We start from the raw sequence: 70072 nt of genomic DNA, 5'->3' as shown, positions 1-70072 counted from the left end.
TCTGTCTTTCATGCTACGAGACACCCTGTCCTGATGAAGGTTCCTACTGCAGTGGTGAGACACAGCATGTTGTTGGGGAAAGGGTTTATTTGGCTTTTACTTTCACATCATAGTCCATCACTGGAGAAAGTCGGGACAGGACCTCAAACCGGACAGGGACCTGGAGGCAGGAAGTGATGCAGAGGCCATCGTCCTACTTACTGGTTTGCTTTCTATGGCTTGCTCAGTCTGTTTTCTTATAGAACCCAGGACCACCAGCCCAGGGGTGGCCCCACCCACAGTGGGCTGGGTTCTACCACATCAAGTACTAATTAAGAAAATACATTCAGAAATTTAGATGCGCCAAGGTAGGAAAGATGTCTTTTTCAAGGCTGTCAAATACAAATAGCCAAAACACTAAGAATGTAACATTTATATAATTCCTGATTGTGTCATGGTTCTTCTTGCTATAGGTAATCTATTGTATATATGTGTAATAATATAAATGTATATGTACAAAAATAAAATAAAATAAAATGCCCTACAGCTAGATCTTAGGGAGGAATTTCCTGAATTGAAGTTCCTTTCTTTCAGATAACTCTAGGTTATGTCAAGTTGACATAAAACTAGCCAGAGCAAGTCCAGTATGGGGCCGCACACCTTTATTCCCAACACTTGGGAGGTTGGGGCAGGTAGATCTCTTCAGTTTGAGGCCAGCCTGGTCTACAAGGTACAAAGTGAATTTTAGGATAGCCAGGGCTACACAGAGAAGCACAGAATAAAACAAAAAAAACTAACCAGTCCAAACCCATTGTCTGTCTCTGGGGTTGCCACACTTCCACACTGAGCTGTGAATTCTTGTCATGGGTCTTCTGTGCAGACCTGTAGCAGTTAAGTTTTCCCTTGCTGTGATAAAAACACCACGATCAAAAACAGCTTCCAGAAGACAGTTTATTTTGAAGCCAGCAGAATATAAAACTGAGAGATCACTTCTCAACTGCACATGGCAAGCAGAGAGCAAACTGGGAGCCTAGAGAGGCTATAAACTGTCAAAGCCCACCCCCAGTCATGTGCTTCCTCCAGCAAGGTTGCACCTCTGAAGGTCCCACCCTGCCCAAACAGCGCCACCAGCTGGACAAAGTGTTCAAATACAAGAGACTATTTCTCTTTCTCAGCCTGCAAGTCCTGACACCTTTTGGGGTCAAGCCACCCTTTCACAGGGCTCACATAACACCATCAGAAAACACAGATGCTTATATTATGACTCATAACAGTAGTGAAATTACAGTTATAAAGTCACAACAAAAATAATTTTATGGTTGGGGGGGTCACCACAACATGAGGAAGTGTATGAAAGGGCTGCAGCATTAGGAAGGCTGAGAACCACTTCACCAGAGTACTAGATTGCCAGAGACAAGCCTGTGGTCTCTTGGCTGAGGTTGAGCTCCTCTACTATCAGTACATGAGGGCCTTTTGACTTGTGGGCTCAGTGTCCAAAGTGATCGTCCTGGATCCGGAGTGATTTGGGATCCGCATGAAGGGTGACTTTGTTTATTGACTTGAGATTCTGGTGTCTTACAGAGGCACCACAATGTGCATTTTGAGTCTTCTTTCTGTGTTAAGTTTTGTTGCTTCACAGTGAACTTGTGTTCCTTTTTTTTTTTTTTTTCTTTTTCTTGTTGTTTTGGTTTTTGGAGACAGGGTTTCTCTGTGTAGCCTTGGCTGTCTTAGACTCACTTTGTAGACCAGGCTGGCCTTGAACTCACAGCAATCCACCTGCCTCTGCCTCCCGAATGCTGGGATTATAGGCGTGCACCACCATGCCCAACTTTCGTGTTCTTTTTTGAGGGGGGAAAAAAATCAGTTTTTTGAGTCGGGGCCTCATGTAGCCCAAGCTACCCTCAGTGTCACTATGTGTTGATCATAAACTTGAACTCTGGATTCAGCTGCTTCTACCTCCCAAGTGCAGGGTATTGAAGGCGGTTGGCACCACTCCCAGCAAGAAAGGTTTCACAAATACACGAACTGTCCTGGCGGACTGCCCTCTGCCCTCTGCCCCTCCTCATCCCTTCACTTTCATTGGCTCTGGTGGCTTCTTTAGCAGCAGGAGCCCTGCATGGCTGCACTCAGCTCCTTCTGATGCCATCCTGGGCCAGCCTGATGCTGCTCTTTGCCCCACTAAGCTCACCTAAGGCAGCAGGGCCCCTGCTCAGCCTTTTGGCTCCCCTGTGGGTCTCTGCTGCTCCACACCTCAGCTGCCTTATTTTTTCTGCAGGAATCAAGATACACTTGTATCCTACACGAGTCCAGGTCTGTGCCTCTGCCCTGGGCTCATTTGAGAGCTCAGTGGATAATGGCATTTATTACTGCATCTGTCCCTGTATAGGAGAGGAAACTGAGGCATGGAGACAGCCACTTACAGTTCTATGTCATATACGATGTATCAAGTCTGATGTTTTCAAATGGAGTACCTGTTTTTCTGTCATCGCATCATGTTGGAAACTGGCTCTGCCTCCAGGCTTTCCTTCTAATGATGGGTCCTGTTTACCAGGGTGGTCTGAGGGCTTTGAGTCTTATCCTTGATTGACTGCTATGTTTCCCAGGCCTGTTTTTTAATTCTGGGGCTTAAGGTATCCTCTCGCCTCAGCCTCTTGAGTAGCTGGAGCTACAGATGGGTGCCTGGCTGTCTTTTTTTTTTTTTTCTTAAAATTTTTAAAGATTTATTTGTTTTATGTATGTGAGTGCTCTATCTGCATATATGCCTTATATGCCTGCAGGCCAGAAGAGGACATCAGATCCCATTATAGATGGTTGTAAGCCACCATGTGGTTGCTGGGAATTGAACTCTGGAAGAGTAGATAATACTCTTAACTGCTGAGCCATCATCTCTCCAGCTCCTTTCTTTCTTAAGTAGCATCTTTGGGCTAATCCTAGGAGTGGGTTGTTTAGGTCTGAATGGTTTGATTCTTTGTCGTAGAGTTCCTTACAAGTTAGTTCAGCCAATTCTTATGAGGAATGTAGCTCTCAGGAACTAACCAGGATTTGTGGTATGGTTGGGACTGTTTTGGCTAATGCCATTTTCTTTTACATAGTCAGGTCACTTGGGCTGGTTTCCAAACTTTTCTGTCATCCCTCCCCTAGGGCATTTACTCTGTTGCAGTGCTTTGACCAGACCATCCTGTGGGATGGGAGAAGTTAGATACCATTGCTGGAGGCAACCTGGTACCTAAGATACCTGTAGCTTCACTGGCTGGGCTGTGAGGCCCAGACATCCTGGGGGTACTTCTGGGGCCACACGTCTACCTCTCTCCACTTTGTGGATACTAGCTATCAGCCCTTGGAGATTTTACTGTAAATGCTCAACACATAAGGGTCGTCACAGAGCTGTTAGGCAACTGTGTTCACCTTCCTGTTGTGTGACAAAACTTCACGGGGTGACACATGACTGTTCATCACAGATACTGTACAGACACCACCGGAGTCCAGTGTGGTGAGCCAGTGAGTTTTATTGGGGTCATTTACAGGAATATGAGTGAAGGGTCACAGGAGCAGAAAGGACTCAAAGACAGCATCATCACCAAGGCCCACATGGTGACAGCTCACAAAAGCTGGGAAACTTGGAACATATTGTAGAGACTGCAGGGGACTTCAGTGGGTTGGAAAGTCCTTTCCAAGTGACTCCGTTGGTCTAAGTCTCTTGTAGGCAGCTAAACTGGTTTTCTACTGCTTCCAGGCAGCTAGCTGGTCTGGTTTCAGAGTCAGCTTTGAAACGATTTTCTCAGAACCTTTCCTTGCAGCTCAGCTTCCCCCTGAGAGAGACTCCCAGCTTCTATTGTTTAGGGGATCTGGTCACTTTCAGGAAGCTCCTTGGTGTTGTTTACCTTCTTGTTTAAGGAACTAACCTGCAGGATGGAATGTCTCAATCTCAGAGGAAACGGTTACACAACACTCTTACCTGGGGAGTGGGGCAGCTCTGGGTGACATGGATGCTCTACCTGGAGTGACCCATCAAGAGATAGAGGATGCTGGCTTGGGGGCCACTCTGAGAGTCCGCTCTAGTCATTATAGCTCTAGAGGGAGGAAGTAGGAAGTGATTGTGAGGTAGCTGAGGCCTTCCTGGGAGCTCTCAGTCTGGTGGTGGGGCCTGAGAAAGGGCTGTCTCCGAGCCAGGAGTGGTGGCACACACCTTTAATCCCAGCAGAGGCCTGGTCTACAAAGTGAGTCTAGGACAGCCAAGGCCACACAGTGAAACCCTGCCGCACCCGCCGAAAAAAGAGAGGGCTGTCTCCCGTCAGGTCTTCCTAACATGGTGGAGGCTTGAAGCCCCTATAGCCTTGGGTTCCCAGGAAGAAGGGCGCTCTAGACCTGGGGCCATCTGCCCCTCAGGCAAGGCCCACACTGCCTAAGTATTGAGCCTGCTTTCTGATTTTATGACATACACTCTAACCAGCCTTGCCAGTATGTGTGGTAGTATCCTAAATTCTTCCAGATGCTTGCTGTCTTCCTAAGGGAGTAATGAATTTGTCCCATTTATTGCAAGGTTAAAATGCTTGCGTTAGCTGGGCATCATGGTGCACAACTTTAATCCCAGCACTCTGGAGGCCAGGGGAGCTCTGTGAATTTGAAGCCATCCTGATCTACATATCTAGCTCCAGGTCAGCCAGAGCTACACAGAGACTGTGTCTTAAAAGGAAACATCAAAAGAAGAAACTTGGCTGAGAACTGGGAGTATATCATAATAGCTCAATTGGCAGAGGGCTTGCCTAGCATACACAGAGCCCTGGGTTCAACTCCCCCTATAAGCTGGGCTTCCCATGCCTGTAATCATTCACCTATTCACAAAACTACTAGGCCATTGCCTTTTTTTTTTTCCCCAAAGATTTTTATTAATTTATTGTGTATATTGGGCTGGAGAGATGGCTCAGAGGTTAAGTAAGAGCGCTGGCTGTTCTTTCAAACATCCTGAGTTCAATTCCCTGCAACCACATGGTGGCTCACAACCTTCTATAATGTGGTCTTGTGTCCTCTTCTGTATAAGTAATAAATAAATATTTATTGTGTATACAGTGTTTTGCCTCCATGTACACCTGCGTGCCAGAAGAGGGCACCAGATCACATTATAGATCATTGTGAGCCACCATGTGGTTGCTGGGAGTCGAATTCAGGACCTTTGGAAGAGAGCCATCTCTCCAGCCCCTAGGCCATTGCTTAATTTCTGTTACTGGTAGTTTTCTTGGGAGGAAGCAATGCTCTCTGGGAATGTTTCTGGGAGGTAATGCTGGAAGTAACTGCTCAGGAGAGTCCACCTGCGGGAAGGAGACAGAGATAGCACCTGAGGAAAGGGACACATGTGAGAAGAGGGGTCAGCCTGACAACCTGAAGAAAATAGAGGCCAGTAGTGACAATTTTGGTTTTGGTTTCTTAAAAAAAAAAAAAAAAAGCCACACACACACAGAGGCATATTATAAGAATGTGCTTTCATTGTAATCCCAGGTGTGGGCATATGGGGCTGCTTCGGACTGTCCACAGCAGCTGACTGTGATTTGCCTCATGCTCTAGCAGAGGCGTGGTTTTGCCAGCTGTAGATAATTTCTGCAACTGTGTGATATAGAAGGATTGTAGACAACATCCCAAGCAGCGGAGCCTGAGACAAGGCCCGCCTAGACTGCCTTCACCTGGGATAATGTCTGCAGTCCTTCCACAGTGTGATGTTTGGAATTCTGAGAACGGTTTAGGAGATATATAAATGCTGGAGCCCCGCTAGGCAGGTTGGTGGTTGTTCAGGGAAGTTGGTTGCAGTTTGCTTACAGCCAGTGGTCAAAGAAGAAACAAAAGGACAGAAATTAGATTCAGGGATTTTCCTAATTCCTCTTTCCCCTGTGTCCTTGTTTCTCTCCTATCTAGTGTTAGGGGTAAAACTGGGGGGATAAAGGATGGGAAAAAGAAGAACCCGCAAAGTAGCAAAGTCCAGCTACAGAAGAGGCCTCAAGTCTAGGAGCTAGAGATGAGAAGAGGATCGCCAGGTGGGCAGGGCCAGGTCTCCTCGGCCTGGAGAATTGCCTTATGTTTGGGGAACGAGAGAGCTGAAAGGGATTGTGGGCAGTTGACCCAACTCCAGGCCTCCAAAAAGGGCAAACCCAGAAGGAGAGGAGGTGCCATCTTGTTCCTATCTGGGACATTCCAGAGTTCTGGCCAGGCAGCTGTTCTGCTGTGGGTCTCATGTACCCTGAAACCTCTCCAGAAAGTTCCTTTCCTCTGGTGCTGGCAATGAGAGTGCTAAGAATCCAGGAAGACGAAGTAACTACTGTGGCAGGGCCTGGGGTAGGACTTAACAGCAGGAGAAGATGGCCTCTTTGGGCAGTGGTCTGTTAAGGCCCTGGGGGACCCCAGAAAAAGCCCATCTCTCTCTAAACATAGCTTCTGCCTCCTCTTCCCACAGAGACTTCAGTGACATCAGAGAGCAGGCTGGCATGACCCGCAGTGTGGACAAAGACCCTTGGACTTTCGGGATAGGAACTGCAAGCCCTGGTGGCTCCCCCAACTCTCCGTGCACCTACGTTAGGGTCCACGCAATGAACTCTGCAGGGATGGCCCCTGGAATGCCCATGAGGTCCAAAGTGTACCTTCCAGGGTGACCCCACCAGCCAGAGGGTCTGCAACTCAACACTTGTCCAGCTGGAGATGGGCCAGGGCAATCACCTCCAGCTATAGGATGCCCTTGGGGGCCTAGCTGACATCAAAGGCTGGGGCCCCAGCAGAGACTGGTCTGTCTTGGAGAAGCCCTCCTCTGGCTGTTACAGGGACCTGCTCATTGAACTGCTACAGGGATGAGGTCCCAAAGAAGCCACACCACAACCAGGGTTCTTTTAAAGAGACTGTGAGACATTTTAAGCAGATGTAGTTTTGCATAATAGAATAGGAAAATATTAATAAATACTTTCAGCAATACAAGTAGTCACCTCATCATCCTCTGGGGCACAGATGTGCTGCCTGGAAGCAGAGACCCTCAGAACTTTATTTGTAAATTGCAGGTGAAAGAAATAAATGTTTTCTCTTCATAAAAACACAGGGGGTGGGGGGCAAGGGCTGGGGGGACAGGGGGCAGGGGGCAGGGGGGCAGGGGGGCTGGGGGGGCAGGGGGCTAGGGGCTGGGGGGCAGGGGGGCAGGGGGGCAGGGGGCAGGGGGGCTGGGGGGGCAGGGGGGCAAGGGCTGGGCGGGGGGCTGGGGGGCAGGGGGCAGGGGGGCTGGGGGGCAGGGGGGCTGGGGGGCAGGGGGGCAGGGGGGCTGGGGGGCAGGGGGGCTGGGGGGCAGGGGGCAGGGGGGCAGGGGGCAGGGGGGCTGGGGGGTGCAGCTTGGTTAGCGGAATTCTTATCTAGCATCAGGACATGGCTCCGGCGTCCAGCACCACACAAGCCAGGCACAGCAGCTTGCACCTATAATCCCCGTGCTCGGGATACGAATTTCAGGGTCATCCTCAACCACATAGTAAGTTCAAGGCTAGCCTGAGCTACATGGGAGAGACACCAAGTAAAATTGTAAATCTCATTTAAGGTAGAGACCACAGTCGCAGTTGCCCATCAGGCAACTGTCATAAAACTGACCATGTGTTCTCACCCCTGGAGCTTTGAGCTTGCTGCAGACCGTACCGGTGAGCTGCTGCCTACACGGGACTCACACTGAGCGCTGATTACTCACAGGTCTGGGGTTGTTGCCGGCAGTCAGCAGAGAGACCTTTTGGAGTCTTGAGTGGGAGTGTCCTCCCTTCCACAGCTCCCCGCAGTTTCCTCACCTGATTTCCAAGGTGAGGTGTAGTCTGAACCCCAGGCGGGCCTGTTGCCTTTCAGCCTTTGTCCCTTCTTCCATATCCTGCTCACTAGGAAGCTGCATAATCACTGGAGTGGGAAGGCAGAAGAAAGACGTGCCAGATACGTTTTAAAACCATCACATCTGCTGGGGTTACAGCCATAGGCCTAGCCGCTTGGGGTTAAGACAGAAGGATCACTTACGAGCTGGGAGTTGGAGGCCAGCCTGGACTACATGGCAAGACCCCATATCTCAAACAGGAGCCTAAAACCCATCATGGCTCAGTGGTAGAGCCCTTACCTAGCTCCATGTGACTGGGAGTTCAATCTCCAAGTTCAAACCATTGCAGTCACCTGGAAGCCAGCAACTTGTCAAATCAGTTTTATAAAGGCTAGCCCTGCCAAGCGTGGTGGCACAGGAGAGGCAGAGGCAGGTGGATGTCTGAGTTTGAGGCCAGTGTGGTCTATGTAGCTCCAGGATAGTCAGGACTATGTACGAAGACCACATCTCAAACAGGAGCAGGGCATGGTGGTGCACACCTTTAATCCCAGTACTCGGGAGGTAGAGGCAGGCGGATCATTGTGAGTTCGAGACCAGCCTGGTCTACAAAGTGAGTCCAGCATAGTCAAGGCTACACAGAGAAACCCTGTCTCCAGAAAAAAACAAAACTAAACAACAAAAAACTACAGGGGTTATGAGCCACCCAATATGGATCCCCTCAAAGAGTAGTATTAACTCTTTCCTTTTTTTTTTTTTTTTTTCATGTTTTGAGAGACGGTTTCTCTGTGTAGTTCTAGCTGTCCTGGAACTTGCTCTGTAGACCAGGCTGGCCTCAAACTCAAGAGCTCCACCTGCCTTTGCCTCCTGAGTGCTGGGATTAAACACATGTGCCACCACTGCCTGGCACACACACATACTTTTTAAAAAAATTATATAACTTATAGCCACCCACAATTTGGGATATGGCGTGCCTCTATATACATTGGGAAAAGTTGACTATGTCCTATGTCTTCCTGGAGGCACAAAAGATATGTTGGGGCCATCAGTAGGAGTCTGAAGAAGTAGGTAAGAGGAAGCTGGGTTACTACCCTTAGACCCAAAGGTTCCTTGCCTGCTGAGGCCATGGTGTTATTTTCTTACATAAACAATTCATGTATACCTGATAGTAGTCACATTGTCTCTCTGATGACTGCACCACCATTATATATTTATTTACATATAAACAATTTTGTTATATTTTATATAATATATTAATTTTAACATAGAATTAAAATATTTTCTATTTAAAATCCCAGCCAAGAAGCCACTGGGTGTTTTATGTTCTCAAGATCAAATCTGTGGACACCTTTGCTCTGATGCCCTCATGTTGTGTAGGTTTCCAGGCCAGTGGCATGTAGGCTGGCAGCATCAGAACAGCTCTCCCATCTTTGGTTGACTGGAGAGTAGTGTTCTGAGGGTCTTCTGGGCTCAGCTCCAGGTCAGGTCAGCTTTGCTCCAGTGGATTTGGACACTGGTCAGAAACAGCTCAGCTTTTCCCAGAACTTCAGTCCACCAACCAGTGTAACTGGTGTTTAGCTGTTTTGTGGGTTCTCTTTTCCACCCTTCTCCACCCCTTTTCTTCCACCATTTCAACCCCCTGACACTAGACAAAAGAGGAAAAAAAGGATAGAGAGGAAAGGAAAGAGAACCCTGAATAAAGTTGGAGGTCCAAAAAGGGGCGACATTATCATCAGCCTACTTCCTGCTGGTTTGGAGCATCAGGCTCCTGGGGGGAAATTTGATCTTCACTGGCAGGATCTCTAACTTCTTCTTGTTTCTTCTTGGATCATGACTACTTAACAAAATGCCACCAAGAGCAACCCAACAACAACCGACAACTCACCACACCTCTCCATGCTCTAGCTTTTGTTTTGTTTTGTTTTTGAGACAGGGTCTCTCTGTGTAGCCTTGGCTGTCCCAGACTCACTTTGTAGACCAGGCTAGACTTGAGCTTACAGCAATCCGCCTGCCTCTACCTCCCGAGCGGGGGGATTAAAGGCGTGTGCCACCACGCTCAGTATAAATTTTTAAAAAACATTTAGCTATTTTTTTTTATGGGTATGAGTGTTTTGTCTGTATGTATTCAAGTGCCCACAGAAAGCAGAAGAGGGCACTGGATACCCCTGCATTAGAATTTACAGACAGTGTGGACCGTGTGGTTGCCAGGAACTTGAACCCAGGTCCTCTCCAAGAGTTAGGAAGTCTTTGAACTGCTGAGCTATCCCTCTGGTCCCAGCCTTTTTACTTTTCTGTTGGAGACATCGTTTTACTAATGGTTGGCTAGTCTCACACCCCCCCCCCCCCCCGCCCGCCCCACTGAGATAGGGTTTCTCTGTGTAGCCTTGGCTGTCCTGGACTTACTTTGTAGACCAGGCTGGCCTTGAACTCACAGCAATCCGCCTGCCTCTGCCTCCTGAGTGCTAGGATTAAAGGTGTACACCACCACTACCTCAGCATCCTGCCTCAGTATCCCAAATAGCTGTGATGATGGTCCCAAGTTACCAAGAACCCTATAGTTCTGTCTTTAATTTGTGAGATGGGGGTTTTAGTGCCTTGCCCAGGGTAGCCCCCAGTCTGTGTGCTCAAGAGATCATTCTGGGGCTGGAGAGATGGCTCAGAGGTTAAGAGCACTGACTTCTCTTCCAGAAGTCATGATTTCAATTCCCAGCAACCACATGGTGGCTCACAATCATTTGGAATGAGATCTGGTGCCCTCTTCTGGCATGAAGGTATATATGCAGGCAGAGCATATATGTAATAATTATAAATAAATAAATCTTTTTAAGAAAAAGAGAGAGAGATCATTTTGCTTCAGTTTGCAAAGTAGCAGGTAGCACCCTCACTTGTGCACCAAAACAGCCCAGCTCCTACACACCACTCCTCTTTTTGAGACTGTATTTCCTGGAGCCCAGGTAGCCCTGAATTGAAAATGACCCTGAACCCCTCCTGTTCTTCCTGTCTCTACCTTCCAAGTGCTATACTGACAGGCACATGCTATCACATCCAGTTTATGTACTGCTAGAGCTCAAAACCAGGCTGTCTCTAGCAGACACTAAAATGAGCCACATCCTCAGCTATTTGCTTCCCTTTTAAGCCTGAAAACTAGTGCACCATTTGGATGAGCCACATTCTGCTGTGTCTTTCATCTGCGGGGCGACCTGTGAATGGACTCAGCTTCTCTGTTACCGAATGCGATGCTGCTATGCACATGGGTGTAGCCATCTTTCTTTGAGACTCGGCTTCCAATTCTTTTGTTGATAAACTAGAGCAGATCACTATAAGACCACTGGAACCCCAAGACCATGTCACTCAAACTTTGAACTCCAAACTGCCTGGCCTGCGCACCCTCATGTGATCTTCCAATGACTTCCTGACATCGCTCCTATTGCGGGTCCCCTGACGCCACTCCGGCTACACTGGCTGTCCCACAAATTCAGAAAAGCCACTCTCGGATCCTGAATGCACTACAGAAAGAACACTTCCCCTGTTATCGGGTAGCACCCTCACTTCAGGCAGCTCTGGGCTCTGATGTAGGCAGTTGGTGAGCACTTGTGAGTCTGCACAAGGTCGTGGTGTTGGTCCTCAGCACCCCGTGTGCACGTACGCCCAAGATAAGAAGCATCCATCTCAGCCGGGCGTGGTGGCGCACGCCTTTAATCCCAGCACTCGGGAGGCAGAGGCAGGCGGATCGCTGTGAGTTTGAGGCCAGCCTGGTCTACAAAGTGAGTCCAGGATGGCCAAGGCTACACAGAGAAATCCTGTCTCGAAAAAACCAAAAAAAAAAGAAGCATCCATCTCCACTGGCTTATGGGTATATAAACTCATGATATGACCACTCTGTGGTATAGTTAAAGGGAAGAAGGGTTTGACTGTAGGTATTAGATGATGCTAGAGACATCAGGAAGAGTCCAGGGCAGAGAGCGAGACTGAACATGGCCAGCAGAGCCCATGGCCTGGGCTATCTGTGAGACAAAGGAGAATGAGAACAGCAGGGGAGAGAGAATAGAGAAAACATAGCAGAGAAGCAGGAGTTGGGGGGGGAAAGGGGGGATGGGGGAGAGAACTCACATAGGGAGAAACAGCAGAGTTATAAGGAGGATGAGTAGCTGTAGGGAGGGAGCCTGTGAGCTGGAGGGTAGGTAGGGTAGGGCAGGGCAGGGCAGGGCATGAGAAGAGCTAGGATGGTAGCTAGCATGGATTTTGAAATATGTAAAAGGTACTTGTGATACTGAGGGAGCCTGGAGGCCATCATCTCATATGCTAATTGGTCCTTCTGCCAGAGGTAAAGGAAATGACTCCTTTGGTAAACGGGAACCAGCTTCACAGGGACTCCACCAAAAATCCTCCTATAGTCCAGGTTGAGCTCACTGGACTGGCTTTTGGAGTTTGGGAATTCGAGTTTCCTTTGGACCTAACATTCCAGCCTTTGTTAATGAAAAGGAGCAATGTCATCAATCTCTTCCATAACTATTTCTCAGCTGAAATTAGGTTGTCATTGTTAGAGCCCAGGAAGGCTGGAAAGACATTCAGGCAATGGTAGGGGGCATCTGTCAGAAGCATCTGATTGGCCGTCCCACCCTGAAGAGACAGGGAGCAATCTCATTGGCTGGACTGGTTTACAGAGGCTCTCAGCAAGTCCATGGCTAGTCAGTTCACACTTGGAGCTGGCACGGGAGCCAGTTTCACAAATCCCACCAGAAATCCTCCTATAGCACAGGCTGAGCTCACTGAACCACCTGTGGGAGTTTGGGGAATTGAAGTTTCAGACTGTTGTGGAGTAGCTTTCAGGCCACAGCTGATTCTTGGATGGTGTCTGTCACCTGAGTGGCAATCAGCCGTGTCAGACATACACTAGGGACCGAAGGTAAAGTTAAGGAGGTTAGGGGGAAATCTTTATCTTGGGTGTACATTGTGGTCCCAGTAGTTGGGGGTATGGACCAGGGGAAGGAAAGGGTCCATGCTCAGGGACAGGCAGCAGTTACGACTCCCTGAAGCTTACATGTATTTTAAAATATATATTAAACTACATGTACACTAATAATATATATATAATTTACGTGACAGATGTTTTCAGCACCATGGGAAGCACTTTTCAATCTCTATTTAGAAAACAACCAAAGGAAATTTGACCCTGTGGCTAAGACTAGATTAATATCTTCTCAGAACCACATTGACTAACACATTAACCTCTGAACTTTTGAAGTCTTTTTTGTTTTGTTTTTTGTTTTTTTGAGACAGGGTTTCTCTGTGTTAGCTTTGACTGTCCTGGATTTTAATCCCGGGTGCTGGGATTAAAGGCATGTGCCACAAGTAGTAAACATCAAACCCCTACTCTGATCTAGCCAACGGACAGGACATTCTCCACAGTTATGTGGAGAGCGGGGACTGACTCTGACATGAACTCTGGTGCCCCATATTTGACCACCTCCCCTTGGTGGGGAGGCCTGGTGGCACTCAGAGAAAGAATAAGCAGGCTAACAAGATGAGACTTGATAGCCTATGACCATATAGTGGAGCAGGAGGTCCTCCTCAGTCATAGACCTAGGGGAGGGGAATAGGGTGAAAGCGGGATGGAGAGAGGAATGGGAGGATACAAATGATGGGATAACAATTGAGTTGTAACCTGAAGAAATTATTCAAAAAAAAAAAAAAAAAAAAAACCAAGCGGGCATGGTGGCACACGCCTTTAATCCCAGCACTCGGGAGGCAGAGGCAGGTGGATCACTGTGAGTTTGAGGCCAGCCTGGACTACAAAATGAGTCCAGGACAGTCAAGGCTACACAGAGAAACCCTGTCTCAGGAAAAAAAAAAAAAAAAAAAGGCATGTGCCACCACACCCGGCTTTATTACAAGTTTTAAGATAACTTCTTGATACAGATTTTTTTTTTTAATCCACACACAATCAATGTACAAATCCTGACATAAAAAGAATTTACATAATAGTCTTACAACTCTTGAGATAAAGTTTATATTTCAGCAAAGTTTAAGAGCTATAAGAGAGAGAAGAAGAGAGAGAAGAAGAGAGAGTTAGACAAAACCAAGAAAAGGAGTGTGAGACAAGCAGCTGTAATCCCTACTGGGAACAGCTTACATTTTAGCTGTTTAAGTACATACTGTCTTTCCCTGGGCTGCTTTGTTTTGTTCTCCTCCCTGTCACAAAGTAAGGTGGTCTACCTAACCTAGGATAGAGATTTTGGAGGAAACTTTTAAAGAAGTATGCTTAGGCCTGGAGGGAGAGGGCCATAACTCAACTCTAGAACCGTCGTTTGATAGAGCCGAACAACACAAAACAAAAGTTCAATGTTACCTATACCCCAAAGACAAACTGAATCTTTGTAGAACTGAACTTAACAATCAGAGAGTGAGATGAGCAAGCAGAGCAAAGATTTAGAGATAAGAGATTTTTTTTTGAGAGAGCAGAGAAATTGTCGGAGTAAGAAACTTTGGGGGGCTGGAGAAATGGCTCAGAGGTTAAGAGCACTGTCTGTTCTTCCAAAGGTCCTGAATTCAGTTCCCAGCAACCACATGGTGGCTCACAACCATTTATAATGTGATCTGGTGCCCTCTTTTGTCAGGCACACATGTGGGCAGATCACTGTATACATAATAAATAAACAAACAAACAAACAAATCGTTAAAAAGACGTTTTGGGGTCATCTATTTGTGTGTAAGTTGTTGAAGTCTGTGTGAATTTGGAAATCTTGTGTGCCATCTTAGGCCAATGAGCTGTAATGAGACCAAGCTGTCTACAGCAGGGCAGTCCGCAGCAGGCCAGCCGGGCTTAGTGGAATCTCTGAGGCCCAATAGGAAAAGAGATTAGAGAAGGCAGGTGAGGAGCACTCTGAGCGGGAAGGGCCCATGGTTAGAGACAGGAACCAGCTGAGAGTGGAGCAAGCAGAAAGAAGACATCCTTTAGAAGAGGGTGAAGAGGAGCTGGGCGAGTAAAACGGGATTTTCTTTGAAACTGCCAGAAGATGGAACAATGGCATGGAGACCTTTTATATTTGTTATAAGCTCATGACACGACAGCTGGGCATAGTCTCAGCTATTTTAATCCAATTATACTGGCCTGGTCCACGTCTCATCACATCACATTGCCCATCACCTGTCTATCTTAGTCTCTAGTCCTGGTTCCTGATACTTCCTCCGTGTCCTATTGGCGACTGATGTGCCTAAGATTCCTTCCCAGAGTCCCTGTCTCTGCCAGAAGTCCTCCCCCCCCCCCTTGCCTCAGCTACTTGTTTAGCCAATCAGAAGGTGACGGAGAATGATGTTTACAGAACACTTAGACAGGAGATACCTAATTATGCCAAACTCCATCCAAAATCCTCAACTCTCTGGGTATAGAAACCAACAGCTGAATAATACATGCGCAATCTTTACACAGCGCACAAGTACGTCACTCCAACAGGAGTGATCCTAACATCTTAGAGACCCCCGGAGGGCACAACAGAAGCTGCCCAGCAGACCTGCTGGATTTAAACAACAGGCTCCAGAGAGCCAAGGAGAGGGACAGAGACAAAGCAGGCAGCTCCCAGAGGGAAGTAAAGAGAAACAAGTGCTTAGCTATGGTTGGAAATGGTTAAGTTCCAGGAGGGAGCTGGGGGGGGGGGGGGGGGGGGGGGGGGGGGGAGAGAGCACGCAGTTATACAGAGAATAAGTAGGAATAAGTAAGTAGCTGTGGGGTGGGAACCTGTGAGCCCAAGGGAGTTGAGTAGGGTGGGGGATGAGAAGGACTAGGATGCTAGCATGGAGTCTGAAATGTGTAAAAGGAACTTGTGATACTGTGGGAGCCCGGAGGCCAGCATGAGCTTTGATATAGGCACCACATATAGTTGTGGCCAGCCTCATCTACTTTGTGGGGTCTTCTTTTTTCTACCCTACTCCACCATTTTTCTTCCTTTTCTTTCTTTCTTTAGACACGCTTTCTCTGTGTAGTCCCAGTTGTAACCAGGCTGGCCTCAAACTCACAAGAGATCCACCTGCCTCAGCCTCCCGACTGTTGGGATTAAAGGCAGGCACAGGCTTCTCCACCCCTTTTCTTTCACCCTTCCAAACCCCTAACACTAGATAAAACAGAAAAAGGGGTAAAGAGGAACGGAAAGAGATCCCTGAGTACAGTCAGGAGTTGGAAATGGGGGGCATGTTATCATTAGACGACTTCCTGCTGTTTAGGGGTGTCAGGTCTTTGGGGCAAGTTTGACCTTCGCCATCAGGATTTCTAATGTCTTCCTGTTGTTGTTTCTTTGTTGCATACAACTAATTAACAAACCACATCCACAGCAACCAACAACCAGTCAACAATCCACCACCAACTCACCCCACCTCTTGGGGCCCTAGCATTTATAATGCCCTCTAAAAAGTCCCCAGAATGCCAAATGTTTCACAACTGCAGAAACTATCTGCAGCTGGCAAAATCATGTCCCTGCCACAGCATGAGGCAATTCATAGTCAGCTGCTGTGAGGCAGCCCCATATCCCCAAACCTGGGATTAAAATCAAAATATATTCTTTTTTTCTTAAAGATTTATTTATTATGTACACAGTGCTCTGCCTGCATGTACATCTGCAAGCCACAAGAGGGCATCAGATCACATTATAGATGGTTATGAGCCACCATGTGGTTGCTGGGAATTGAACTCAGGAACTTTGGAAGGGCAGTCAGTGCTCTTAACCTCTGAGCCATCTCTCCAGGCCCCATATATTCTTATATGTGCTTTTTAAAGAAGCCAAATTTCCAAAATTCTCACTACATATAGCCTATGTCTCTTCTACCAGAGGTATGGGAAATGACTCCTTTTAGTAGATGGGAACCAGTTTCTCAAGTTCCTGAGGAATGGCTGGCTTTCATTTAACCACCCAAAATCCTTCTATAGTCCAGGTTGAACTCACTGGGGTTGGTGTGATGCTATTATGCACTGTGTAATGTAGGCTTTGACATTTTCCCAACCTACTTTATTTGGGGTTCTTTAATGCTTATACCTCCCTTCCAACCCATCTACCCTAGATAGGAGAGAAAAGAGGTTAATGGTAACAGAAGTAGACCTTTTTGGACTTAGTTCCAGCGATTCTCCTGGCGTAGTCGGCAGGATTTCAGCAACCCAGCAATTCAACCAAAGTTGCTGCTGGAACCTGGAGCAGCAGCCAGAGCCTAGAGCACTGAAGCATTCTCTAGAGTGGTTCTCTCTAGGAGTGTCTCGAAGAGGAGTGATGAACAGCCAAACAATACACCAGACCCAAAAAGCCCGGCCTCCTGTTTTGGATAGATATATATATATCCTCTCAAGAGTCTGCACTAAGATGTGTTTCAGCTGGTAAAAAGCAAGGCCCTGAACGAGGTGGTTCATCTTCTAGTGGATAAACATCACCTGCTCTCTCTCACAAGTCTGTTCCCCATCCCACACTTGGGATCAAACCTAAAACATGCTTATATCCACTACAGTATAAAGATCATCCTTGTAAAGCCGGGCAGTGGTGGCGCATGCCTTTAATCCCAGCACTTGGGAGGCAGAGGCAGGCAGATTGCTGTGAGTTCGAGGCCAGCCTGGTCTACAAAGTGAGTCCAGGACAAGCAAGGCTACACAGAGAAACCCTGTCTCGAAAAACCAAAACAGAAAAAGAAAGAAAGAAAGATCATCCTTGTATTACTCAGGTGCTGATTTCTATGCCCCATATCTGGTTCCAATGTGGACATGGCATTGTAATGCTTACTCTAAGAATCTCCTGTCTCAAGTTTGTGTAAACATGGCTCCCCATTTATTCTCTGATTTGTCAATAAAATGCAAATATCTGGGGGATTTGGGCTGGGAGGTAGCTAGGGTAGCTCAGAGGATTAATGCAGACCAACATTGCTCAGTTATTGTGCATAGAAACTTGTTGAATAAAACTAAAGACTCTGTCTCGTTTATCTGGGGGCTAGCTGGGTTAGAGATAAACACCAATTTTAAATTTCATGCTTTACACTGGGATGCCTTTTGGAGTTTGGGGAATTGGGGTTCCCTTTGTATCTAACAGTGTGGGTCAGGAGTTCAGGCTGTGCGGAGCACTTCTGGCTCAAGGCTTCATAATTCCATAGTCAAATGTCAGTTGGCTAGGCAGTGTCACCTGATGGGACAGCTGGTGTGCACGTCTGGATAGCTGGTGTGCACGTCTGCATAGCTGGTGTGCACGTCTGCATAGCTGGTGTGCACGTCTGCATAGCTGGTGTGCACGTCTGGATAGCTGGTGTGCATGTCTGCATAACTGGTGTGCATGTCTGGATAGCTGGTGTGCACGTGTCTGGATAGCTGGTGTGCATGTCTGGATAGCTGGTGTGCATGCCTGCATAGCTGGTGTGCATGTCTGCATAGCTGGTGTGCATGCCTGCATAGCTGGTGTGCATGTCTGCATAGCTGGTGTGCATGTCTGGAAAGTTGGTGTGCATGCCTGGATAGCTGGGGTGCATGTCTGGATAGTTGGTGTGCATGTCTGCATAGCTGGTGTACATGCCTGGATAGCTTAGTTTACATGTCTGGAGCATGGTGCCAGCATCTCCTGAACACATGGCAAAATTCTTCCTGCTAGGAGGCTCAGCAGAAGACACAGTGAGAGGCAGCAAGCTTTCCTTCACTACAAAGCCATTCCTCAGAACCCACTAATCCCCTAATCCACTCACTCACAGATGGATGGAGCCATTTGAGACGGCAGAGCCCTAAGCACCTCCTGGCAGTCCAACCTGGTCACACCTCTCTGTGTGGATTAAACTGAGTGAGTTTGAGCTGTGGGTTAGCCAGAGACTCCCTTGCACTCTGCATGTTTGTGTGTGTGCACGTGAACATGTTTGTGTATGTACTACGTGTGTGTTGGGGGGGGTGGGGAGCTGCATATGATGACCAGAATTTGCATCACAGATTTGTATATGGGCACTGTGGATCTGAACTCAGGCCTTCATCCTAATCCCCTTTCCTCAGTCCCATTACTCCAGATGTTGCCTTCCTTTTTATCTTATTTTTTGTGTCTCCTCTATCCCAGGCTCTCCTTAAACAACATCGAGAAGGCCGACTTTGAATTTCTGGTCTACCTGCCTCTGCCTCCTGAATATAGGAGTGTGCACTGCCACCCCCAGTTGGTGTGGGGCTCGAGCTGTACCTAACCCAGGGCTTCATGCATGCTGGGCAAGCAAGCACTCCACCACCTGAGCTACAGCCCCAGGCCTCTTGGTGCCTCTCAATGTTGTATCTGCCAGGCCTCCACCACCCACTCCTTGGCTATAAACCCCACTCTGTTCTTACAGTCTTCAGAATAAAGTTATCTTCTGAGGCTAGATTTTATTCTGTCCCTCTCCTACAGCGTGCCTGAGTAAAGCTCTGGTTTCCTTTGACAATGTCTAAGGAAAGGGGCTGCCAGCTGCTTTGCCAAAGGGGAGGGGCAACATCAGCGGGCACTCTAGAAGTCTGCACAGCCTTTCCACGTTCAAGTCCCTTAAGTAAACAGCTCCTTCCAGCAAGTAAGGAGCAGACTGTGGCCACCCTACCCCGACCCTGGGGAGAGGAGGGCCTATCCCTAGACCCAGGGAGTACCTTGTATCTCTTGTAGATCCTGGTGTGGACATCAGTGTGCTTTGTAGCCCCTTGTGTACCTGTAGCAGTCCTGTCATAGACTAAGGCCTCCTATCACCGAAAGCTTATATGTGTGTGGGGGTAGGGTGGGGGCTCCTATATGGTTTAGCATGTAGAATGTCTGTGAGCTGGGGCAGTGTCCTTGCATCAAATGTTGTACAAACTCTGTAGTGGTAAGGAGCAAACAAACTACAGTTGGGATGCCATCAGACTGCCAGACCTGGGGTAGGGGCTTGCTCCAGGCCTCATCTTCCCTCATGGGACCAAATAAGGTGCTCGGATGCAGAAGATGGACCGTCTATAAATGGGTGATACTGGGAGCTCTCTGTCTCACCCTACTGCTAAAACACAGTGATGGATATGGAATAATTGGGGTCAACCGTACCCCAGAGACCCTTCAGAATGGTCCCAATGGGGCCTGTGCGGAGCCTCCTGCAGGATGTAGCCTCTGGATCTAGAACAGACTTGCCCATGCACACATGTACGTCAGGTGTACACAGGAAGATTTGCCTGAGGCCACACATTGTATAATGATGGAAACTGAGGCGCAGTCAGACTAAATGACTTCCCTCATTAGGTTGCAGTGCCAGGCACTTGTTCCCTTTTGTAAATGGAGGACTTGATAGAAGTCTGATCCACCAAGCTCATTGTTAGTCTCAATTTGTCGCTGTTGAGGCACTGTCGACTTTAGTGGATCCCTGGGTGTCAGTGAACGCCCTGCAGCCTTTTTTTTTTTTTTTTTTTTTAATCCAGGTCTGTCCTCCTACGTGACGTTGGGTAATTCTCGTCTCTTTTTAAGACTCGGTTTCTTCATCCAGGACCTGGGGGTGGAGCGGCCAGGGAGCAGCATCAGAAAACAGAGCCAAGAAACACACACCTACCTCCTAGCCTCCGCAAACAGCAGGCACCGAGCCCGGAGGAGGGGCGAGGCATATACGAAGGAGCGCGGACCCCAGGAGCCATTGGAGAAACTGTGCTTGGGGTGAGCCTTGAGCGGGGCCGGGCTTGAGTTCTCTGGTCCAAGCTGGGACCCGGGCAGTACTGAGCTTCTCGGCTAAGTCATTTAGGACCCGGGCAGTACTGAGCTTCTCGGCTAAGTCATTTAAACTGGCTGGGGCGGGAGTCCCGGCACCAAGACAGCCAAAGCTCCTCAGCGGTGGGGCTCGCTGCGGCGCGTAGTTTAGAATTCCTGGTGTAGCCGGAACCTAAGATGCCAGGGGGCGTGGTTCGGTGAGGGGCGTGGTTTAGAGTAGGGAACTTTGTTTTAGAGCCCAACCCGCCCCGCAGCCGACACGTCCGGGGAGTTCCAAACGGAGAGGGGCGTGGCTAATTGGAGGGAGGGGCTGGGGCTAGAGATGCCGTCGCCGTCGTTGGGCGGGTCCTATAGGGAGGAGGCGGGGCTTAGGGCCCGGCCTGCAGGCGGCGGTCACCGGTTAGGGCCTGGCGGCGGACAGCCGAGGACAGCGGGGCGGCGCCGTGTCCTCCGCCATGACAGGTGGGCGCAGGGCCAGGTGGGCGACGGGAGCCGAGTGACACGGGCATAGCGGCGCGCGGTGGCGGGGTGTCCCGGGCTCTCCGCGGCTGGCCCGGGGCGACAGGGGTCTCGGGTGCGGAGTGGGGGGCAGTCGAGGTCCAAGGAGGCAGAGCAGCAGGTGAGCGTCCTCGCTGCACCGACTGCACCTGCGGAGCGGGTGGTGCCTCGGGGCGGGATGGATCTGAGAGAGAGAAATGGTGTTCATCGCCAGCCTGAGACTCTAGAGCGACATTTGCACTCATCCCCGCGTAGGCGACACCCGCGCTGCGAACTTGGACAGCAAGAGGTACCAAAGAGACGCCCATGCTTCCCGCTTGCTGGGGGGTCGGGGAGTGTTTGAAACCCCAGCCATATCTCTTACTCTAGACGGGTCTAGGGAATTCAGAGTCGATAACTGGATCTCTGTTCTCCAGGCTTGGTAGCCCAAGCCCAACCCTTTGCCCTGGGGACTCGCCCACTTTATTCCTGATCCCAGCGGGACACAGTGACATTGCTGTGCTGAGTTTTCCCTGCAAAAGAATGCCAGGAGGATGTTAGCGAAGGACCTCTGCTGACAGAGAGCCTGGGAAAATGTGGAGGCTTCCAGAGGCCACACTTTGTTTCTGGGAGTCTCACTCTTAATTCACTCTTATGTTTGATGTGGCAGAGGTCACCAGGGATGTCCCAGAGAGTTGGGGTAGTCACAGAAGTAACCGGAGTCAGCATTGGTGGTGCACAAAAATAAGACCTCATGGCTACACCCTGGTGACTTCCAGAACTGGCTAGAGGAGACCCCAGCTACCACTCTTTCCCCTTTGTCATCCCTTCAGGTCCTTCTTGTTTGAGGCTGCAATTTCTGGGTTACTGACTATGCGCGGAGCCCTGCTTGAGTCCCTAATATGCTCGCTTGTGTGGGGACGTCAGAGATATTATCATGCCTGTGGTAGGAATAGGGAGATAAAATCTTAGGTTGGGTAAGTGACCCCAGACCACTCCGTGGCCAGTGGTAGCAGAATGGGAGCCCTGGCCTCAGCTTTCATGCCTGGGGCCTGCCCTGCCTTTGGCTTCCCAGATCCTCTAGGAAGTTCCTCAGGATGTGTGGGACAGATCTCAGCTGTGTTGGTCTCCAAGGGCCCATTGCAGAGACAGGATGCCAGTGGAGAATGAGGCGTCCCACCTCCAGGACACCAGGCAGTGTGGGTGGGGAGGGCGCGTGGGCTTTAACTGGGAGGACACAGCCAGGCTCTGACTGTGGCAAAGATGCTCTTTTCTCCCTGCCATCTACTTGCTGGTGGTTTTGATACTTCTCACCACCCTTACTTTTTTCTGGTAGGAGATGGAGACTGAAAAAAGAAGCCTGAGGGAGTTGGATGGGCAGTCCTGAGGCCACAGGTCCATTCTTCCTGGCTCAGTGCCCTAGTGTGTAGCTGTGAGGGGGGTCTGCTGTCATCCCCCCCCCATCTGTCTCTCTGCCTCCCTCTCTCTGTCTGTCTCCCCCTCCCCTCTGTGGATGTGTTGGTGGCTATAGAACACTGAAGGTTGTGTCTTCACAGAATAGGTAGTGTCCTATGGACTGAGTGATCTTAGCCAAACCAAGTACTATAACAAGAACTCCTGGGAGAGATTCAGAGGGGAGTTGATGCCCACCTTCCAGACCCCAGGAGAGTGACTGGTGAATTCTTGGAAGGGGGCAGAACAAGCAGGCATGAATCAGCAAGGTCTTCTCAGCTTACTGCATGGGTCGTGACTCTGTGGCTGTGAGCTGCAGACAGAAGGTTAGCCAGGTGCTTCAGCACCCCAAGTGCCAGGTGCGGACTTAGGTCCGGGCTGCAGAAGGTCAAGATGGGGTGATAGGGCTGTGCTCCTGGTACCAGCTGGCAGGGAGGGAGAGGCTCATGGATTCTGCACAGTGATCCATCTCCCTTTATCTAGTGAAGACATTCCTGGCCTTGTTTACCAGAGCCTGGTATCCAGGCAGGGTCTTGCCTGAGTCTCCCTGATACCCAGTGGCTGCCTGTATGTGGTTTGCAAGCAGAGCTTAGAGCCACAGGAAGCACAGGAAGTAGACTGCTCTGAAGCTGCTGGCCTCAGCCCTGGGCTGGGCCACCCGTGGCAGGTGACTCAGGGCTCCTGTGAGTCATGGCTTCTGGGCAGCAGAGGCCCATCTTGGCTAGCGGCTCTCAGGGTAGGAGGAGGGCACTATGAGGCATTGGCCACTGTCCACCAGCAGACCCCGCCTTTGCACCTTGGACTGTAGCCCACTCATTCGAGAGCTGTTCAGTGAGTCCCTACTGTGTGTGCAGCCCTGTACACACTGGCACAACGTGAAGAGAGCCCAACTGGGCCTGCTCCTGTCTGGAAGAGAGCAGACCTTTGAAATCACAGTGATCCAAATGTTGATGACAGAAACAGACTGTCATCACCAGGCAGCCCCATTGTGGCTATGTTGCCTCCAGGCTGATGGCAGTCTTATAACCTTACTGTGCCTTCATTTTCCTTCCTGAAAGTGGGGCCGTTGCAGAGCTGGTGGGAGGATGGAGGTTATTATAAATAGAACCACAAAATGTCGGACCCGTGGACTGCTCTGTGAGTTGGCTCAGTGTTCATCTGAACTCTCTAATGAGATGCTACAGGCACTGGAGCACCTGGCAATGTGGCAGGTCACTGGGTGCCCCTGGGCTGTTGGTAAGTGTGTCTTCTACACGCACTGTCAGGGGCTGGGCCAGTATTCTCAGTCCCCAGCTGCCATGATGAGGTGATGCTGATGACCTCACATGGGGATGGGATAGCTGAAGAGCCTAAGTGTGGGCCTTGGGGGAGCAATGGCTTTCAACCAGGACAGCCCTAACCCGATTCTCTGAGAGTAGATTCCTGGGCCAACAATGTGTGTATCGGGTCTTTGGTGGATGCACTCCCACTGTTACACTGTGAGCTCCTGAAAGACATCCCCAAGCTCCTGGCATAGGGTGGGCGCACTGATAGGCTGTGCCCACCTGGGTTGAGCAGGATTATCACCTTCTGCAGTGGGAGAGTGCAGGCATCAGCAGACAGACCATCCGAGAGGAGGTAGCAGGGGAACTAAGATGTGAGGAAGGTAGCCTGTTCATTACATACCCAGGCATGAAGGTAGAGACAGCGCCCAGTTTTCCTGACATGGTGACCCTATTCCATAAAAACCCAACCTCCCTAATCCAGTTGCAAGCAGATACACTGGATTTTAGATTTATTTTCTGCCTATGAATATTTTGCATGCATGGATGTATGTGCAGCACATGTGTGCCTGGTGCCAAGAAAGTCAGAAGAAGCTATCAGATGCCCAGGAAATGGAGCTATAGCCCATTGTGAGCCACCATGTTCTCCCTAGAGCTACAGGGGCTCGTAACTACTGAGCCACCTCTCTAGCCCCTGCACTTGCTTTTGCTGTTGTTGTTATTGTTGTTTGTTTGTTTCCAGACAAGGTTTCTCTGTTTGTCTATCTGGACTCACTTCATAGACCAAGCTAGCCTTGAACTCACAGAGATCTGTGTGCCTCTTCCTCCCTAGTACTGGCATTAAAGGCATAAGCCACCACCGCCCAGCTCTGCACTTGCTTTTTCTTTTTCTTTCTTTTCTTTTCTTTTTTCTTTTTTTTTTTTTTTTTTTTTTTTTTTTGAGACAGGTTTTCTCTGTGTAGCCATGGCTGTCCTGGACTCACTTTGTAGACCAGGCTGGCCTTGAACTCACAGCCATCCGCCTACCTCTGCCTCTGGAGTGCTGGGCTTAAAGATGTGCATCACCATGCCCGGCCCTCTGCACTTGCTTTTAAAGAACACCTGCATACACTATGACAAATACCTGCACCTGTGCAAGTATTAGCAAGGCAGCACCTGGATGGTCGTGTGACTCAGAGAGATCCTTTGGGCTTTTTCTCAAATAGTCTATCCCAACTCAGGCTTGCTCTGCTTTTCCATGACTCCCTCCTCATGCTCCAGATTTTCCACACACATCAACAGTGGGATTTTCCAAATAAGTTTACTTTACTTATTTGATTTCATTTGTATTGCTCCAAAGTCTTTCCTTGTTGTCCCTGATGCCTCAGTTTCTCCAATAGCTAGGACTACGGGTATATACTGGCCGCTCTGGCTTTGTTGGGAGGACAGCTGACTGAGGATTGAGCAAATGGACCATCCTTCCTCCCTCACATCCTTACCGTTCTCTATCTATTTGTTATTATTCGCCGAAGCCCAGACTCCGCGTTGGCATTCCCGCCTTGTGTTGGACATTCTGTGGGCTTTGACAAATGCTTTCTGCCACCACACAGAATAGCTTCACTGCCTAAAACTCCCGTGTGCCCTGCTTACTCATCCTTCCCTCCCTCCATCCTCATGCCTGGCAAGCACTGCTCTTATTTTCTGCAGTGTGGCGTAATTAGAGCCATAAGTTGTGGGCTTTTTTTTTTTTTTTTTAGTTTTTAAAATTTATTATTTATACAATATTCTGCCTCCATGTGTGCCTGCATGCCAGTAGAGGGGACCAGATCTTGTTATACGTGGTTTTGGTTGTGAGCCACCATGTGGTTGGTGGGAATTGAACTCAGGACCTTTGGAAGAACAGACAATGTTCTTAATCTCTGAGCCATCTCTCCACCCCCGAGTTGAGGGGCTTTTCAGACAAGCCCTTTCACTTAGTAATGTGGGTTTAAAGCTCCTCCATACTGTTCCTTGTTGCTCGTTAGTTTATCTTTTGCAGTGCTGAAGACTGACCCCAAGACCTGTGTGTGCCAGGCAAGCTCTCTACCGTTGAATTGTATCCTCACAATTTTTTATTTTGACATAGGGCCTCACTAAGTTGCCCAAGCAGGCATTGAAGTTGGAGTAAGCTTCTGTCTCAGGATAGATTATCTTTACTCACCCATCTTGTGGTGTGTGTGTGTGTGTGTGTGTGTGTGTGAGAGAGAGAGAGAGAGAGAGAGAGAGAGAGAGAGAGGGGGGGGGGGGGGGGGGAGAGAGCACTCGTATCACAAACACATACAGAAGTCCATCGTCTTCACCTTCTACTTTTTTCCCCTTCTAAGACAGGGTTTCTCTGTGTGGCCTTGCCTGACCTGGACTCACTGTAGACTAGGCTGGCCTCGAACTCACAGAGATCTGCCTGCCTCTGCCTCTGCTGGGATTAAAGCAGGATGCCACCATGCCCGGCTACTTTCTCCCTTTTTAAAGACAGAGTCTCTTCTGTTCACTGCTATGTGTGACAGGCTAGATGCCCCATGAGCTGCTGGTGATTCCCCTGTCTCCACCATAGCTTTTGAGGCAGGGTCCCAAGAGTTCCCCAGTTCAGCTAGACCCTCCTGTCTAGTGAGCTCAAGGGATTTGCCTGTCCCCACTTCCTCAGTGCTGGAATTACAGGTATATGCCCACACTCCCAGGTTTATTTGAATTCTTAGGAATTTAACCCCGGTCCCCATATTTGTGCACAGCTCCAAGCCCAACTGAGCCATCTTCTTCATGGCCTCTTTTGTTTGTCTCATTTTTGGTTGTTTGGTCTCACATTATTTAGCCTAGAATTCATACTCCTCCTGCCTCAACATTCCGTAATACTAAAACTACAACTGCACATCACCATGCCTGCCATCCTGTTGTCATTCCTGATGTTAGTAATTGGACTCATTTTTGTCAGTCAAGCTAAATGTCCATTTAATTCTTGACCTTTCCGTGAATAAACTGTGGTTTTGTGGATGTTTCCCTTCTATAAATGTTCTCTTCTCTCAATGATCTTCACCCTAATCTGCTATCCCCTTCTTCTGTTGGCTTTTGTTTGACTTTCCTAGTTGTTCTCCCTACTGCCCTTCCGACTTGGTGCCTTTTTAAAGGTTGGTGGGGTGTAGTGTTAGACCACTAATTTTAGCTTCTTTTTGAGGCAAGGTTTCACTATGTACCATGTAATTCCAGTTAGCCCAAGCTCTCTAGGTAGATTAAGGTGGCCTCAAGCCCATAGAAACCCACCGCTTCTGCCTGCAGAGTGGTTGGGTTAAAGCATGTACCACCCCTGGCCCAAGCTTGCTCTTTTAAATGGGGGGACGCTTTTAAGGGGACATGTGGATGTCCCTTTCTCCCTCCCAGAGATATGCTTGCTCCGCCCCTTGCGTTTTGGTGTGTTTGTTTCTCATTTGTCTCAAAGCTGTTTTCAATTTGTTTTGTGGTTTCATTTTGACCTATTAATTGTTTAATTCCCACAGATGCGTGAACTCTGGTGGTATTGGTCTCATGTCACATGATCAGAAAAGAGCCTCTGTTTTAAATGCTTTTGAATATATTAAGACTTTCTGTGTGGCCTAGGATCTGCTTGTTTTGTGACCTAGAGTACGGGTGGTGTTTTCTGTGCGTGACTTTGAGGTACAGTTTACAGTATTGTTCAAGTCTTCCATTTCCTTATTGATCTTTTATCTGTTTGTCTGGTCTATTGTTTAAAGTGGTGGTTAATGTCTGTGAATGTTACAGAGCTGCCTGTTTCTCCCTTCATGTCCACCAATATTTCCTCATATTTGGGCCTGTGATACTTGGTAGATATGTGTTTACAACTGTTATATATTCCTGATGAATTAACCTTTTATTAACATATTTTTTAATCTCTTGTACCAGTTTTGACATAAAGTCTATTTTGTCTAATACTAATACACCCATTCCTGCTCTGTTTTGGTTTCTCTTTACAATCAAGTGTGTCCAACCTGTACCTATGCACCACATATGGGTGGACGTGACTGAGGACAGCTATGAATGTGGCCCAACACAGAATCATAAACTTACTTAAAGCATTATGAGATTGTTTTTGAACATAATGTTTGTGCATGACAACTTCCCATATCAAATGTCAAAAGGTTGGACACGCCTAAGTCAAATGTCGTTTTTCCTCCTTTCACTTTCAGCCTATTTGTGTCTTAGCCCTTTACTGAGCATCTTGTCAGTATTTAGTTGGATCATATATTCTTAAGGCCATTCTACCAATCTTTGCCTTTTGAGTAGAAAGTTTAACCTATTTATATTTAAAGTAATTGTTGAAAATAAAGATTTATCTCTGCTATTTGTGTTTTGTAGATGTTTTAACCTTTTCAGACATTGTTTCTACCTTTACTGACTTCTTTTGTATTCAGTTAAATTTTTTTGTGGTAACATTTGATTCTCTTATTTATTTTGTGTATGTTTTATAGCTATCTTCTTTGTGGTTAACATGAAAGTTGCAGGTGCACCCTCCAGAGAGACTGTTGCCCTTCCATCAGGTGTGACCCTGCAGTGGTCAGCACTAAGGGTGCCATCTTTGGTCCCTCGTGAGGCTGTGCTGGCTCACCCTCTTGCCAACCCCATGTGTTCTAGATCAGACCTACTGTGACCGGCTGGTACAGGACACACCTTTCCTGACAGGACAGGGTCGCCTGAGTGAGCAACAGGTGGACAGGATCATCCTCCAGTTGAACCGCTACTACCCACAAGTCCTTACCAACAAGGAGGCAGAAAAGGTGCTGAGGGGTGAGCTGGGCCAGGGCACCTCTTGGGCACCTCCCCTCTCTGAGCTAGGAGAATCGGCACAGGCCCTGAGTTGCTTTTCCCAGGAATGGCACAGCAGGCACTTTAGGACCTCACAGCAGCCACCTAGACTTGGGCTGAATCTGTGGATTCAGATCATCAGCTCTTTATGCCTCAGTCCCTTCCAGAATTTTCAGGAGGTGATACATAGTGTCTTCATTAGGGCTACTGTTGCTGTGATAAAACACCTTTTGGGGAGGAACAGTTTTATTTGACTTATGTTTCCACATTCAGGAAAGGCAGGAACCTGGTGGTAGGAGCTGCTGCAGAGGCCATGGAGGGGTGCTGCTTACAGGCTTGCTCCTCATGGCCTGCTCAGCCTGCTTTCTTATGGAACCCAGGACCACCAGCCCAGGGATGGCACCACCCACCATGGGCTGGGCCCTCCCACATTAATGCTCTACAGGTTGGTTTACAGCCTAATCTTACTGGGCATTTTCTCAAATGTGGTTCCCTTCTCTCAGATGACTCTAACCTGTGTCAAGTTGATATAAAATTAGCCATTAGAACGTGACAACACATAACAACATAAAAAGAATAGTGGGGCGTGGGATGGCGAGGAAGGAGGGATCACAAATCTGAACCTGGAGCTGGGCATATGGCTAGGTTGGTAAAACGCTTTCTGTGTGAACATGAGGACTTGAATTTGGATCCTCAAACCTGTAACCCCAGCAGACATAGAGATGGGTAGATAGAGGCCAGGGGCTTGCTGGCCAAAACGGGGAATGCCAGGTTCAGTGCGAGACTCTGTCTCAAAAAAGTAAGTTGTATCTGATATCAACCTCTGGCCTCTGCATACACCCACATGGGTGAGCGCACACACACACACACACACACACACATCCCACCTACTGTCTGGATCTACTGTCAGCCTGGGACCACAAAGTAAGTGATGACTCACTGCTTTTTCCTCCTCTTCATTCTTCATGTGTTTATAAGGCCAAAAGGCCCACCCTGTACTAAGTGAGCAGTGGAGGCTGACCCCACCCACATCCAAGCCTGCTCTGCCCTGCTAGGCAGGCTACAGGGGAGCTGGTCCCACTGGGAGCCTGAGCACCCCATTTGTGAAGCACGCAGGCCATCCCACTTGGTCCGGGGACTGGGCTGTGGCCTGGCCCCCCTGAGCCAAGTAAATAGCTGCCAAGAACACGCTTTCTGGACCATTCCTGGTTCTTATCCACATCCCTACAAATAGTTGAACTCGTCACCCCATTTTATCGAGTGGACTCCCAAGGCCTTGGTCCTCAGGCCTCACAGCTGCAGACACCATAACAGCTCTGCTGGTTATAGAATTTCAGATGTCATCCTTCGGCTTTGTGTCACAAGGGCTAATTCTGTCTAATCTCTCCAGGCCTGAAGATGGGGACCCTGAGAAGGAAGCCCCAGGTTTGGGGGAGAAGGGATGAGAGTTGGGACTGGCTCTTCCCAAATTTCAGCACATGTTTCTGACAGTGTCACCAAGACTGGAGGAACAGGATAGGACAGTGAGTGCCAGAGACCCATTAGACCTTTGGGGGTCCATTCCATACCCTGCTCCTGTTCACCCCTTTTGGGTAACCACAGATGATTTCCTTTCTGGGAGGTTGTCTCAAGGCAGGCAAAGTTGGGCAAGGAGAGAAGCCAGGTGAACTTGGGTCGTCTGTCAACTCAAACATTACAGTGTGAATCACACAGGGATTTTTAAAGGCTCGAATTCGTCTCATTGTAGTACAAGAGCTTCAGACTTTTATACCCAAAAGGGGGAGAAGCCCTTCTCACAGCCCTGCAGGCTCCTGTTATCTCTGGTCAATTTTCAGCTATAGCCACCAGGGGGCAGCACCAGAGCACAGCCTCCTGGTTTGGGCTGGGTGCCAAGTGGTCTGTCCACTGACCTTCCCAACCACATAGGAAGAAACTGTTCTTAACTAGTTTTTGAGTTGCTAGACTCAGTGTTCCTACAAGCTGAAAAGGAATAGCAGCTGTCACGTGTCCCTTCTCTGTAGCAACCTCAGCACTTGGGATTCTTGTCTTATTACAAAAACAACCCCAGAGGCCACATGGGGAGAAACTACACAAGTCTCATCACTTAGGATGATATCCCCCACACCTTGCTTTCTTGATGACCTCTCCCAGTCCGTTGAACTGACAACACAAGTATTAGCCAAGACTTAGCCTGCAAGTAACTGTTCCAGGGTTGGGTGCCACAGGGGTGGTATGAGGCATTGTGAAGGTTCTGAATCAGCCTGTGGCACTGAGGCTGGGGTCCTGAGCACCTGCCTCTCCGCTGCCCCCTCCAGCCTACCCCCTTTCTTCTGCCCCCAGTTCCGGAACCCCAAGGCATCCCTGCGTGTGCGGCTCTGTGACCTCCTGAGCCACCTACAGCAGCGTGGGGAGCGGCACTGTCAGGAATTCTACCGAGCACTGTACATCCATGCCCAGCCCCTCCACAGCCACCTGCCCAGCCGCTGCACTCCTCGTAAGTCCCACCCCCATATTCCTACCTGCAGCATTCCATGCTCACCTGCCACAGCCTGGGCATCGCTCCCTTCCCCATCCCTCCTCCACGATCACCCAGGGAGAATAGCACAGGCTGACATGCCAGTCTGTCTCTCCCCTCTCTTTTCTCTGACATTCCCCTCCCCATGCCAGTTTTCACTGGAAGTCGCTGTTCCTCGTATTAGGTCTGCCTTCCCTTGTTTACTATGGCTGCGTCTTCGTCTTCAAGTTTATAGCAGCTTCATTCTCACCTCTCTGTGCTGCTCCTTCGGCCATCTCAGCAGAGTTAGCAAGCCTACAGTAGACCGACCCCAAGTCTGTGTCTGCCTTTTGTATCCTCTAGTCTATTCATGTGGGGGATTTTACAGCGCATCCCTGGGTGTAGGTGTGGGTGGTAGGTGAGAGACAAGGTGATCTCAAAGCCCCAGGTAATATGTAGGTCCCAAAGGTGTGAGGGAGTGGGGCAGGTCACTGGAGCTGCTAGGAACGGGATGTTCAAGGAAGGCCAGGATGCCCTGCTCAGTTCCAAAGTTCTCTGCTTGGGGGCCTGAGGGGAGAGTGCTGCTGCTCCAGACTAGAAAGATGGGGTGACTCTGCCCATGAGTTCAGCTGGGACTCTAGACTAGCTCTCTGATCTCAAAGAGTCTTTTCCCAGACCTCACATGACACAGTGTGGACACTTGAGGACAGAGTGAACAGGCTCCCCCCTCTCATCTCTACTCTAAGCAGGTCACTGGGTCCTTTAGAACCCAGCTGGAGCCAAACCACATCTCTACTGGAAGTAAAGCACCTTTTGTGGTTCCCAGGTGCCCCGGGGCCTGTATGGCACACCATCTGCCTGCTAACCTCCTGGGGAAGTCTGGGGAAAAGCTCCGGCCTGCTGCGTCTGTTGTGGCAGCCCCTACAGTGCCAGCAGCTGGCTCTTGATAGTGTGTATTTGTCCTGCATTTGATGACTTGTGGCAAAGGGGGTACTGGCCTACTCCACACCTGTGATGTCACAGAAACTGGGCCAAAGACAACCCAAAGTTATGCCATGCCTCTGGAAAGCTGACTTCACTACATCACCAGCTAGGCCTGCTGAGGGTACCCAGGACAGTGGCCATGAAGAAATATGAGGGAGCCTGTCACCTTCAGGAGGCAAAGGCTGCCTTGAGTTTCCCTGGGGGACAACCCCACTCTCAGCTCAGCCCTCCACTAACCATCCTTTGTAATTTTGTTTCCAGAGAACTCAGATTGCAGAGAACTGGACTGGGTCAGCGAGAGCCGCGAGCTGAGTGACAGGGGTAACGGCCCCGCCACCTCCTCTCTCTTTTTCCCTTTCCCTCAGGGCTCTGTCTGTGTCCAGGGGCTTCTCCATCCCACACTGGGCTTTCTTTTAGGGGACAGGTCCCTCTTAGTGCTCACGAGCTGGTACAGGCCACTCACGCTTCTTTCTCCCCAGGACCCATGAGCTTCCTGGCAGGCCTAGGCTTGGCAGCCGGCCTGGCGCTCCTCCTCTACTGCTGCCCGCCAGGTGAGTACAGGCTGCCCCCAAGCCCCTACGCAGACATGGGAATTGGAGGGTGACAGTGTAGCAGGAAGCCAGCAGAATTGAAAGTCAGAGAGCCCTTCCTGTGGGGAGACCTTAGAGGCTTTACAAGCTTAACTCCATGGAAGCCAGCAGTTTGCAGCCAGCCTTGCCTGCTCTACCTCCCCTGTCCTGTGGTGCCTGAGTTTGTCATGTGGGAAGGCCTTTGGGGATAAGGCCAGGTATAGGCTTATATAGCCTTGTACTGAGGGTCATGGGCTCTGGGGTCATAGCCTGTTCTGGTCCTTGAACCCAAATGCGAAGACCATGTGTGAGTAGCGGGTAAGGGAGGAGCCATTGGGCAGCCTGCTTCACCTCAGAGGAGCTGGGACAGAGTTCCCCTTCATGGCTTCTCCTTGGATTGCTATTTCTCTCCCCGTTGTCTTCCAGACCCCAAAGTGCTGCCTGGGACCCGTCGCATCCTTGCCTTCTCACCCGTCATCATTGACAGGCATGTCAGCCGCTACCTGCTGGCCTTCCTGGCAGATGACCTCAGAGGGCTCTGATGAACCCAGACCCTGGGCCTTACCTGCCACTTAACCAAAGAATCCCCTGGCCACACACGGGGAGCCTGTACTTCTTTTTCTAAATACTTATTTTTCATTATTTATAATTTCTATGAGAATACATCACCTTTGCTCTACAGGGTGCTTAATATTAAATGTCCAAGCTCTCTGCCTGTGTCATGTCTTCTTGAGTTGAGGGTGTGTTTGTGTGTGTGTGTGTCTGTCTGTCTGTCTGTCTCTGACTCTTTGTGTGTCTCTTGTACACGTATCAGTGTGTGTGTGTCTGTGTCAATATGTATATGTCAGTGTGTGTGTGTCTCTCGGCGTGTCTCTGTCCGTGTGTTAGTTAATGTTTTAACAATGACTGCTCACCTAGGACTGGCCTAGGTGCTCTTGGCTTTGAGTCTAGCCTTGTCCCAGGCACATCCTTTTTGAGCTACCCCCGCCATTCCATTCCCTTTTTCTTTTTCTTTTTTTTTTTTCTTCCCTTTTTTTTTTGGTTTTTCGAGACAGGGTTTCTCTGTGTAGCCTTGGCCATCCTGGACTCACTTTGTAGACCAGGCTGGCCTCGAACTCACAGCGATCTGCCTGCCTCTGCCTCCCAAGTGCTGGGATTAAAGGCGTGCGCCACCACACCCTGCCTCCATTCCCTTTTTCTTTAGACAACCGTCATCTTCTGAAGATAGGCCACACCATCCCCACCCCCTTTACCATACACCCCACACAACCCCACCCTGGTTACCACATACCCCACACCATCCCCACTCCCTTTACCACATACCCCCACCATCCACACCCCTTTACCAGATACACCCCTTAGTCCCCTCTCTTGCTGCATCTTACACTTCTTGGTTCTTCCTGCCTGGGTGTGCTTGGTTGCTCCATCACCTGGTCTTGCTGTCAAGCACTCAGGCCAAGATGGGGAGAACGGCAGTCCCTCCCTGTTGCTGATTGAATCCCAGGCCTTGCCACTAATGGTTAGGATAGCAGTAGGTGACGAGTCTGGGAGCACCAACACTCAGAAACACTAGTTCCCTTGAAAGCCTCAGAAAATGTGTACCTTTGTCCTTACTTTTCCTATAAGGAAGTAAGCCCTTGGCCATTGCTACCCAGCCAGGACAAAAGGGGATGGCTATGTCTGAGCCCAGTCCATCTTGTCCTTGTATTCCCTTCCTGTAACTAAGGAAGCCTTGTAGTCCCATCTTCCTCTCTGGGTCCCTGCCCTCTGCCTGCTGGTCACTGTCCTGTCACCAAGTCTCAGCTCCCCCATGCCCTGTTCAGCCACTATGCCCTGGAAACTAAAGTCCTAGTGGAGCTGGGCCCTGGAATCCAGATCCTATCCAATATCAACTGTAGGCATGGAGTCAGTGCTGCCCTGAATAGGCTGGGTGTGGCTGAGACCTGGCCTCGGCTGTGCGCAACTTCATAAGAAACACAGTCTTTGCCACGGATCCAAGTGGCAGGGCATCTAGGCAGAACAAGCAGTTCATAGAACAGTCTAGATCATTAAGAGATGAAAAAAGTCATGGTAGCTTTGAGGTCCTCCGCACTGGTTCTTCCCAAGCCTTTCTGGGACCTCATCCAGCTGTTCATGCCCCCTAGATGCAGGGACCCCTAGGTCCCTGTCTGTCTAGTCCCTTGTCTGAGGAACGCATTCCATCCTGTCTCAGGATCTGTCCTGGAAAGGTCAGATGGATGTGGTGGCAGGAGGGTGAGCACACAGAGCTGGCTGCTCTGCCTTTGCCTCCCACCTCTGACCCCTCCTCTCCAGCATGTCCCTGCCTTCTGCTGTGTGAATTACACTGCCTAGGGCTGGGGTGGGTGGACACCCTCTAGCCCTCCACTGCTACTCCATGCCTGGGATCCCCCAACTACCCTCATCTTACAGATGAGGAAACAGGCCAGAGCCAAGGCCACACAGCAGAAAAGAGGCCAACATGAGGCCATCCCCTTCCTCCGTATCACAATGGCCTGTTCTCACCTCATTAGTGCAATGCCACCTTCTACCAGTCATCACTAAGGTTCCTTCCTTGAAGGAGATACAAACAACACCAACCGCTCCTCCTGAGGTCCCTGAAACAAACCAAGGTAGGATTCTACCAAAGTTCACTCTGGAGGGCTAAGGGGTTGAGTGGACTTATTTACAGGGTGGTGGGTGAGGGATTATGGGCAGGAGCATAGGGGGGATTAAACAGCTACACTGGAAGTCCTGCACCCAGCATGGATGACCCCCCCACCCCCGTGAACACACAGATGGCGCTTGCTTCCCCACATTTATGCTCAAGGCCCTCCCCTAGATCCTGCAGGCATGCGCAGTTGGCGCAATTGCATGCATCTGATTGGGAGGTGTGGCTGTATACTCATGGGCCGGCACAGTGACTCTTCCCAGCCCTTCCTCCTATGAGGAAAGTCAACAATGGACAAGCCCAGCTGTGTGAGCTTTTGTGAGCAGGTGCAGCCAAACTACTGAAGATGGTGCTGGTTTGGGGCAGAAGGTAGTCCCGGATGGCAGCATGCATACAAACTTACATACATGTGCACAGTAGTCTATACAGACATGCTCATGCTGTATATGTGTACATGTCCACTCCCATGTATGTCATATGTGCACATGCACAGGGCCATTTGCATGCACACTCATACATACAAGACCCCAAACCCCAAACCCAGGTTATGAGTCAGGACACCTGATGGGTTTGGGCCAGCATGTCTGTTAGGCCCAGCTCAGGGTGCCTGAAGGGTTTGTTTTTGAGTGTCTCCTGAGCCAGTTCCTCCACACCAGCTTTTTTTGAGGAAACACAACACTGCCAATTCATCATGAGTCTGTGTTTTCCACTGAGTTTTCGGGGTCACACGTGCTATGTCTTGGAAAGTACCCAGGCAGGCTCACACTGTGATGAACCAAACGTGAGAGGAGGTGGGCATGGTATTGGGATTCCACTCAGGTCTCTGGCTCATAGAGCACCAAACACAAGGAGAGGGTTCTGGTAGCCACCCTGCTGACTGGCTCACCCGGGGCCTTAGGCTGGTGCCGTGCAGGTGTTGTGCGCACAGCCCACTGGAGAACTGCAGACAAGGGTAAAGGAAGGCTGTTTGCTCAGTGCCTTCCCACTCTGCCCAGTGAGAACGAGTGGCTTTGGGGACTCTGACTGCCCCACCTCAGAGGTGCAGGAACCAGGGATGTACTTACTAGTTTCCAGACCTCACTCTGTATCCCTCTAATCACGGAGCTCCACCCTAGGCACCCACGTACGCGCACAGCTCCACAGACAAGCCCCTGCTGAAGGACCAGGACCAGAGAGTGTGGCATGAACTGACCACTTTGTTAAAGGGTTTTCCAATACATGACATAGTAAAAGGGACAGACACCTGGGTGGAGGTGGCACACACCTGTGTTGATTGTGTGGATCGTCTCTACTTGGCCCTTAAAAGTGAAGCAGAGTCTCAAGGGTCACTGAAATCCTAGCTTCTGTCAGCCAAGGGCTGGGAAGGCCTAGGATGGAGGTTGGGAAGGTGCTGGGCTGCTCCACATTTGACACCACTGCAGATGCCTTCCTTAGAGATGCCTCAAGGCTTGTAAGGCCTGGTCCTCTAGGCTGTACTGGAGGGGACCAGCATAATGTAGGCCTGCTCAGCCTCCCAGGATATCTGACTTTCTCCTTTTACCCATGACTCCAGGGCCCTACCGTGAGGTCCCTGAGCCTGCCAGCCCCTGGACACAGGCTGATGCTGGATTCCTCTCCAAGAGGGTCCCAGCCGCTTGAGCCTTGTTCCAAAGCTAGACTCAAAGCCTGTGCCTGAGGTTTTCAACATCCTGGACTTTAGCTGCTGCCTTTGGCTGGGCTGGTTCTCCAAGACTTTTCTCTTATGCTGAATCCCATGGAGGAGACAGTCAGGGAACTCCTTGCCTGGACCTCAGGATCCCCCTTGGACCCTGGCCTTCCTTCTAGCCACCTTCTCACCTGGTGTGTGAGTGGCCACAAGGAGCAACAGGCACCGCTGGCCACTTGTTCACTGACGCCCCTTGCAAAACAGGACAGCTGGGGTCACGAGCCAGCACAACACAGTGCAAGAGGTTCCTGTGTATGGAGTAAGCCATTCCCTCTGTGGGCACCCCTTGTCATCCATCCTCCACGCATCCTTTGGGTCCTGAGTAAGATGCCACTGACTCCTAGGGGCTGTCTTGAACACTCAAGTGTAAATAGAGCCTCCTCTTTGGGCAGTGTTCCCAGGAGGCAAAGGCCTGGTGGGGGTAGTGCAGGATGGAGGAGCCTTCTCAACACAGGGAGTTTGAGGTGAAGGGGACAGTGGAGAAGGTTCTGGAGTAGAGAGGGTGGAATGTGATGGAGTGCTGCGTAAGATGTACCCAGGTCAGTCGGGACCCAGGGCCACATGATGTTGGTGCCCAGAAATGATTATGCATCTTGTGTAACCCAGGCTGATGATTTGGGTGGTGTCATTATTTCTAGATCCTGCTGGGTCAGCACCTGCAGGCTGGGCCATCTTCCCTTTGCAGATGGCTCGAGGAGTCCTGCCAAGGTCCCCTAGCCACAAACCCAATTATCCACAGACCACACTTAGTCCTGGGTCCTGGGCACTTATTGTCTTCCAGACCAGATGAGGATTTGGGAGAGGTGGGCCTGCTGTACTTACCACTGACTTTAGCACCTGGAGGGCTTTTAGGGAGCTGGAGAGCTGAGGGATGCTGCTAGTGTGTCCCATCACTACTCAATTCTCTGTCTTTCATCTGTATGGTGGGTGAGAGAATGGAGCCCCTAGTTAGACAGCAGGAGGGTATGCATGACATGGCCTTAGCTTGGAGAGGCACTCATGAAATGGCTATAGGGCCCCCTCCCAAGTAGGTTTTTGTTTTTGTTGTTTCTGTGTTTTGAGACAAAGTCTCACTGTGTAGCCCTGGCTGGCCTGGAATTTGCTATGTAGGACAGGGCAACCTTGAACTCACAGAGATCTGCTTACCTCTGCCTCACAAATATGGGAATTAAAGGTGTTTGCCACCATAACCAATCTCCTGTCAATCTTAATCTGACAACAAATCAAGATACTGGTACTATCTTGCAGTGGATGCAGAGCACCAAGGGCATGAACAGGGTTGTGTTTCAAGGAGAGAGCTATATGCTGTGAGCCACCCCGACCAGGGAATCTGGCTTGAGTGACAGGCTAGCCTCAGTGGGCCACTTCAGAGCTCCCTGAGTCCCATCTAGGGGTTTCCTCTTTTGATGAGGAGGGAACCATGTGTTGGCCAACATCCGGCTGCTGAGCACAGGCATGCTGGTGGCTGCTGGCCAGCCCACATGTTGGGGGGCACCCTAGGGACACAGTGCCAGGAGGTGTGTCCCCAAGCCAGGTCGGTCAGATCCGGGCCACCTGCACAGGACTCTGGTGACTACAGCATTCTCAGTCTCTTTTCAGCTAACCTGTTACTTGTGTGCCCCACAGTTTTGAGTTTGAGTTCTGGACTCAGCAATCCTTTTGCCTCAGTTTCCTGAGTAGCTGAGACTACATACATAGACATGTACCCCTGCACTCAGCTCTTCCTCCTGGAACTTTTATTTTTTAAGACAGGATTTCCGGTAGCCCAAGATAACCTCAAACTTACTAGGTAGCTGAGGATAATCTTGAACTTCTGTTCTTCCTGTTTCCACTTCCTGAGTGGAATTACAGGCATGCATCATAACACTGTTTCCCTTGGCATATTTAAAAGAGGGTTGACCATTTTTTCCATAGATGCTTTCTCTCATCCATCACTCTGGGTACCTGACTGGTCAGCTGCACCCAAGGTTGCAGGGGCTTCTGTGATGTCTTAGGGCCCCAGTTTCTAGGGGGACTTACTGTTCATCTAAGTGAGGGATAGATAGTGAGGGTTTGGAGGGAAGCCCTGGTCCCTCGCTCCATGACTTGGGAAAGATGCTTAGAGAGGGCAGAGGCTTGCTGGAGCAGGTCAGGCCTTATGCCTCAGAGCACAGGGCTAATGTGAGGGAAGTGGGAAAGATGAAGGCCTGGGCGCTGGGAGGTACAGTGGGAAAAACAGAGCAAGGAAAGGCAGGCCTGGGAGCCAGCTTCTGCTGGGTGAGGGAGATCTCTAGGTGAGACAGGCTTTCAGGCCACCTGCTCCCAAGAGGGTCCCTGCTGCCCATGGGTAGTGCTGGATGCCACTTTGTACAATGTGTCCAACAGTAAGTACAGAGATGTGCCTAAGTGCCAGCGCAAGGTGGGCCAGGAAACAGTGAGTGCTGGACTTGTTAGAGAGCAGGCATATGACCCCGTCCAGGCTATCAGATGACTAGAGACACAAGGCTGTTTCCCAGGCTCCCACAAGCTGCCTTTCCCCAGCACAGGACAGCCAGAGCCAGCCTCAGAGACACCAGTAGTTGATGAATACTTTGGGCAGCCGTGGTGCATGTACCCTCCAGCCCTGCATCCCTAGTTACCTAGGTGACCCATCCTTGAGCTTCTTTACTTGAGAAGGCCTGAGGGACACTTCATGAACTTGGAGAGGCCAGTAATACCACTAGTAAGCAGTAAGGTTTAGGCGGAGTCCTAAGTAGGGCTTAGTCTTACTTTGCTACAAATAGCACAAGCCCTGGGCATGGGACTGAGGTCTGCAGTGCCCACGCCATAGAGTGCACCAGGGGATGTGCAGTTCTGGGGCTGTTGGCAAAGGCTGTTTGTAGCACTTGGCATGCAAACTCAGCAGTTGAAGTCAAGAAAGTTGCAGTGTCTTTCAGGCCCTGTACCCAGGAGCCGGACACACTCCTATCTCTGACCACCATCTCATGGCACCTGTATTCCTCCCAAATCCTGAGGCCAGCAGTGCAGGCTCCAAATCAGCAAAGAATTTGCCTGGTAAGATGTCTACTGTGTGAGGGAGGTCCATGAACTTCTCATGTGTGTGTGTGTCTGTGTGTGTGTGTGTCTGTGTATGTGATATGTACTTATGGCATCCATGTGTAGAGGCCAAACGTCATAATCAGGTGTTAGCTTCTATCACTCTCCACCTCAGTTTTGGCTATCTGGCCAGGGACCAACAGGGCTCCTCCTGCCACCTCACATGCCACCCCAGCACAGGCCACTGCACCTGGATTTTTACATGGGTCCTAGGGACTCAAACCCCGTTCCTCATGCTTGTGCAGTAAGCACTTTACCCTGGGCCATCTCACCATCCCTTCTTGAAACTTCTTTTCGTGTTCTGTGTAAGGGCTGTTGAGCCTCAGATCCCAATGTCTGTCTCAAGACCTACCCTAGAAAGGAGGAAGACTGAGAGTTCAACCAAGCACTCCAGAGAGGATACCCTGGCTAGAGTGTACTAATGCTCCTGCAGGGAGGGGCTGTCTGGCAGTGGAGGACAGGGTCCCAGGAGTAGAGGGTGGCACGTGGAACCCAGCACGGAAGCACATAAGCTTTATTGTCGGTCCTGATTAGAATAGGAGGCACCATCATGACCTACAGCCCCCGTGGGCCTGGCTGCCTCTTGGTGGCTGCCAAGCCCAGGCACTGATGGCTGTCCAAGGTCCCTGGGTTAGGAATCGGCAGAGACAGCAGTCTTCATGGGAAGTAGGGCCACCAGTACATCAGCAAAGGGAGGGCCATATCCTGGTCCTTCTGGAATGTCCTGAGACAGAGGCCAGTGCTGGCCCCTCGTCAAGCCCAATCATGGACTTGCTGCATGTCTTTGGGTGGGCAGTGACTATTCTCTGAGCACGGGTTTCTGTGGGGCTGTCCAGTTCTGATCTTCACAGCCTCGCATTCGGGTTCCACATACCTCGGGTGGCCGCCTGTCCCGCAGTCACAGTTGAATGGAAGTCCATCTCTGACCCTGGTCCAGTGGTGGTCAGCTTGGGCTCTGGTGGTTGAGGGGAATGCTCCACACAGGAGATGGATGCCTTGAGAGCACGGCACTTTCAGGGGTCTGGACAGCTGGGATGCCGGTCAGGTACCTTTAAGGATTCTAGAAAGACAGAAAGAGAGGAGTGAGTGCTGCTAGGCCTGCTACCAGTGCCCCGAGTTGGAGGGGTGCTGAGTCCATGCTAGTGATCAGCTTGTGGGCGTCAGGGCCTCTCGGCCTTGGGCATAACGATCTGTCTGCCAGACAAAGGTACTGCAGCCCTTTTCTTGGTGAATGCAGTATTCCTCGGTCTCTGTCAGGACTTAAAAGGCCACATCCATCATAGTGACAAGAGGCAGTCAATACCAAAAAATAAAAATAAAAAATAAAAAAAATAAAAAGCCAGGCAAGGTGGCACATGCCTTTAATCCCAGCACCCGGGAGGCAGAGGCAGGCAGATCATTGTGAGTTCGAGGCCAGCGTGGTCTACAATGCGAGTCCAGGATAGCCAAGGCTACACAGAGAAACCCTGTCTCAAAACACAAAAACAAAAAAAACAAGAAAAAAAAGAAAGAAGTGGCCTAGTCATGCCCCCTGTGAGGGGATAGCTGGTCTAGAACCCACCACACCTTAAAAATCTCCGATGGGAGTGGTAGCAGCTGGTCTCAGCCTCCCCTCCCAACTCACCTGGGTGTCCTACTGCTGGGGTGCCATGTCCATTACAGGCTTCTGGACCTCAAAGGCCAAAATGAAGATGTTGACCACCATGATAATGAATACCAGTCCCGTGGCCAGGTTGTTAAGGAAGTCCAGCTGGGTGGAGTCATCTGTGTTGTTAAGGTCAGACTTGACTGTGGGTGAGAAGGAACAGATGCTGTCCAGAGAAGCCTGGCCTGGGTCAAAGTGTCCAGGGAGTGTTGAGTGGACACTATAGGGCTCTTGGCCATATTTAGGGTTTTGTTTCCCCATTGAAAGCTTGCTTGTTTTGCTAAAAATTAGGCATGGATGTCCCTATCTGCTTTGTTTCCCACTTTCTCCATGAGGAAAAGAAGCCCACGCAGGGTAAATGCTGAGATGTCACTTCTGGATGCCAAGGCAGGCCAGGTTTCTCTTCAGAGGCAAAATCGCTAAGCTCCTCATGAGCCTTAGTTTATGGACCCTCTGATACACCTTAGGTTCTGTCACTATACCCATTTCACAAGTAGAGGTTGTGAAGTCCCAGAAGCTCCCCATCATTAGCCTATACTATCAGAAAGTGAATATGGGGCCCTTGCTGTTTCTGATGACATCACCAGCTGTGAATAGGCAGCAAGGATGCTGTGGCAACCCAGCCCACTTCTCTATCAGCTATCCACACATGCCTACAGTATTTGCAGGTCATCTGTGGAGGGGACATTGGGTGATTACATTTGGGAGCTATCCATCCATGCCTACCAAAGGAAGCGGATCACATGATTACCTTTGGGAATTAGTGGTTATACCCTGGCTTTGCACTCAGAAGCAGAAGGAAGCTGGCCTTCCTGTTCATGGAGTCAGGGGTCCAGGTTCAGGGTCAGCTCAGGACCAGAATCATCTTATCTCCAGAAACCTTGCCTCTCTTCATTCTCTATTCCAGAGTGCCCTCCTTACCTCCTGTCCCTGGCTCCCCTCCTCACCTCACAAGCCAGAGTCCCCTCATCACATCTTGACCCAAATGTCTCCTCCTTGCGCCCAAGGTAAGGTCTCTTCTTTGTCTCCTTTGTAACTTGGCAGCTCTTTTTTTTTTTTCTTTTTAAGATTTATTTACTTATTATTATGAACACAGTGCTCTGTCTGCATGTACACTTGCAGGCCAGAAGAGGGATTCAGATCACATTGAGGATGGTTGTGAGCCTCCATGTGGTTGCTGGGAATTGAACTCAGGACCTCTGGAGGAGCAGTCAGTGCTTTTAACCTCTGAGCCATTTCTCTAGCCCATTGGCAGCTCTTTGTTACTGGACACAGGCCTGAGCTGCTCTGGCAGGGAGTGCGGGCTGCCAGAAGCTATCCTGTGGCAGGGAGCCATAGGGACCCCACCTTCCCCCTGTACCACCTCACCTTCCGGACCCTGAGGATCTTATCCCCATTCTGCTTTCAAGGAGCAGGGTCCAGTGTGAGGAGCCACAGCCTGGACCAGGAGCCTGCCTACTTGAGGGCCAACTGTTTCAGGTGCAACCACCACACCACCCACGGCCACACATCTCCCTACCCATCCCTGGGGCTGTGCAAGCAGCCGTGGGTCCTACCCAGGAAGATAAGCAGCAGGGCCACTCCAATCTGCAGCACAAGAGAGATGGAGATAAGGACCACCAGGGGCACGAAGAAGGCGAAGTCCTGGCCCTGCTCCACCACGGCCTTCAGCTGCGACGCGTTGGCCATAAGTAGCGCGATGTCTAGCATACTCTCTGCGGCACTCTTCTTGCTGGCATAACTGTTTACGTCAGTGGGTCGGTTCCTAGAATCGCCGCTGGGTGGCTACGGGGGAGCAAGGTGATCAGCAGGGATACAGCCTCGGGTTTCACCTGCCACTGCTGTTTGGGACCCTGTGGTCACCACTGTGGTGACAGTAACTGTCTGCCCTGAGCTGGCCTCCAACGAGGAGGTGGTGACTCCTCTCCCGCCCACCCCAGGGCACCCAGGAGGAGACTGGTGTGGAGGCGCTGGAAGCTGGAGGGCTGTGTGGGAGGCAGGAGAGTCCTGGAAAGCGGGATGCCTGCCTGCCTCCACCCAAGGAGTGGTGCCAGCCAGATGTGGGCTCTGCACAGCGGGGCGATGGCAGTTTGCCAGACTTCTCTGCGACTCTGCCCACCTGCTGTGCGGTGGGACTACCACACACAGGTCAAGCACGGCTTTGCCCTGAAGCAGCAGCCACCACCACCACCACCACCACCCCGCAGTGCGGATGCCACCTGCATTTGGCCGACACCCACAGATGCCCGCTGCCGAGCAGGGCCCAGAGAGGGTGACACGGGCCAATGTCACACAGCGGCCCAGGCAGGAGGTGCTGAGGTCTTACCGAGGCGTCGGGGGAACCAGGGGAGCCCGGGCGCTGGACGCAGTGGAGCTTGTACTCCTTAGTGTTCCACTCCATGGTGCGGCCCCGCTGGCTGCCTAGCACAGGGCCTAAGAGCTCCCGAGCCTCCTTTGTGGGCTCCGGCTGTGAACCTGCCCCAACACTACCCCATCTAGTGCCTGCTCCCAGAATTTGCCTCCACCAGGGAGGCGCGGGCCTAGACGCTGGCTGCTGCATCGCACTGGGCCAAAATTATCCCTCTGGGGCCTCGATGTCTCCAATTCTCAGGCTCCTTCAGGATGCCTGGGGCAAGCAGCCGGGCGCCTGTCACAGAGTCCCCAGGGACCTTGTCTCAAAGTCACTGTTCAAGCCCCCCTCTGAGCTTTGAACATGAGCACCAATTCTTTATAAAAGTGAGGCCAAGGGTGTGCCCGTTACTGACCCCTGGTGAGGTTTTCCCCTGCGCAGGGCGGGCCCTAAGGCTGTAAATCCATTTAGCATAGTGCCTGCTAAGCACTCAACCCAGGAAAGGGGTGTCAGCGCTTCCTCTGGGTCACCTTGGCATGTGGCTTTCCACTCTAGGGCCCTAAGCTGTTTTGCCAGGAGAATGGAGTTGTGCATGAGGGCCTCCTGCATAGACTAGAGGCCTGAGGGGAGCAGAGGGGATCCTAACGCAGCAGCGGCAGTGGCCAGAAGGACCTGCCTGGACCTGGCATCTGTACACCAAGGGTATGAGGCATTGCTTGGCTACTGCGGGCTTTGACTCAATGGACCTTTGTGTCTCAGCAGCGTGTCCTTAGAGCTCTCATCTCTGCACACCTAGCCTAGGAAGCCAGGTGGAGTATGAAGGGATGGAATGTATTTTGTCCAGGGAGACACCAGGTGCAGGAGTTGAGGGTAAATGTCAGCTTTGTTTCTTCTTCCTCATGTCTTTGACCTAACTCTCAGGCCTTGCTTCTGTTTGCATCACTTCAGGAGTGCCAGGCCACACTTGAGCTTTCTCTCCTGGTGTCTCCTAGCATCTCAGAAGGAGTCAGCAGACCATTTGACTCTTAGAGAGATTAGCTGGGGCCCAGAACTACTGATCTGTGGCTGAGTGGCTCACACTGTGTCTACACAGCATCTTCCCAGCTTGTGTCTTAGCACAAGGCTGGAGTTTGATAAAGGCCAAGGGACTCTGTTGTCCCTCTGTCCCCTGCCCCCTTCCAAAAGGAAGAGGATTAGAGTGGTTAAGAAATGGTGCCTGAGCCGGGCGTGGTGGCGCATGCCTGTAATCCCAGCACTTGGGAGGCAGAGGCAGGCGGATCGCTGTGAGTTCGAGGCTAGCCTGGTCTACAAAGCCAACCCAGGCTAGCCAGGCCTACACAGAGAAACCCTGTCTTGGAAAAAAAAAAAAAAGAAAGAAAGAAATGGTGCCTGCCCTGGTAGTGGTGGCACAGGCTTTTAATCCTAGCATTTGGAGACCAGCCTGGTCTACAGAGCAAGTTCCAAGACAGCCAGGGCTACATACAGAAACCCTGAAATAAAAAAGAAGAAAGAAAGAAGATGACATAAAGTGGTGCATGCGCTGGAGAGATAGCTTAGTAGGTAGGAGCAGTGGCTGTTCCCATGTGACAGCTCACAACCATCTCTAACAGCTCTGGTGCCAAGGGATCCTCCATTGTCCTCTGACTTCAGTGGGCACCAAGCACATGTGTGGTGCACAAACACACATGCAGGCAAAACAACCATCCACATAAAATAAAATACTTTTAAAGAAAGAAAGGGGAAAAAAGGTGCCCAATGTTGTCTGTATGCCAGGTCCTGTTGCAGGTGTTACAACCTGAAACCAGACTGTGGAGGCCTGCCCTATGGAGCAGATGGACAGTCAGACACTATACAAGAGATGCTTTGAGAAGCCTGGTGCCATACTTCTTCAGAACAGAACTAAGGGGTGAGGAGTTCTGCAGAGAGAGCCCAGCTTGCTGATCTTGCAGAGGCCTGAGTTTGGTTTCCAGCACCACACTGAATGGGTGATAAACCCTCATAATGCCTGCTCCAAGGGATCCAACACCTTTTGCACATGCATTGAGATGCAATTTATTTATTTAATAAATAGCAATTGTTTAATAATTTACTTATTTTTGTTTTTTTGACATAAAGTCCCACTACGTAGCTCTGTCAATCCTGGAACTCACTATGCAGATCAGGCTGGACTCTAACTCACAGAGATCCATCTGCCTGGCACAACTTTAGATACACACACACACACACACACACACACACAAATATATCTAGAGAGAGAGAGAGAGAGAGAGAGAGAGAGAGAGAGAGAGAGAAGGCTATCCAGGCGGTGATGGCACATGCCTTTAATCCCAGCACTCTGGCAGGCAGAGGCAGGCTGATCTCTGTGAGTTTGGTGCCATCCTGATCTATAGAGCTAGTTCCAGGACAGCCAACACTGCACAGAGAAACTGTCTTGATAAAAAAACATGAAAAAAAACCAAAACAACAACAGAAAAGACCTTTGTCTTGTACCCTGTCTTGAACAAACCAAGCAACCAAACAAACAAAAAGGTGACAGAGACAACTCAGTTGATAAAATGATGGCTTCAAGTGTGAGGACCTGATTTTGATCCCCACAATCTACCTAAACTGTCTGGTACCATGGTGTCTATTTGTAATTCTAATGATGACAAAGTGGGAGTAGAGATGCAGGTGCGTCCCTGGAGCTCATGGCCAGCTAGCCTCGCCTTCTTGATGGCTTTCCAGGCAAACAAGTGACTGTGTCTCAAACAGAAGGCGTACACTACCTGAGGAATGACACCCAAGCTTGTCCTTTGACCTCTTTACACTTGTCCAGGGCATGGAAGGGCAGCCATGACAGTGTCTACCTAGGAAACCTTAGCCAGGGGCCTGCCATGTCTCATGGAGCAGAACGAGGGAGGCTGTCTTGGCCTATTGTGTTACACAGTTTGTTTTTATGACAGCGTAACTGAGCAAAGAGACTTAAAGCAGAGATGAATTTGGCTCACCGTTTCAGAGGTGAGCCTGTGACCTGCTGCCTTCATCTGGCTCCATCACAGTAGGCCAGAGGCTAAAACATAACGGCAGAAGGGTGTGGTAAAGAGGAAGATGCTTAGCTTAGAGTGGCTGGGAAGCAGCCAGACAAGTGAAGGGTCCAGGGCAAGGTGTGCCCTTCAGGGGCACACTCCAGTGCCCAGCTCCTCTAACTAGGCCTCACATCCTTTCTACCACTTCCAGGTAACACTCTCGGATTACGGATCTGTTGGATAAATCAGAACCCGGGGATCCAGTCACCTCGCCATGCTTAGGTCCACCAGCTGGGGACCAATGAAGGAGCTCCTGAGGGACAATTCATATGAGATCATACTAGCTACTTTATACCTGAGGGTACTAAGGCCTGGAGAGATTGTCACAGTGTCAGTATTGCCTGGGGTGTTCTTTCAGGCATGGTCTGACATGTGGCCTGTCACAGTGGTAGTCACCGTTCACCACTGAGGTCACTGATGCTGGAAATCTGCTCTGTGTGTGTCTCTGTCTGTCTGTGTGTGCATGTGCATGCATGTATTCGGGTGTTGGTGATCAACCCTGCAGCCTTGTACATGTTAGGCAAGAACTCTGCCATTGGACTACATTGCCAGCCCTGCTGGAAATCCCAATCTGTGGACGCCAACTGTGAGCATCCATCCCCAGTCAGTAGGCCCTTCCTACCCTCATGGGCAGCACTGTCATGCGAGTGCTCCTGAAGACACGGTGGAGTGTGTGTGTATTCTGGCAGGCTGCAGGTGGCAGACAGGACTCTGTGGCACCATAGGAACCTGTCTGTTCTTAGAGTCCCTGGGCAACTCCAGGTGGAAGAGGGGGTGGGGGTTGAAAATGGAGGACAGAGACATGAGAAAAATTGGGTCAAGTCTGAAGATTTCTGATCAATACTCACATTAATGCAGGCGAGTAGACTGAATAGTTCCTTGGAAGAATTTCCTTAATCCTCTGAATAGTTCCTGGGAAGAACTTCCGTAATCCTCTGAATAGTTCCTTAGAAGAACTTCCGTAATCCTCTGAATAGTTCCTGGGAAGAACTTCCGTCATCCTGTGGGCAGTTCCCTGGAAGAACTTCCCTATTTCTTTCAAAGGTAAACAATCAAAAGAGCATAAAACACAAGACCACCTTCAGCAAAGGTCAACAACTCGAAGGTCACAGTGTGTAGCCTAAGCAGGGGATTTCTAACTTGGCTGAATTTAGGATGGCTCCCCACATCTGCCCCTTCTAAAATAAAATTATGAAGAATCTGTCTTAAGCCAGTGAGTTGAATACTTACCCTTACCCATAATTGGCACATGAATGCCATCATTCATGGCCTGTCTTAGGTTAAATAAGCTTCAGACTCACTCTTACCTGTCTCTGGCTTGCCTGCATATCAGCACATGAAGAAGGGCAGTGTCTTTGAGCTCTATGCCATGTACTTTTATTGGCTGTAATTGCTGAGACATGAGCTGTGTTAGGCAAGGAAGGAGGGCAAAGGCTATTACTTTAAGCCCTGCATCCCTGCCAAGGATAATCTATGCTGTAGAATACTTTTAATTCTGAAGAGATTGTATGGAATGTGAATCTAGCTGCATCCTACTCATAAAGAGTCTAGAAGAGTCTAGCATAGCATTGTAACTTGTTCAGTCATCTCAAATCACTAATCTCTTAGTTAAGGCATAAACAATATTAGTAAAGCAAAAGCAAAAACAATATTAGATACAAGAATAATAACAGAGATTTTACCACTCAACAGCAGGCTACAGGTCCCTTTTCAGTTCTCCACGGTCCTGCAGATGAAACCAATCCTAACAATTAGGGTGGAAAAGTACTTGTAAAGCTTAAAATCTGAGTTTCTGGAAGGAAAATATTCTAGGAGTCTCTGCTTTTTTGTTGTTGTTGTTGTTGTTGGTTTGGTTTGGTTTGGTTTGGTTTTTTGAGACAAGGTTTCTTTGTGTAGCCTTGGCTGTCCTGGACTCACTTTGTAGACCAGGCTGGCCTCGAACTCACAGCTATCTGCCTGCCTCTGCCTTCCAATTGCTGGGATTAAAGGTGTGCGCCACCACGCCCGGCTAGGAGTCTCTGTTAAGCACCGTCTCCAATGTTCAGTCAGGCCCATAAGGAGGATGCCTCATAAGTACTGGAACACTTGAGTTCTCCTTTCCTCCTCATACACAGGGAAACAAGCAGTCGAGTGTTGTTGACATACGTTATCCCAAGAAACGGGTTGAAGAAAAGGAGGATCAGGAATATGTCCAATGAATCTTCACCTCCGATCTGGGGATCATCAGCAAACTCATCCATGCCAGCACCCACTTGACCCGCACAAGCCTCTCCAGGTATCGTGCAGCATCATGTTCCTGTGAGAAAACACAGACAGAGCCCTGACCCCATATTAATGCGGGGTTGAGTCCACTCCACTGTCCAGTTAAAGGATCCTTCCATGTCACTCTAGTGAAGGAGGACTGAGTATTAGTGTGCCAGAATTGATTGGCTGCAGAATTTCCTTTGGCATGAAGCAGTAAATATTCTAAAATGAGTAGAACATGACTCAAAGCATATTTAGATGATTGGGGGTAAAGTTCCCCCTTCTCTACTTTTTGTAACTAGGTTTAATGGTAGAATGAGCTCTTTCCACCATACCTTGTCCTTGAAGATTATAAGAAATACCTATAATATGCTTTATGGAAAAAGAGTCACAAAATTTTTGAAAAGCTTTGCTAACATACCGAGTCATTAACTGTCCTGATAGCCTTAGGCACACCAATGTGAGAAAAGACAAACAGACAGTGAGCAATTACAGTCTTTGTGGCTTCTCCGGACTGGAGAGAAGCAATTAAATATTCAGAATATGTATGTATAGACATATGAACATATTTTAACTTTCCAAATTCATGTATATGAGTAACATCCATTTGCCAAAGTTGGTTAGGGACCAGCCCTTTGGGATTAACTCCCAGATGTGGTACAGGAAGAAACTGAGGACATGGGGAGCATGCCTTCACAATGGCTCGAGCTTGCTCTTTAGTAATCCTGTATTGAAGTCTTAGAGTTCGGCTATTAATATGATGTAAATCGTGAGCTTTTTGAGCCTTTTCTACATTTGTAAGGCATGCCAAATATTTGGTAGCTGCATCTGCTAACGCATTACCTGCAGCCCAAGGTCAGGGTAAATCAGCGTGAGCTCTTAAATGTCCTATAAAAAAAAGGATGCTTTCCCTTTTGAAAAGCTGTCTGGATTTGAGAAAATCATCCACTAGGCCACGATTGGGTTTAGATTTGTCCTGCAGTTTCTAGGCAAGCAACTACCTCTGCTACATAGTCACTATCTGAATATAAATTAAAGGAACAAAAGGCATAATGTTGGAAAACGGTAGCCACCACTTGCAGCTCAGCACTTTGAGCAGATTTAGCAGTAGTAGGAATAACATACGTCTGTCCTTCTACTACATAACTAGCTCCGCCATTAGAAGACCCATCAGTAAAAATGATCAAACCATCTGTCACAGGCTGAAATTGAGTTATCTTAGAAAAAATAACTGGATGTTTATTTTAAAAACCAGAGAAGCCTAGTAGAGGGAAAAGTGTGCACAAGTCAACAGCCAATGGTCAGTGTTAGCCAACAGCCAATTTTGCTGTTCCTTAGAATATGGCTGAATAATAAAATGAGATTCCTTGCCAAAATAGTTTCTTTCTTGCAATCAACCTATATGAATCAACTTTTCAGCAGCCAATAATAAGGCACTATTACCTTACTGAAAGAAGATGGCAAATGTTCCCACATAGTAAGAGCCCCTTGCCAGAACACCATGGGAGGTGTAGTTTGAGTGGCCAAGATAATATACCCTAGAGGCTTGTTATAATCTATATAGGTTATGAGTTGATGGGAGATCGCCTCTTCCACTAATGCCAAGGCTTTCCTAGCTTCAGCTGTAAGCTCCTAGGGTGAATTTGGAGAGAAATCTCCTTGTAAGATTTCAAATAAGGGCCTCAAATCTCCAGTTGTTAATTTTAAATAAGGTCTAAGCCAATTTATATCACCAAGCAACCTTTGAAAATCATTTTAAGTGATCCACTCTCAATGTGATCTTTTGGTGTTTTATTTGAGAAGGTAAAAGCTGAAATCCCAAATATGAATATGGATCTATCCTTTGAACTTTTTCAGGAGCTATTTGCAGACCAGATTGAGATAATTGGGTATCCCAAAAAGCATAACATAAAAGCACATGTTGTCCATCCTTTCCAGCAATAAGCATATAATCCATGTAATGACTGATATATAAATCAGTATATTTTTCTCTAACCTTTTACAAAGCTCTAGTTACATTTCTGACACAGGGTAGGGCTGTTAGCCATTCCCTGAGGCAAAATCAGCCAATGATATCTCTTCATTGGTTCTTTAAAATTCACAGAAGGCACACTGAATGCAAAGCAATGGCAATTTTTTGGGTGCAAGGGGATGGTAAAAAAAAAAAATCCTTAAGGTCTCTGACAATTTTGAAAGTATTTTTGGGAACAGCTAGAGGGAAATCCTGGCTGTAATGTTCCCATAAATTGTATAGTCTCATTACCTTTTAACTTACATCTCTGTAAGTAATTTAGCTTATCAGTAGATCATGCCCTGTGGAGACCAGGTTGGAACTCAAAAGAGTTCCACCTGTGTTAATCCCCAAGTGCTGGGATTAAAGGCGTGCACCACTATGCCCTGTGCTTTTATTTTAATTCCAGTAAAATCTTTAGAAATCTCAAGCAAAAATTAATCAGGGAAAAAAGAAAATTCTAAGTTCTAGGCAGTTAACTATATTCCCTAGGCTAGTTTAGAAAACTATCAGCCTCCTAGTTCCACCTCTCCAAGCAGCCACATGTCTGTAGCCATCTCTACTCTGTAAGAGTCAAGTCCACAGGCAACTAGGAGCAGTGTCTGTAAAATTATTTGGCCCAAGGACATTTTAGCCCTGGGTTTGTTTAGCTAGTTTGATCTAAGCTGGAAACTCCCAGCTGTAAATGTCTAGCTCCAAGGACAAAACTAGTTTACCTTTGTTTTTTAAGTCTAGTAAAAATCTTTAGAAATCTCTCAAGTAAAAATTAAGCAAAGAAAAAAGAAGATTATCTATTTTTGGTAGACCTTTTCTAGAAAGCCCTGATAAACACTTTGTAGCTAAGGAGCTTTGAATTAACTCTGTAAGACTGAGACCTCTAGAGGGATCTCTAGTCTATCCCCGGAGTCCCCACTAAGAGACGGAGTCCATTGTCGATGCAAATGCATAGGAATAAGAATTTATTGAGCCATTGCGATGGGGTCTGTCCAGATCTTTCAAGCTGCAGACCCCGAGAAACAGAGGCACAGGCCTTTTATAGGTTTTAGACAAAGAAATGAGTTTTACAGTATGTGATTGGTTGGCATGTGGGCAGAAAAGCTGCAAGCAGGGAGTTACAAGTCTTGGCGTTTGGTGGTTGGATAATGGGTGGAGGGGCAAGTTAACCTATGGAAAAGATTGGTTGAAGCAGTCACAGGGGGCATTTAGGAACTTTTTTAGTTGGGGAGGGGTAGTGGAAATTTTAAACACAGCTGGTTGTCCTTGAGTCTAGCTGGACCCTGAGCACAGACTGAGACCTTGAGTCAAGTTGGATTCTTCAAGGTTTTTCCTGTCCCTGCCACACATATACAGTGATCTGATATCTGTCTGTCCTTGGTTCAAGCTGGACCCTCTAGAAATTTACATGCTTTGGCCTTAATGGGGGTCTTTAAGGGAGGACTGAGTAGGCTGACTTTTACATTTTTCTAGACTTTGGCCTTAATGGGGGTCCTTAAGGGGCCTGGTTCCTTCATTCCCCCCTTCTTCTTGTAACTGCTTTAATCTTGAACATGTCTAGAGATTGTTTATATGATCTGAGAGTCTTTTATAGTTTTATATTTTTGTCTTAGTACCATATTTTTTTTTTTTTTTTTTTTTTTTTTTTTTGGTTTTTTGAGACAGGGTTTCTCTGTGTAGCCTTGGCCATCCTGGACTCATTAGTACCATATTTTGCACCATAGAATGTAGGGACCAAAAGTCAGTAGACATTAGGGTAGTCAGTCAAGGAGAACAATTGAACGAACATAACATAAAGTCTATCATATAAGGGGTACAAGCATGACTTGGAGAAACAGAACTGCTTGTCTTTTTAAATAAGAGAAGAGATTTAGTACCTAGTAGTTTTAACTAGCTAATGAACTGACTGGTGTACTAACAGTGGCTCTAATTGTCCTCTAGCTGTCAATCTACCATTAGATTAGCCATCAATGTAATCAGAGACCCGAGAAGGATAAATTGTAACGTAGATGATATTGTGTACCAATCAACATGACAGAGATGACTAGCCATATCCTGATACATAGACAGTTGTCTCAGTTGTCACCTGTAGTAACATGGCACTGTGGGCAGAGACGGTCTGGCCGTCAGGCACAGAGGCACAGGAGACGAGAGGCTGTTTCCGTGGAAGGAGAACATGGAAGAGATTGACCTCACCTCATATCCAGCAACGTGAGACAATGGCTCTCTGGGTGTCCAGTTTGTCCACAGTACATGCTGGGCCTCACAGCAGGTGAAACGTTGGGGCTGTTTTGCCCAGTGGTTAGAAACCACAATCCAGAGTTGGAGTCTGCCATAGCAAATCTTCTCAGAGACCGTGGGAGTTACTGTTAGGATTTAGGATTCTCTGTTTTAATTAGTTTAAATATTTAATACCATATTCAGCAGATCTCTGATAAGATTGAGGACCAATATCTCTGTGTTCAATCTTTGTCTGTCTTTAGCTATCTACTCTAAACTACATCTTACTATAATCTGCAGATAAGTGCTAGAGGACCACATCTGTCTAATTTTAGTATGTCTGAATTGTTTGTTTATATATGTATATATATATATATGCTTATTATTTTAGAAAATACCTGTGATTAACTGAACTAGTACCTAACAAAACCATAAGCTTTAATTATCTTAAACAGTTTGTGAAAGTAGCTTTTTAAAAGGAATGGAACTGCACACAACATTTTGAGAATCACATAGGCACAATACTTTAAAAGAGTTGATATACAGAATGCGGCAATTAAAATATAACCCTAACTTTGTATCAATATACAAAGATTTGAACAACCAAAAACCATCTATCCCACCTAGGGAATGAGGCATCATTTTCTTGGAATTGTTTTATTAACTATCAGTACATAAGTTATTAGTATATTTTAAATCTATTTCTGTACTAATACCAAAGCTAAACTTTTACTCATAGATACAGTTCATTGATGGACTGGCAATCTTGCTGATTTTGTCACATTTTATCATTAAGACTGAACAGCAAGCCGGGCGTGGTGGCGCACGCCTTTAATCCCAGCACTCGGGAGGCAGAGGCAGGCGGATCGCTGTGAGTTCAAGGCCAGCCTGGTCTACAAAGTGAGTCCAGGATGGCCAAGGCTACACAGAGAGACCCTGTCTCGAAAAACCAAAAAAAAAAAAAAAAAAAAAAAAAGACTGAACAGCAAAAGCCAGCTTAAGGAAGCCGGGCGTGGTGGCGCACGCCTTTAATCCCAGCACTCGGGAGGCAGAGGTGGGTGGATCGCTGTGAGTTCGAGGCCAGCCTGGTCTACAAAGCGAGTCCAGGATGACCAAGGCTACACAGAGAAACCCTGTCTCAAAAAACAAAAAACAAACAAACAAACAAAAAGCCAGCTTAAAGGACAGAGGTTGCTCTTGGTGTTGAGCAAGGCAACTGAATGCGGTTGGCAGCCTTCAACAGACAGGCTTGAGTCTCCCGCAATCAAACTGGTTCTCAGCATGTAACTGTCCTTAGCCAAGATGGCGGAGAGGCTACGACCTCACCCATTTTATCACTGAATGTCACTCAGGTGCCAGCAACTTTTTTTTCTCTCTCTTGAGACAGGGTTTCTCAGTGGCCTAGAGCTCACCAAGTAGGCTAGGCTGGCTAGCTACTCAGGGAGCCCCGGTAATCTGCTTGTCTCCACATCTCCAGTGTTGGGGTTACGTGCGCACTCCACTGAACCCAGCTTTTACAGTGTGGATTCTGGGTACTGAAATCATCAGGTTCTCGTGTTGCTATATAAAGTCTACTCACATGTATTAAAGTGAGTCTTGGTCAGAAATCTCTAGACTTGATTCAATTTTTCTCACATCTCGGTCCCCCATTTTCAATTCCCGTTCCCTCTCCTAGGGAACCCTGTTCGATTTGTCCCTCGGGCCGGGACATATGTCACCTGAACAAAAGGACCTGGAAACAAGGAATTAAGTGACAAACACCTGCCTCAGCCTCCCGACTGCTGGGATTAAAAGAGGCACAGGCTTCTCCACCCCTTTTCTTTCACCCTTCCAACCCCCTAACACTAGATAAAACAGAAAAAGGGGTAAAGAGGAAAGGAAAGAGATTCCTGAGTACAGTTGGAGTTGGAAATGGGGGGCATGTTATCATTAGACGACTTCCTGCTGTTTAGGCGCGTCAGGTCTTTGGGGCAAGTTTGATCCTCACCATCAGGATTTCTAATTTCTTCCTGTTGTTGTTTCTTTGTTGCATACAACTAATTAACAAGCCACACCCACAGCAACCAGCAACCAGTCAACAATCCACCACCAACTCACCCCACCTCTTGGGGCCCTAGCATTTATAATACCCTCTAAAAAGTCCCCAAAATTCCAAATGTTTCACAACTGCAGAAACTATCTGCAGCTGGCAAAATCATGTCCCTGCCACAGCACGAGGCAATTCATAGTCAGCTGCTGTGAGGCAGCCCCATATCCCCAAACCTGGGATTAAAATAAAAATATATTCTTTTTTTTTTTTTCTTAAAGATTTATTTATTATGTACACAGTACTCTGCCTGCATGTACATCTGCAAGCCAGATTTCCAAAATTCTCACTACATATAGCCTATGTCTCTTCTACCAGAGCTGTGGGAAATGACTCCTTTTAGTAGATGGGAACCAGTTTCTCAAGTTCCTGAGGAATGGCTGGCTTTCATTTAACCACCCAAAATCCTTCTATAGTCCAGGTTGAACTCACTGGTGTTGGTGTGATGCTATTATGCACTGTGTAACGTAGGCTTTGACATTTTCCCAACCTACTTTATTTGGGGTTCTTTAATGCTTATACCTCCCTTCCAACCCATCTACCCTAGATAGGAGAGAAAAGAGGTTAATGGGAACAGAAAAAGTAGACCTTTTTGGACTCAGTTCCTGGGAGCGATTCCCCTGGCATAGTCAGCAGGATTTCAGCAGATCAGCAATTCAACCAAAGTTGCTGCTGGAACCTGGAGCAGCAGCCAGAGCCTAGAGCCCTGAAGCATTCTCTAGAGTGGTTCTCTCTAGGAGTGTCTTGAAGTGGAGCCATGAACAGCCAAACAATACACCAAGACTCAAAAAGCCCCACCTCCTGTTTTGGATGGATATATATATTCATCCTCTCAGAGTCTGCACTAAGATGTGTTATAGCTTGCAAAAAAGCAAGGCCCTGCACGAGGTGGTTCGTCTTCTAGTGGATAAACATCACCTGCTCTCTCACAAGTCTGTTCCTCATCCCATGCTTGGGATCAAAACTAACACATGTTTATACCCACTACAGTGTAGAGAATCATCCTTGTATTACTCAGGTGCTGATTTCTATGCCCCATATCTGGTTCCAATGTGGACATGGCATTGTACTGCTTAGTCTAAGAATCTCCTGTCTCAAGTTTGTGTAAACATGGCTCCCCATTTATTCTCTGATTTGTCATTAAAGCTGATCAGCCAATACCTGAGCTGAAGAGAGAATAGGGCTGGACTTCTGTTTTTAGCAAGGGGTAGGGTAAAGGGGATTTGGCCACAAGGAGAGGTCCAGGAGGGAGAATGAGAAAACAGCTGGAACAGAGAAAGCCATAAAATGCAAGTATCTGGGGGATTTGGGCTGGGAGGTAGCTAGGGTAGCTCAGAGGATTAATGCAGACCAACATTGCTCAGTTATTGTGCATAGAAACTTGTTGAATAAAACTAAAGACTCTGTCTCGTTTATTTGGGGGCTAGCTGGGTTAGAGATAAACGCCAACTTTAAATTTCATGCTTTACACTGGGATGCCTTTTAGAGTTTGGGGAATTGGGGTTCCCTTTGTACCTAACAGTGTGGGTCAGGAGTTCAGGCTGTGCTGAGCACTTCTGGTTCAAGGCTTCAAAATTCCATAGGCAAATGTCAGCTGGCTAGGCAGTGTCACCTGAGGCTCAACTGGGGCTACAGATCCACTTCCAAGGTGACTCCCTCACCGGAGTTGGTGCCAAATGATGGCTGGAGACCCAAGGACTTCTTGAACAACCTTATGACTGCAGCTGCTTCTCCAAAAAGTGCAACCCCAAAACAACCCTGCCTGAGAAGTCACATATTATCCCCCCAGCTATACACGTGTTACATGGGCCATCCTGGTTCCCTGTAGAAGGACGCTACACACTATGATGACTAAACCATGAGGCTCAGTGGTGCCATCTTGCACGCTGACAACCTCTTGATGCATTTTCTGCCTCCTGCTCTGACTGACCCTCATAGCACTCATCAGCCCCTACACAGATGTGTGTCCCTGACCTCCCATTTTGGGGGCAGGTGGCCTTCCTTGTGATCTGGTTCTGGCTTGAGAATTTAGGAGATATTTATTAATTCTTTTATTTTATTATTATAACTTCTCTTTTTTTTTTTTTTCAAGACAGGGTTTGTCTGTGTATCCTTGACTGTCCTGGACTCCCTTTGTTAGACCAGGCTGGCCTTGAACTCACAGCGATCTGCCTACCTCTGCCTCCCGAGTGCTGGGATTAAAAGCCCGGCCAGGAGATATTTATTGAATAAATTAATAGATAAATCAATGGATGTGTTCTCTGGTCACATGAGAATGTGAAGGATGCCCTGTCTTCCTCTCAGCATGAAGGCACCTCATTGTCCCCCACTGTCTCTCTAGTCACACTCAGCTTCAGCCATGCAGGTGCTGGAGGATATTTTGTGCACTGGGTAGTCAGATGCACCTAAGGATCTGGTTGCAGTCTGCACATCTGCACTGTCAATTCTATGAAGCATCTCCTGTCTCAATGTTGTAAAAAAATTGTTCTCCATCACCCTCTGATTGATTCATAGAGACCAGAACAGCCAATAGCTGGGCAGAGGATAAGGTGAGACTGGGCGGAACTCCTGGCACCAAGACAGCCAAAGCTCCTCAGGCCTGGAGCTCCCTGGGGCGTATGGTTTAGAATTCCTGGCGTCGCAGGCACCTAAGATGCCAGGGGGCGTGATTCCGAGAGGGGCGTGGTTTAGAGTAAAGAACTTTGTTTAGAGCCCAGCCCGCGCCACGGCGGGGTTACAAACAGAGAGGGGCGTGGCTAATTGGAGGGAGGGACTGGGGTTAGAGACACCGTCGCCGTCGTTGGGCGGGCCCTATAGGGAGGAGGCGGGGCTTAGGGCCCGGCTCCAGGCAGCAGTCGCCGGTTAGGGCCTGGCGGTGGACAGCCTAGGACAGCGGGGCGGCGCCGTTTCCTCCACCATAACAAGTGTGCGCAGGGCCAGGTGGGCGACGGGAGCGGAGTGACCTTGGCGTCAGCTGGCGCCTGTAACACGGGCATAGCGGCGCGCGGTGAAGGCGGGGGGTTTCCCCGGACTCTGCGCGGCTGGCTCGGGGCGCCAGGGGTCTCGGGTGCGGAGTGGAGGGCAGTCGCGGTCCAAAGAGGCAGAGCAGCAGGTGAGCGTCCTCGCTGCATCGACTGCACCTGTGGAGCAGACAGTGCCTCGGGGCGGGATGGATCTGAGAGAGGGAAATGGTGTTCATCGCCAGCCTGAGACTCTAGAGCTGCGATTGCACTCATCCCCGCATAGGCTGGACCCAGCTGCCATGATGAGGTGGTACTGATGACCTCACATGGGGATGGGATGGCTGAAGAGCCTAAGTGTGGGCCTTGGGGGAGCAATGGCTTTCAACCAGGACAGCCCTAACCCGATTCTCTGAGAGTAGATTCCTGGGCCAACAATGTGTGTATCGGGTCTTTGGTGGATGCACTCCCACTGTTACACTGTGAGCTCCTGAAAGACATCCCCAAGCTCCTGGCATAGGGTGGGCGCACTGATAGGCTGTGCCCACCTGGGTTGAGCAGGATTATCACCTTCTGCAGTGGGAGGGTGCAGGCGTCAGCAGACAGACCATCCGAGAGGAGGTAGCAGGGGAACTAAGATGTGAGGAAGGTAGCCTGTTCATTCCATACCCAGGCATGAAGGCAGAGACAGCGCCCAGTTTTCCTGACATGGTGACCCTATTCCATAAAAACCCAACCTCCCTAATCCAGTTGCAAGCAGATACACTGGATTTTAGATTTATTTTCTGCCTATGAATATTTTGCATGCATGGATGTATGTGCAGCACATGTGTGCCTGGTGCCAAGAAAGTCAGAAGAAGCTATCAGATGCCCAGGAAATGGAGCTATAGCCCATTGTGAGCCACCATGTTCTCCCTAGAGCTACAGGGGCTCGTAACTACTGAGCCACCTCTCTAGCCCCTGCACTTGGTTTTGCTGTTGTTGTTATTGTTGTTTGTTTGTTTCCAGACAGAGTTTCTCTGTTTGTCTATGTGAACCCACTTCATAGACCAAGCTAGCCTTGAACTCACAGAGATCTGTCTGCCTCTTCCTCCCTAGTACTAGGATTAAAGGCATAAGCCACCACTGCCCAGCTCTGCACTTGGTTTTTTGGTTTTTTTTTGTTGTTGTTGTTGTTTGTTTTGTTTTTTTGAGATAGGTTTTCTCTGTGTAGCCATGGCTGTCCTGGACTCACTTTGTAGACCAGGCTGGCCTTGAACTCACAGCCATCCACCTACCTCTGCCTCCCGAGTATTGGGCTTAAAGACATGTGCCACCATGCCAGCCCTCTGCACTTGCTTTTAAAGAACACCTGCATACACTATGACAAATACCTGCACCTGTGCAAGTATTAGCAAGGCAGCATCTGGATGGTCGTGTGACTCAGAGAGATCCTTTGGGCTTTTTCTCAAATAGTCTATCCCAACTCAGGCTTGCTCTGCTTTTCCATGACTCCCTCCTCATGCCCCAGATTTTCCACACACATCAACAGTGGGATTTTCCAAATAAGTTTACTTTACTTATTTGATTCATTTGTATTGCTCCAAAGTCTTTCCTTGTTGTCCCTGATGCCTCAGTTTCTCCAATAGCTAGGACTACGGGTATATACTGGCCGGCTCTGGGCTTTGTTTGGGAGGACAGCTGACTGAGGATTGAGCAAATGGACCATCCTTCCTCCCTCACATCCTTACCGTTCTCTATCTATTTGTTATTATTCGCCGAAGCCCAGACTCCGCGTTGGCATTCCCGCCTTGTGTTGGACATTCTGTGGGCTTTGACAAATGCTTTCTGCCACCACACAGAATAGCTTCACTGCCTAAAACTCCCGTGTGCCCTGCTTACTCATCCTTCCCTCCCTCCATCCTCATGCCTGGCAAGCAAGCACTGCTCTTATTTTCTGCAGTGTGGCGTAATTAGAGCCATAAGTTGTGGGCTTTTTTTTTTTTTTTAAGTTTAAAAATTTATTATTTATACAGTATTCTGCCTCCATGTGTGCCTGCATGCCAGTAGAGAGGACCAGATCTCATTATACGTGGTTGTGGTTGTGGTTGTGAGCCACCATGTGGTTGGTGGGAATTGAACTCAGGACCTTTGGAAGAACAGACAGTGTTCTTAACCTCTGAGCCATCTCTCCAGCCCCCAGTTGAGGGGTTTTCAGACAAGCCCTTTCACTTACTAATGTGGGTTTAAAGCTCCTCCATACCGTTCCTTGTTACTCGTTAGTTTACCTTTTGCAGTGCTGAAGACTGACCCCAAGACCTTGTGTGTGCCAGGCAAGCTCTCTACCACTGAATTGTATCCTCACAATTTTTTATTTTGACATAGGGCCTCACTAAGTTGCCCAAGCAGGCATTGAAGTTGGAGCAAGCTTCTGTCTCAGGATAGATTATCTTTACTCACACATCTTTTGTGTGTGTGTATGTGTGTGTGTGTGTGTGTGAGAGAGAGAGAGAGAGAGAGAGAGAGCGCTAGAGCTCGTACCACAAACACATACAGAAGTCCATCGTTTTCACCTTCCACTTTCTTCCCCTTTCAAGACAGGGTTTCTCTGTGTGGCCTTGCCTGACCTGGACTCACTGTAGACCAGGCTGGCCTCGAACTCACAGAGATCTGCTTGTCTCTGCCTCTGCTGGGATAAAGCAGCATGCCACCATGCCCTGCTACCTTCTCCCTTTTTAAAGACAGGGTCTCTTCTGTTCACTGCTATGTGTGACAGGCTAGATGCCCCATGAGCTGCTGGTGATTCCCCTGTCTCCACCATAGCTTTTGGGGCAGGATCCCTAAAGGTCACCAGTTCAGCTAGCCCCCCTGTCTAGTGAGCTCAAGGGATTTGCCCGTCCCCACTTCCTCAGTGCTGGAATTACAGGTATATGCCCACACTCCTGGGTTTATTTGAATTCTTAGGAATTTAACCCCGGTCCCCATATTTGTGCACAGCTCCAAGCCCAACTGAGCCATCTTCTTCATGGCCTCTTTTGTTTGTCTCATTTTTGGTTGTTTGGTCTCACATTATTTAGCCTAGAATTCATACTCCTCCTGCCTCAACATTCCGTAATGCAAAAACTACAACTGCACATCACCACGCCTGCCATCCTGTTGTCATTCCATATGTTAGTAATTGAACTCATTTTTGTCTGTCTAGCTAAATGTCCATTTAATTCTTGACCTTTCCGTGAATAAACTGTGGTTTTGTGGATGTTTCTTTTCTATAAATGTTCTCTTCTCTCAATGATCTTCACCCTAATCTGCTATCCCCTTCTTCTGTTGGCTTTTGTTTGACTTTCCTAGTTGTTCTCCCTACTGCCCTTCCAACTTGGTGCCTTTTTAAAGGTTGGTGGGGTGTAGTGTTAGACCACTAATTTTAGCTTCTTTTTGAGGCAAGGTTTCACTATGCACCATGTAATTCCAGTTAGCCCAAGCTCTCTAGGTAGATTAAGGTGGCCTCAAGCCCATAGAGAAATCCACCGCTTCTGCCTGCAGAGTGGTTGGGTTAAAGCATGTACCATCCCTGGCCCAAGCTTGCTCTTTTAAATGGGGGGACGCTTTTAAGGGGACATGTGGATGTCCCTTCTCCCTCCCAGAGATATGCTTGCTCCGCCCCTTGCGTTTTGGTGTGTTTGTTTCTCATTTGTCTCAAAAAATTTCTTTTTTTTTTTTTTTCCTTTTGGTTTTTCGAGACAGGGTTTCTCTGTGTAGCCTTGGCTGTCCTGGACTCACTTTGTAGACCAGGCTGGCCTCAAATTCACAGCAATCTGCCTGCCTCTGCCTCCCAAGTGCTGGGATTAAAGGTGTGCACCACCACACCCGGCCTCCATTCCCTTTTTCTTTAGACAACCGTCATCTTCTGAAGATAGGCCACACCATCCCCACCCCCTTTACCATACACCCCACACAACTCCACCCTGGTTACCACATACCCTACACCATCCCCACTCCCTTTACCACATACCCCACACCATCCACACCCCTTTACCAGATGCACCCCTTAGTCCCCTCTCTTGCTGCATCTTACACTTCTTGGTTCTTCCTGCCTGAGTGTCCTTGGTTGCTCTATCACCTGGTCTTGCTGTCAAGCACTCAGGCCAAGGTGGGGAGAACGGCAGTCCCTCCCTGTTGCTGATTGAATCCCAGGCCTCGCCACTGGTGGTTAGGATAGCAGTAGGTGACGAGTCTGGGAGCACCAACACTCAGAAACACTAGTTCCCTTGAAAGCCTCAGAAAATGTGTACCTTTGTCCTTACTTTTCCTATAAGGAAGTAAGCCCTTGGCATTGCTACCCAGCCAGGACAAAAGGGGATGGCTATGTCTGAGCCCAGTCCATCTTGTCCTTGTATTCCCTTCCTGTAACTAAGGAAGCCTTGTAGTCCCATCTTCCTCTCTGGGTCCCTGCCCTCTGCCTGCTGGTCACTGTCCTGTCACCAAGTCTCAGCTCCCCCATGCCCTGTTCAGCCACTATGCCCTGGAAACTAAAGTCCTAGTGGAGCTGGGCCCTGGAATCCAGATCCTATCCAATATCAACTGTAGGCATGGAGTCAGTGCTGCCCTGAATAGGCTGGGTGTGGCTGAGACCTGGCCTCGGCTGTGCACGACATCATAAGAAACACAGTCTTTGCCACGGATCCAAGTGGCAGGGCATCTAGGCAGAACAAGCAGTTCATAGAACAGTCTAGATCCTTAAGAGATGAAAAAAGTCATGGTAGCTTTGAGGTCCTCCGCACTGGTTCTTCCCAAGCCTTTCTGGGACCTCATCCAGCTGTTCATGCCCCCTAGATGCAGGGACCCCTAGGTCCCTGTCTGTCTAGTCCCTTGTCTGAGGAACGAATTCCATCCTGTCTCAGGATCTGTCCCGGAAAGGTCAGATGGATGTGGTGGCAGGAGGGTGAGCACACAGAGCTGGCTGCTCTGCCTTTGCCTCCCACCTCTGACCCCTCCTCTCCAGCACGTCCCTGCCTTCTGCTGTGTGAATTACACTGCCTAGGGCTGGGGTGGGTGGACACCCTCTAGCCCTCCACTGCTACTCCATGCCTGGGATCCCCCAACTACCCTCATCTTACAGATGAGGAAACAGGCCAGAGCCAAGGCCACACAGCAGAAAAGAGGCCAACATGAGGCCATCCCCTTCCTCCGTATCACAATGGCCTGTTCTCACCTCATTAGTGCAATGCCACCTTCTACCAGTCATCACTAAGGTTCCTTCCTTGAAGGAGATACAAACAACACCAACCGCTCCTCCTGAGGTCCCCGAAACAAACCAAGGTAGGATTCTACCAAAGTTCACTCTGGAGGGCTAAGGGGTTGAGTGGACTTATTTACAGGGTGGTGGGTGAGGGATTATGGGCAGGAGCATAGGGGGGATTAAACAGCTACACTGGAAGTCCTGCACCCAGCATGGATGACCCCCCCACCCCCGTGAACACACAGATGGCGCTTGCTTCCCCACATTTATGCTCAAGGCCCTCCCCTAGATCCTGCAGGCATGCGCAGTTGGCGCAATTGCATGCATCTGATTGGGAGGTGTGGCTGTATACTCATGGGCCGGCACAGTGACTCTTCCCAGCCCTTCCTCCTATGAGGAAAGTCAACAATGGACAAGCCCAGCTGTGTGAGCTTTTGTGAGCAGGTGCAGCCAAACTACTGAAGATGGTGCTGGTTTGGGGCAGAAGGTAGTCCCGGATGGCAGCATGCATACAAACTTACATACATGTGCACAGTAGTCTGTACAGACATGCTCATGCTGTATATGTGTACATGTCCACTCCCATGTATGTCATATGTGCACATGCACAGGGCCATTTGCATGCACACTCATACATACAAGACCCCAAACCCCAAACCCAGGTTATGAGTCGGGACACCTGATGGGTTTGGGCCAGCATGTCTGTTAGGCCCAGCTCAGGGTGCCTGAAGGATTTGTTTTTGAGTGTCTCCTGAGCCAGTTCCTCCACACCAGCTTTTTTTTGAGGAAACACAACACTGCCAATTCATCATGAGTCTGTGTTTTCCACTGAGTTTTCGGGGTCACACGTGCTATGTCTTGGAAAGTACCCAGGCAGGCTCACACTGTGATGAACCAAACGTGAGAGGAGGTGGGCATGGTATTGGGATTCCACTCAGGTCTCTGGCTCATAGAGCACCAAACACAAGGAGAGGGTTCTGGTAGCCACCCTGCTGACTGGCTCACCCGGGGCCTTAGGCTGGTGCCGTGCAGGTGTTGTGCGCACAGTCCACTGGAGAACTGCAGACAAGGGTAAAGGAAGGCTGTTTGCTCAGTGCCTTCCCACTCTGCCCAGTGAGAACGAGTGGCTTTGGGGACTCTGACTGCCCCACCTCAGAGGTGCAGGAACCAGGGATGTACTTATTAGTTTCCAGACCTCACTCTGTATCCCTCTAATCACGGAGCTCCACCCTAGGCACCCACGTACGCGCACAGCTCCACAGACAAGCCCCTGCTGAAGGACCAGGACCAGAGAGTGTGGCATGAACTGACCACTTTGTTAAAGGGTTTTCCAATACATGACATAGTAAAAGGGACAGACACCTGGGTGGAGGTGGCACACACCTGTGTTGATTGTGTGGACCGTCTCTACTTGGCCCTCAAAAGTGAAGCAGAGTCTCAAGGGTCACTGAAATCCTAGCTTCTGTCAGCCAAGGGCTGGGAAGGCCTAGGATGGAGGTTGGGAAGGTGCTGGGCTGCTCCACATTTGACACCACTGCAGATGCCTTCCTTAGAGATGCCTCAAGGCTTGTAAGGCCTGGTCCTCTAGGCTGTACTGGAGGGGACCAGCATAATGTAGGCCTGCTCAGCCTCCCAGGATATCTGACTTTCTCCTTTTACCCATGACTCCAGGGCCCTACCGTGAGGTCCCTGAGCCTGCCAGCCCCTGGGCACAGGCTGATGCTGGATTCCTCTCCAAGAGGGTCCCAGCCACTTGAGCCTTGTTCCAAAGCTAGACTCAAAGCCTGTGCCTGAGGTTTTCAACATCCTGGACTTTAGCTGCTGCCTTTGGCTGGGCTGGTTCTCCAAAAGACTTTTCTCTTATGCTGAATCCCATGGAGGAGACAGTCAGGGAACTCCTTGCCTGGACCTCAGGATCCCCCTTGGACCCTGGCCTTCCTTCTAGCCACCTTCTCACCTGGTGTGTGAGTGGCCACAAGGAGCAACAGGCACCGCTGGCCACTTGTTCACTGACGCCCCTTGCAAAACAGGACAGCTGGGGTCACGAGCCAGCACAACACAGTGCAAGAGGTTCCTGTGTATGGAGTAAGCCATTCCCTCTGTGGGCACCCCTTGTCATCCATCCTCCACGCATCCTTTGGGTCCTGGGTAAGATGCCACTGACTCCTAGGGGCTGTCTTGAACACTCAAGTGTAAATAGAGCCTCCTCTTTGGGCAGTGTTCCCAGGAGACAAAGGCTGGTGGGGGTAGCGCAGGATGGACGAGCCTTCTCAACACAGGGAGTTTGAGGTGAAGGGGACAGTGGAGGAGGTTCTGGAGTAGAGAGGGTGGAATGTGATGGAGTGCTGCGTAAGATGTACCCAGGTCAGCCGGGACCCAGGGCCACATGATGTTGGTGCCCAGAAATGATTATGCATCTTGTGTAACCCAGGCTGATGATTTGGGTGGTGTCATTATTTCTAGATCCTGCTGGGTCAGCACCTGCAGGCTGGGCCATCTTCCCTTTGCAGATGGCTCGAGGAGTCCTGCCAAGGTCCCCTAGCCACAAACCCAATTATCCACAGACCACACTTAGTCCTGGGTCCTGGGCACTTATTGTCTTCCAGACCAGATGAGGATTTGGGAGAGGTGGGCCTGCTGTACTTACCACTGACTTTAGCACCTGGAGGGCTTTTAGGGAGCTGGAGAGCTGAGGGATGCTGCTAGTGTGTCCCATCACTACTCAATTCTCTGTCTTTCATCTGTATGGTGGGTGAGAGAATGGAGCCCCTAGTTAGACAGCAGGAGGGTATGCATGACATGGCCTTAGCTTGGAGAGGCACTCATGAAATGGCTATAGGGCCCCCTCCCAAGTAGGTTTTTGTTTTTTGTTGTTTCTGTGTTTTGAGACAAAGTCTCACTGTGTAGCCCTGGCTGGCCTGGACTTTGCTATGTAGGACAGGGCAACCTTGAACTCACAGAGATACTGGAATTAAAGGTGTTTGCCACCATAACCAATCTCCTGTCAATCTTAATCTGACAACAAATCAAGATGCTGGTACTATCTTGCAGTGGATGCAGAGCACCAAGGGCATGAACAGGATGGCGTTTCAAGGAGAGAGCTACATTCTCTGAGCCTCCCCGACCAGGGAATCTGGCTTGGGTAATAGGCTAGCCTCAGTGAGCCACTTCTGAGCCCCCTGAGTCCCATCTAGGGGTTTCCTCTTTTGATGAGGAGGGAACCATGTGTTGGCCAACATCCGGCTGCTGGCCAGCCCACATGTTGGGGGGCACACTAGGGACACAGTGCCAGGAGGTGTGGCCCCAAGCCAGGTCGGTCAGATCCGGGCCACCTGCACAGGACTCTGGTGACTACAACATTCTCAGTCTCTTTTCAGCCAACCTCTTACTTATGTGCCCCACAGTTTTGAGTTTGAGTTCTGGGCTCAGCAATCCTTTTGCCTCAGCTTCCTGAGTAGCTGAGACTACATACATAGACATGTACCCCTGCACTCAGCTCTTCCTCCTGGAACTTTTATTTTTTAAGACAGGATTTCCGGTAGCCCAAGATAACCTCAAACTTACTAGGTAGCTGAGGATAATCTTGAACTTCTGCTCTTCCTGTTTCCACTTCCTGAGTGGAATTACAGGCATGCATCATAACACTGTTTCCCTTGGCATATTTAAAAGAGGGTTGACCATTTTTTCCATAGATGCTTTCTCTCATCCATCACTCTGGGTACCTGACTGGTCAGCTGCACCCAAGGTTGCAGGGGCTTCTGTGATGTCTTAGGGCCCCAGTTTCTAGGGGGACTTACTGTTCATCTAAGTGAGGGATAGATAGTGAGGGTTTGGAGGGAAGCCCTGGTCCCTCGCTCCATGACTTGGGAAGGATGCTTAGAGAGGGCAGAGGCTTGCTGGAGTGGGTCAGGCCTTATGCCTCAGAGCACAGGGCTAATGTGAGGGAAGTGGGAAAGATGAAGGCCTGGGCGCTGGGAGGTACAGTGGGAAAAACAGAGCAAGGAAAGGCAGGCCTGGGAGCCAGCTTCTGCTGGGTGAGGGAGACCTCTAGGTGAGACAGGCTTTCAGGCCACCTGCTCCCAAGAGGCTCCCTGCTGCCCATGGGTAGTGCTGGATGCCACTTTGTACAATGTGTCCAACAGTAAGTACAGAGATGTGCCTAAGTGCCAGCGCAAGGTGGGCCAGGAAACAGTGAGTGCTGGACTTGTTAGAGAGCAAGCATATGACCCCGGCCAGGCTATCTGATGACTAGAGACACAAGGCTGTTTCCCAGGCTCCCACAAGCTGCCTTTCCCCAGCACAGGACAGCCAGAGCCAGCCTCAGAGACACCAGTAGTTGACGAATACTTTGGGCAGCCGTGGTGCATGTACCCTCCAGCCCTGCATCCCTAGTTACCTAGGTGACCCATCCTTGAGCTTCTTTACTTGAGAAGGCCTGAGGGACACTTCATGAACTTGGAGAGGCCAGTAATACCACTAGTAAGCAGTAAGGTTTAGGCGGAGTCCTAAGTAGGGCTTAGTCTTACTTTGCTACAAATAGCACAAGCCCTGGGCATGGGACTGAGGTCTGCAGTGCCCACGCCATAGAGTGCACCAGGGGATGTGCAGTTCTGGGGCTGTTGGCAAAGGCTGTTTGTAGCACTTGGCATGCAAACTCAGCAGTTGAAGTCAAGAAAGTTGCAGTGTCTTTCAGGCCCTGTACCCAGGAGATGGATACACTCCTATCTCTGACCACCATCTCAGGGCACTTGTATTCCTCCCAAATCCTGAGGCCAGCAGTGCAGGCTCCAAATCAGCAAAGAATTTGCCTGGTAAGATGTCTACTGTGTGAGGGAGGTCCATGAACTTCTCATGTGTGTGTGTGTATGTGTGTGTCTGTGTATGTGATATGTACTTATGGCATCCACGTGTAGAGGCCAAACGTCATAATCAGGTGTTAGCTTCTATCACTCTCCACCTCAGTTTTGGCTGTCTGGCCAGGGACTAACAGGGTTCCTCCTGCCACCTCACATGCCACCCCAGCACAGGCCACTGCACCTGGATTTTTACATGGGTCCCAGGGACTCAAACCCCGGTCCTCATGCTTGTGCAGTAAGCACTTTACCCTGGGCCATCTCACCATCCCTTCTTGAAACTTCTTTTCGTGTTCTGTGTAAGGGCTGTTGAGCCTCAGATCCCAACATCTGTCTCAAGACCTATCCTAGAAAGGAGGAAGACTGAGAGTTCAACCAAGCACTCCAGAGAGGATACCCTGGCTAGAGTGTACTAATGCTCCTGCAGGGAGGGGCTGTCTGGCAGTGGAGGACAGGGTCCCAGGAGTAGAGGGTGGCACGTGGAACCCAGCAGGGAAGCACATAAGCTTTATTGTAGGTCCTGATTAGAAAAATAGGGCCTGAACCCGAGTAGGGAGCTGGGGTACTTCCCAGGTCACTGGTAGAGGTACCAGCATGACCTGCAGCCCCAGTGAGCATGGCTGCCTCCTGGTGGCTGCCAAGCCCAGGCACTGATGGCTGTCCAAGGTCCCTGGGTTAGGAATTGGCAGAGGCAGCAGTCTTGATGGGAAGTAGGGCCACCAGTGCATCAGCAAAGGGAGGGCCATATCCTGGTCCTTCTGGAATGTCCTGAGACAGAGGCCAGTGCTGGCCCCTCATCAAGCCCAATTGTGGACTTGCTGCATGTCTTTGGGTGGGCAGTGACTAGTCTCTGAGCATGGGTTTCTGTGGGGCTGTCCAGTTCTGATCTTCACGGCCTCGCATTCAGGTTCCACATGCCCTGGGTGCCCCCCCCTCCCCCGTCCAGCAGTCACAGTTGAATGGAAGTCCATCTCTGACCCTGGTCCAGTGGTGGTCAGCTTGGGCTCTGGTGGTTGAGGGGAATGCTCCACACAGGAGATGGATGCCTTGAGAGCACAGCACTTTCAGGGGTCTGGACAGCTGGGATGCCGGTCAGGTACCTTTAAGGATTCTAGAAAGACAGAAAGAGAGAAGTGAGTGCTGCCAGGCCAGCTACCAGTGCCCCGAGTTGGAGGGGTGCTGAGTCCATGCTAGTGACCAGCTTGTGGGCGTCAGGGCCTCTCGGTCTTGGGCGTAACAATCTGTCTACCACAGACAAAGGTGCTGCAGCTCTTTTCTCGGTGAATGCAGTATTCCTCGGTCTCTGACAGGACTTAAAAGGCCACACTCATCATAGTGACAAGAGGCAGTCAATACCAAAAAATAAAAATAAAAAATAAAGAAAATAAAAAGCCAGGCAAGGTGGCGCATGCCTTTCATCCCAGCACTCGGGAGGCAGAGGCAGGCAGATCATTGTGAGTTCGAGGCCATCGTGGTCTACAAAGTG

General features: G+C 49.4%; 4 protein-coding genes across 5 annotated transcripts in view; 2 read left to right on the top strand and 2 right to left on the bottom strand.

Moving 5' to 3' along the window:
• The window catches only part of Susd3 (sushi domain containing 3), a 19045-nt gene extending 12091 nt beyond the window's left edge, over positions 1 to 6954 (top strand). The window contains exon 5 of the mRNA XM_051171041.1: positions 6419 to 6954. Within this exon, the coding sequence (XP_051026998.1) occupies positions 6419 to 6614 (196 nt within the window). The 3' untranslated portion in view covers positions 6615 to 6954. The remainder of the gene's footprint in view (positions 1 to 6418) is intronic.
• Positions 6955 to 20800: 13846 nt separating this feature from the next.
• Card19 (caspase recruitment domain family member 19) lies at positions 20801 to 33089 on the top strand. 2 transcript variants are annotated; one of them, XM_051171010.1, is made up of 6 exons: positions 20801 to 20913; positions 28278 to 28420; positions 30789 to 30942; positions 32188 to 32247; positions 32406 to 32477; positions 32922 to 33089. In XM_051171010.1, the coding sequence occupies exons 1-6, from the start codon at positions 20907 to 20909 to the stop codon at positions 33035 to 33037; spliced, it is 552 nt and encodes a 183-aa protein (XP_051026967.1). In that variant the 5' UTR covers positions 20801 to 20906; the 3' UTR covers positions 33038 to 33089. The 2 variants fall into 2 exon arrangements, with proteins under 2 accessions (XP_051026967.1, XP_051026975.1); XM_051171018.1 differs by lacking the exon at positions 32188 to 32247.
• Positions 33090 to 41576: 8487 nt separating this feature from the next.
• On the bottom strand, positions 41577 to 43989 carry LOC127211207 (ninjurin-1-like). Its single transcript, XM_051171030.1, has 3 exons — positions 43915 to 43989; positions 43145 to 43373; positions 41577 to 41731 (listed from the first exon to the last, which is right to left on the bottom strand). Exons 1-3 carry the CDS (start codon positions 43987 to 43989, stop codon positions 41577 to 41579), a joined length of 459 nt encoding a protein of 152 aa, XP_051026987.1.
• A 25544-nt stretch (positions 43990 to 69533) lies between these two features.
• Positions 69534 to 70072, bottom strand: part of LOC127211185 (ninjurin-1) — a 9045-nt gene continuing 8506 nt past the window's right edge. The window contains exon 4 of the mRNA XM_051170998.1: positions 69534 to 69697. The gene's annotated coding sequence lies outside the window, so the exon portion shown is untranslated. The remainder of the gene's footprint in view (positions 69698 to 70072) is intronic.

This window comes from Acomys russatus, chromosome 3 (assembly GCF_903995435.1).
Source record: "Acomys russatus chromosome 3, mAcoRus1.1, whole genome shotgun sequence".
Taxonomy (NCBI): Eukaryota; Metazoa; Chordata; class Mammalia; order Rodentia; family Muridae; genus Acomys; species Acomys russatus.
Note: the sequence above shows the minus strand (reverse complement) of the source record. Positions and strands in the feature narration are given on the sequence as shown.

Excerpts from the sequence above, each read along its gene's own strand:
- LOC127211207 (XM_051171030.1), bottom strand. The coding sequence starts at position 43,989 with ATGGAGTGGAACACTAAGGAGTACAAGCTCCACTGCGTCCAGCGCCCG. Across the intron at positions 43,374-43,914 it reads CTGGTTCCCCCGACGCCTCG|CCACCCAGCGGCGATTCTAG; the intron begins GTAAGACCTCAG and ends GCTCCCCCGTAG. Across the intron at positions 41,732-43,144 it reads CCTGCTGCTTATCTTCCTGG|TCAAGTCTGACCTTAACAAC; the intron begins GTAGGACCCACG and ends TCTCACCCACAG.
- Card19 (XM_051171010.1), top strand. Across the intron at positions 28,421-30,788 it reads CCAACAAGGAGGCAGAAAAG|TTCCGGAACCCCAAGGCATC; the intron begins GTGCTGAGGGGT and ends TTCTGCCCCCAG. Across the intron at positions 32,478-32,921 it reads CCTCTACTGCTGCCCGCCAG|ACCCCAAAGTGCTGCCTGGG; the intron begins GTGAGTACAGGC and ends GTTGTCTTCCAG.